At 42.3% G+C, this 72,089-nt stretch overlaps 2 protein-coding genes across 2 annotated transcripts; one reads left to right on the top strand and one right to left on the bottom strand.

The window, feature by feature from the left end:
• Positions 1-14,439: 14,439 nt before the first annotated feature.
• KATNBL1 (katanin regulatory subunit B1 like 1) lies at positions 14,440-58,251 on the bottom strand. Its single transcript, XM_054026678.1, has 10 exons — positions 58,144-58,251; positions 35,956-36,080; positions 29,183-29,223; positions 28,306-28,585; positions 27,164-27,282; positions 26,893-26,943; positions 26,707-26,796; positions 25,873-25,962; positions 19,675-19,768; positions 14,440-17,572 (listed from the first exon to the last, which is right to left on the bottom strand). Exons 2-10 carry the CDS (start codon positions 36,064-36,066, stop codon positions 17,540-17,542), a joined length of 909 nt encoding a protein of 302 aa, XP_053882653.1. The 5' UTR covers positions 36,067-36,080; positions 58,144-58,251; the 3' UTR covers positions 14,440-17,539.
• Positions 58,252-58,253: 2 nt separating this feature from the next.
• Positions 58,254-61,883, top strand: LOC128836413 (ras and Rab interactor 3-like). The gene is made up of 2 exons (XM_054026677.1): positions 58,254-59,136; positions 60,940-61,883. Exons 1-2 carry the CDS (start codon positions 58,254-58,256, stop codon positions 61,029-61,031), a joined length of 975 nt encoding a protein of 324 aa, XP_053882652.1. The 3' UTR covers positions 61,032-61,883.
• The last annotated feature ends 10,206 nt before the right edge of the window (positions 61,884-72,089 follow it).

The raw sequence follows: 72,089 nt of genomic DNA, 5'->3' as shown, positions 1-72,089 counted from the left end.
AGATAGTAGAAAAGAAATAATAAAAGTTGCCTACTAATAATATTTCTCTAAATTTATTATTAAGAGAAATCATTGTGCCATCTGCTGGCAGCTATATGAGTGTTCATTTAACACGAACATTCTTTTAAATTAAGAACATGAGCAGAACAGCAAGTTAATATCAGAGTCTAGACACAGTTATAGTCTTTTTGCTCTTCTGAACACCAGATTCCTCCAGCTAGTTTTATTTCTGCTAGGGTGCACAGGGGTGCTGAGAGAGCCATTGAACCAAATCATAAACCCTGTATATAATGGAAAGCACTTCAAGTGTGGCAGCACCTCCAGAATTCGTAGTTCCAGCACCTATGGGGGTGCAGAGCGAGTGCATGCTTCATCTTTGCAAAGGCTGCATAGTGGCTGTGCTCCTGTTTGCTCCTGTAGGCGTACCAGTTTCAGATACTGTACAAAGCCTGTTGGAGCTCTTCACTGAGGATGTGAAAATACACCCACTTCCAGTCCTAGACACTTTGTAAATTCTGTATCAGTCAGACAAATCTTCGCATTTCTAATGCATCAATCACCATAGTACACAGGCACCACATAAAAAAGTTTCAGAGCGGAGTAATTTCTCTCTGAAAGGACTATTCTTTATCCCTCCCTTGTCTGATGCCCACTTTCCAAAGTGGGATCATTCTTCGTTCTTGTCTTCTACATTTACTCTTCCCTCACCAGCCCCCATTTTTCCCTCTCACTTCATCTCTGTTTTTGAGGATGGAAAGTGTTTCCCCTCTTCTGACTGGACATGCTTGGAAAACAAACAACTATATTTAACCGGAAAAGAGAATATTTTAATATTTTCTTCATAACAAATAGCAATTGCTATAGTTAAGATTGCAAAATGCTTTCTATTATAAGACTGTTCTGAGGTGGTCACAATTTTCTGAAATATTCAACTTCAAAATACCCTTAGCAGTTTTTGAGTTATGGGTGAGGGAAAGGAAAAATATTTTCCTTCTGTTTGAAAAACCAACCCCATATTACATACTAACCATACTACACCCAAAATGGATAGATTTTGAAACATGTCATGGAAATAGTCCTTACTAAGTATTGTGTGTCTTGCTATGTTTGAAAAAATGATTTAGACATTTTTTTTACTTTAGTGAGAAGCCCATGAGCCTGTACCTACTGTAGAATTATCTCTATTAGAGACAGTGTTTGTACATGCAGCAATTTAATAAATACATCATGCATCATGCATCAGTTATGAAGCAAGAAATCATAGTGTGTGGAAGTACATGTGCACTGCACATGTAAACACATTGCTCTGTTGTTGCTCATACAGACACAGCATATAATGATTCACATAATGCTAGAATGATATATTCACTATTAAAATTTGGATTTCCTAAAATATAAAAAATCTGACACTTTCATCTGATCATATGTATGTTAAATACTATGTTAATTTTCTGTTCCATTCAAGTTCAAAGTACATAACACACACCTCTTCAGAGTAGCAGCTGTGTTAGTCAGTATCCACTAAAAGAACAGGAGTACTTGTGGCACCTTAGAGACTAACAAATTTATTAGAGCATAAGCTTTTGTGGGCTACAGCCCACTTCTTCGGATGCCACAAGGTGGCCTCACCATAATACTATATATTACATCCTAACAAGATGATTAAAATGCAATCCTTTCTGCTTTATTATGGTGTGTTGCATGTGCTACCTCGTAGTAAAAGATTTGTCTGTGTTTCAATTATAAACCCTGGGTGAGAGTCTCAAACCACTTACAGCTCTTGTATGCTACATAATAGGACGGAACAGCTTACAGAGGCTCAAAAAGCCTCAGTTTTGGCCAGGGGAGAATTTTCCCACAAAGGAACTGAGGAAAACAGGCCCAGTCATTCTTCTGAAAATCCTTTTGCAAGCCCTGGAGTAGGAGGCATGTCCGGGCTGCGACTGGCAGGGGTATCTTGAATATGGGACTGTAGTACTATACATTGCATAGATTCAGGTCAGCATCAAGTAGGCACCCAGTCACAGGCTGCTGTAATTTAGAGAGACCCTTTAGGGTTGTCTAAATCAGCAGTTCTTAATCCTAGGGGGCCATGAGCAGGTTTCAGGGGGGCCATCAAGCAGGGCCAGTGTTAGACTTGCTGGGACCCAGGGCAGAAAGCTGAAGCCCACAATGTGGTGCTGAAGCCCAGGACTCCCAGCCCTGCCACTTGGGGCTGAAGCCTGAGCAACTTGACTTTGTAGGGACCCCTGTAGTGTGGGGTCCTGGGCAATTGCGCTGCTTGCTACACCCTAATGCTGGTCCTGGCTTTTATATGCAGAAAAACAGTTGTGGCACTGGCAGGCCATGGAGTTTTTATAGCATGGGGGGGGAGGGGGCAGGGAAGGACTCAGAAAGAAAAAGGTTGAGAACCCCTACGCTAAATTATGCCAAGGGCTGCTTCTGTCATAGGAGGCTCAATCCAAAAGGTATTAAAATCAATGGGCATCAATGGAATTGTGCCATCTACAAGTTAGACTGTGACCCCCACCGTTTAATTCTTTACTCAGTCAGTACTTTGGTTTAGTGAGAAATATAATATTAGAATTATGGATCAGTCACTTTCCTGAGAAGCAGCAAAGGCTATTTATTGGACTAAATTACATTGTTACAGTAACCATCAGAGTCAGAAACTTATTCCTGCCATGTGAAAGACGTGTCACCTTATGTAATTCTGGCTCATGTCATATGACTGGGGAGAAGAAATAAAGTTCTTACCAGGATGCCAGTGTGTTACTTTTATCACATGATGTCAGATGAAAACTTAATCTCTGGCAAAAACAGAGCAAATGAAGCCATTTCAATGCTCTCTGATCACATGGCCCTTTCTTGTTTGCAAAACAGTACTTTTTTCAGTATTCTGTTTGTCCACTGAATAATCTACCACCTAGAGCCTGTGTTAGCTGCTCCTAGAGCTTTTCAGTATCAATGACTGGGTGGGCATGAGTTACTTCTGTCCCTGCACAAGTATTGTCAGTAACATTCTGGATGTCCTCAAGAACTATAGACCCATTGTTCTCCTAGGCTTTGTTTAGATGTCTTCTGTTCCTCCTGTAGGACAGGTTCTTAGACATGTGAGACATACAACCTAGCTGCTAGTGATGGGAATTTATGAGCCACTTTCTGCTTGGAATCTAACTCTTACAATAGGACTAATTGTTTGACAGTCTCCGTGTTATATTCTGTGTCCCAGTTTCCTGATGTATAGTTCTTTTGCAACTACTGTGAAGTGAATTATCTTTGGCTAAAGAAGCTTGTTAGATTTTGGCCCTAAGGTTTTGTTAATCATTCTGGCCATAAAGTCTTTGAACTGTTGCTCTCAATGTGGCATTGTGAAGTGTGTTGTGACAATCTAACAGCGCTAAGTATGGATCACCAGGGTTTTGTAAAAATCAATTTATAGTGTGGACTTTTCTGCTAACCAATTTGTCTGCGAATAGTAAGGGCTTGATTTGGTGTGCCTGAACTAGTAAGTTGAAGACAATTGCTGAAATGAGCTACTGTTGTGTATTATGGGCCATTATCTATTATTAATACATCTGGAATCCAATGGCAAATGAACTAATTTACTGTGTGTTATTATTACATTGCTACTCAATGTGTTGGGCAACAGCTTAATTTAAAATGTGACTAGTAATCTATTAATAAGAAGTAATCTGTCTTGTTTAATTCAGATAGACATCTGTGACAAACTTGGACCAAGGATTCCCTCTGCATTCTGTTCCTTCTAATTTATTGCAGATTGGATACTTTATCTGTGGTTGACGTGTATATACCTGGCCAGAATTGTTCATCTTGTGATGTGTTCTTGTATTTCTCAATATCCAGATGGGCACTGTGGATTAATCTTAGCATTTCTGATTTTATGTTGGGTGGTATTAAGATGCAGGATCCCATCATATGCACCAGTTTCATTTCCAGAGCCCCAATAACATTTTATGCTTGGAGATAGCTGGACTTTTTCAATTGGCCATCCATCTAGAATTTTTCTTTCAAGCTGTTGTAAAGTTGGGTCACTCTATATTTTTAATAGGAGCTTGTCAAATTTTGTTTTAGAAATGAGTAGTGCTTGAGTCGTATTCAGACTCCTCTTTTTTCAGCTTCTTGTTTCCACTATATAGAAATGTACTTGAAAGCTGGGTTCACCATAAGAAGTTCTTTCTGGTCCTCTGGTAAAATCCTGGTTCCAAGTCAGTGAGAGTTTTACCATTGACTTCAATGGGGACAGGATTTCATTCCTGTATTTCACATTTAACTTTTACAATTTCATAATAATTTTCCAGATGGTAGGTAGTCCTGAGAGCTGTAACATCTGTTTGATCATCTGCATTTGGAGACTTCAGCCCTTCCTGTTCACTATTTCAAACTTTATTAAGCGGTATCTGCCTTTATACAGACATACCAACGTAGCTTTCCCCTGAGGGCTCATTTTGTGCCGACTGTACAAAACGAGCAGTTTTCAATTTTAACTCTGGGTAGTTACTACTAACTTTGTATATGCACTCAGCTTCAGTGTCTCTTTTGGAATTTAATTTTTGTTGATTTTGTAAATTTTTATCACGAACCAGTCTGTTGTAAAGTCTTGCTTTGTAAATTTATGGTGCAGCCTAATTACATATAGGCCAGGAATTCGTGAGTTTTAATTCTGGTTCTGCCACAGACTTCCTATGAGACCTTCATTTGAATTCTCTTTGTTTCGGTTTCCCCAGCTGTTAAATTAGTCTAATAATAATTAGTCTAATAATACTTATCTATTGTTCAAGGGTGTTGTGAGAATTAATTTTTAGTTTGTACAGTAGTTAAAAAAAATCTAAAGTGCTAAGAGTTATTATTCAAACAGGATAAGGACATTGCAGAGAAGCTAAAAGATAACTTTGTATCAGTCTTCACCACAGAAGGATGGGGGAGATAACTACTTCAGAGATATTCTTTGCAAGTAATAAAGATGAGGCACTGTCAGAGACTGTGATGTCAAAAGAAGAGATGTTGGAACAAACTGATAATTCGAGTTACAGTAGTAAGGTCTAGATGGTGTTCATGCAAGAGTTCTGAAAAAAAAATAGATTAAAGTGGCTGTACTGCTAATTAAAATATGTAATCTATCATTAAAACCAGCTACTATACTGGAGGGCTAGAGAGTAACCAATACTGTGCCTCTTTTTTAAAGAAAGGTTTCCATACGTTGTACTGGGAAATACAGACCAGACTTTACTTCAGTATCAGATAAAGCAGTTGAAAAAAAATTAAAGATAGATTTGTAATTGATTTAGGTGAATATAATATGACAAGGAAAAATTAGCACAGCTTCTGTGAAGGAAAATCATGTGTGCAACCTATTATAGTTGTTTGAAGGTATCAGCAAAATTGTAGATAAAGAAGAATGGGTAAAAACAGTTTACATGGACTTTTGAAAAAAGTCTTTTATAAAAACCCTCAAAAGAAGTTACAAGGACATTGAGTATTCCCAGAGTGAAAGGGGAAGTTCTATCTTTGTTTAGAAACAGAAAGAGTGGAAAGCAAAGACTAGGAATAAATGGTCAGTTTCCATAATAGAAGGTGGTTATTAGTGGATTGCCTCAAGGCTCTTTATTGGACCGGTGTTATTACCTGGAAGATGGTGGTGGTGTGTGTTTGTAAATGAATTGGCAAATTTTGTGAATGATACAAAATTATTTTATTTAGTCAAATCAAGATAATCTTTTGATAATCTTCAGATGCATCTAACAAAGGTAGACAGGCAATACAACAGCTGACATTCATCGCAGACAAATGCTTAGTAATAATCTGAAGTACTCAGACAACTTGTTGTCTTCACTGCTATAGTTAAGAGCCATATGTTACCAAAGTACCAGGCCTAGCTATGGTGACTGCATCAGTGGAAATTCATTATTGCTGGAGTCTCAGGCATGGTCTCCTGATGGACACTGGCACTAGGTTGCTTGACCAGAAGGTTGAGAGAAGACAAGAATACGTGAACGGAATGATTGGAGACACGGGGAATAAAAAGATAGGAATGAGGTGAGGGAAGTCTGGGCTGAAAACATCCTCCATATTATATTAGTGGGTAAGTCAAAAAACACCCACTGAACCCCAAAATGTGGAATTATCAGCACAGCGAGCTAAGTAACTAGGGGAAAATAGAACAGGAGTACTTGTGGCACCTTAGAGACTAACAAATTTATTAGAGCATAAGCTTTCGTGGACTACAGCCCACTTTTTTGGATGCATATGGGAAAATAGATAGTTGAAAGTAGTATTCAAAATTCTGGGCATTATTTTTAGTTAATAAGTAAAAATATTGTGCAAGAATGATATTGTTGAAGAATTTTACACACACACACACACACACACACACCTTTTTCTTTAGATAAGCCAATTTATAAAAAACAAAACAACCCTAAGTAAACATACAGGAATAGTGTTCATCCTGTCAGTATGCTGTATTTATGCCTCTAGACTAGTGTTGGTGCATGAGGAATACGTCAGGCGAACCTAAAATGACTAATGAACACACACCACTGCCCTGTGTTCTTTACATAAACTACAGGTCTTTACATTTTTAGAACAAGATATCAACATGATAGAGTTTTGATTTGTAGCCATGTGGTGGGAATTCTGAGATATTAAGGCATCATTCTGGACACCAGGAATGCCACTTCTGAAAGCATTTTTTTTTCCATTTGGGTGAATGACAAGGTTTGGTTGGAAGTTTGGAACTGAGCTGAGCAGGTGTGCTCCAGCTCAGAGTGGTGGAAGAATATGGAGTGGGAGGAATTTGGGCTGCCTTGTAAGCCTGGAGGAAAGGAAGACTGGAGTCTTATGTTGCACAATTCATACCAAATATCACATGAACTACATCCACCCTTCTGATTTACATCAGATCCCAGTCCTGTCTTGTGAGGGTAACTGGATTACTTGCATGAGTTAGTATATAAGGATTGTAAGGCAGTATGTAGAATTTTTGCTGTGATAATGGAGAATCTGAGGCATATAGCTAAAGATCCTAAAGTGAGATGGGGTGGGGACAGCAGCAAAGGGTAAGAGTGAATGAAAGTTGGTGATGGAATCATAACTGATATAGTTTTTGGGTTCCAGGTTTTTGAGTTAACCTCCATATTTCCTGATTTCCATGTGTGTGTGTGTTTTAAAGTAACTACAAAATTCTAATACTAATAATGTTTTTGGAAAATAGTAGATATCAATTTACAACCTTAACTTTATCTTACTGAAGGTAGCGTGTGTGTGTGTGATAGACAATATATAGTGTATATAAAATAGACAAACATGTAAGTGATGGAAGAAGTATAGGCCAGATTGTCAAAAGGGCTGAACACCCCCAATTCTTATTTAAGTAGGGTGACCAGATGTCCCATTTTTAATGGGACAGTCCTATTTTTGGGGACTTTTTCTTACATAGGCGCCTATTACCACTCACCCCCGTCCTGTTTTTTCACAGTTGCTATCTGGTAACTCTACATTTAAGTGAATGAAAGCTGTGGGTGCTTAGCACTTCTTTAAAAAAAAAAAAATCAGCTCATCCATATGACTTACTGTCATAGCTGGGTAGAGGTTAAGATACTGTAAGAACAAAACACCATTTTCAAAAGTATAATATTCTAAATACTGGCCTGGTTAATTGTATGGAATCCTGAAAAGTCACTTTGGAGAATAAAGGAGTGCGCTGTATTACTTTTTATGAACATGATGTGCACCTCAGTTTAGCTGCTTGATATTATCTTGTTTGACTGCAAGGAGTTAAATCAAAGGATGTGGCTGGGGGAGATAAAATAGGAAACAAAACAATGGCAAAGATATGGTACCGAAAAGAATACCAAGGTTCCTTCATGAACAGTAGGGTATTAAGTGGAGAATGTGCACCTACCTGGCCCAAATCTAGGCTCAAAGGGGATACTCCCCAGCCTAGGGAGAAAGTGGGTCTCTGACAGTTCACAGAGGCTGCTGTGGGAGTTGTCTCACTCCCAGCCTAGAAGTAGGGATGTTTGGGGTGAGCACAATTTACCTAACAAGTGCAATGAAAGGATAAAGTGTAGGTAAGAAACAACCTTTTAAAAATCCCCTTTCCCAGCTTGCTAGGTACTGTTGAGTAAACAAACAATACATTTGTTTTGATAAAACTGTTTTGAGTCTCTTTAATCTGGCTGCTGGGTATAGATTCCCAAAGAGAAGTTTTCTGGCAGGTGCCAAATAGTGTTGGGCCTGTTGTGTTTACATGATGGTGGAGAAATATGGGGGCTGCAGCCCACAGATCCAATCCCAGAGAGATTGAACTACAGGGTGCCACTATGGAGAGGTGAAGGAAGCCAGGCTGATTACCTGAAGAATGCATTCAAGAGAGACTAAAAGGGGTCTAAAGTGTCGCCCACCTGGTAACTCCCTGAGTTACATTTTGTTTACTCTACAGAATTCAATGAGTGTTTTAACAGCCATAATGGATGTTTGCCATTCCTAACAGTGTTGATATGAAGTCTCCTCTCCATTTCTTGGTGAATCTAACATATGTACAGTACTTATTAATTCACAATGGCTCAAGCTATAGATTAAATGTGAAACCTGAATTGCTTCTCTGTTTAGGGTAAGTTAGAGCCTTATATTTTAACAAATGTGTGTAAGAATAGCTCAGACCTGAGTTAACAGTAACTAAGCTTGTTAATGCCTTGACATGAATTTGATTACCAGCAGATATGCAAAGAACTGATTAAGGTTTTTCTTGGTTTTCCATACCCTCTTCACATTTAGATATTTACAGAGTGCAGTGAATATGTGACAAAGTAACTTTCATTTTTTTTCATTCATTGGAGCAGTCCAACAGGCCACTGCAGTTGGGTCTACTCTGACCCAGCCAAGCTCACAAGGTTTCATTACCCCTCCCCCACCTCATTCGTGATGGAGTCCCTTATCATTCCCCTTTTTAACCCACACAATCTACCTTCTAGGAAGTTATGACTGTAGCTAACATTCTCTTATGAGCAGAGGCAGTGACATCTGCTGAAGTAGGCATCAGTGTTGCTCGTTTAGTAGGCTGATAGGTAGTACTGGGCAATCTTTATTGCTCTAGTAGTCCCCTTGCATTCAAGTATATCACCTCCAGCACAGAGTCAGATTGACACCTTTTGCACCCCCCTAGGCACAGCATCTTCAGTGCCCCCTCTGCCTACAGCTGACCTTTGTATTTTCCATAAACAATGAAACTAAAAGAAATATAAATGGTAATTTAAATTCAGTAGAACCTCAAAGATGCAAACACCAGAGTTATGGACTTACTGGTCAATTGGGCACCCTGTGGAACCGTAAGTCCTCAATCAGGAGTAGGACAGACCAAAAAAAAAAAAAAAAGCAACTACTGCACTGGGCTTCAGCCATGGGGGGCTGAGGCTGCAGATGCAGAGTGGGGGTAGGGCTTAGGCTTTCAGACCCTCAGGAGCACTGGGGCTCAGGGCTTTAGACAGTGGGGGAGCGCTGGGGCTTGGTGCTTCAGCCCCATGAGGGGGACCAGGGTTCAGGGCTTTAGCTATGAGGGGAGTGCCAGTTTCAGCCCCAGTGCTCGCTCTGTAGTTAAAACCCCAAGCCTTGCCTCCCTTAGCCCCCGCTGAAGCAGGGAGCGGAGCTGTGGGGCTCAAGCCCTGACCCTAGTGCTCCCCCTGATATAAACTGCTGAGCCTTAGGGCTCCCACAGGGCAGAAGACCTAAGCCCTCCACCTGGAGCCCTAGCACCCAGAGAGTCAGAAGCCCCAACCTCCCATGTGGCTGAAGTCCGTAACCTCTTCTGCAGACTTACGGAACATTTTAGAGTTATGGACAACCTCCATTCCCAAGGTGTCCATAACTCTGAGGTTCTACTGTATTAACTTTTAGGAACCCCTAGAACACCGGCGCCCCTAGGCACGTGCCCACTGTGCCTAATTAGAAATCGAGCCCTGCTATAGCATGCATATAAATCCCATAGACTTCAGAAAGGCTGCTGCTCCTTGAAGCGATTACAGCAACCCTTTCTAAAACTATTTGTTTCACTTTTGCTGGTTATGTTTTTGTAATAAACTTTATACATACACATTTAAAGGGGTATTGTCAACTTAAAAATCACATCTGCCAGTTGTTAAAGCCTATTACAATTCCTACAATTCTCTGTTCGATTTTTTTTGAAAGTGGATTACTTTGCACATTTGACAACTCTTTGTTGGATTCCTCAGTTGGTTACATGGGTCTTTCAGACAGCAATACAAAAGAACAACACATTTTAAAACCCACAAAAATTGCCCAGGGTATTCAGGAGCAGATATAATACTAGCAAACAATTTAAACTTTTTAAAAGGAATAAATTTCAAGATTTTTAAGTTACATGATACTTTAAAATGACTTGTAAGCAATTAAAAAAAATGACAGTAGGGTGTGCGCTTAGTCTAATAGTCACACACCTACACTGGAAGACTTAGAACATGGCATTAGCTTGAGTTTTGGACTCATTTTAATTATTGCACAATACCCATGCAGCTTATATCTCATTGCTTAAATTATACTACTCAGCTTTAAAGAACAGGGTGTTTGGATTGCATTGAAATTACTCTTTTTTTGCTAATGCATCACACTTACATGTAGAAATGAACAACTCGCCCTCCCACTTCCCAGAATAGACAATTAAAAGACCACGTTAAAGAAACAAAGTACTAGGAAAATGTAAAGCAGGCCTATTTGCAAAAAAACAACCAACCAACCAAAAAACCCACTTAAGACAGAATTGCTGGAAAATTGCTGTACATACAAGCCATGCTTACTATGCAGGAAAAAAAAAAGTTTTAAAATGGTAATAACAGCCAGTGGTCCATCTGCCCTACAGCTGCCTAAAGTGTTAGCAGTTGAGCTGAGACAGTGAACTGTAAGAAATCTTTAAAACATTTCTTCCAAGTAGACAGAACCCAAAATTGCACAGATTAGAACAATTGTGTGATCTGCATAGTATCTGCATAGAGGTGTTACTAAAAACACAAAAGCTACAAAAACACTGCTGCTAGTGCAACAAAAAAATTCTGTCACAACATTAAAAAATACAATTTAAAACTAGAATTACTGTGAATAAAATGCTAATCCCCTTTTCATCTGAATAAGTAGAAATTTTCATCTTTAGAATGCTTTGCAAATATTACCTACTTAAATCTTTGCAAACACCCCGTGCTATTAGCAAGCTAGGGTTACCATACGTCTGGTTTTTTCCGGACATGTCCGGCTTTTCGGCAATCAAACCCCCGTCCGGGGGGAATTGCCAAAAAGCCGAACATGTCTGGGAAAATGCCGGCTGGGCACTTCCCCTCCCGCGGCTGGTCTGCTCCTCCCCTGACTCTTCGGCTCTGTTTAAGAGCTGAGCTGCCTGAGCGCTATGGGCTTCAGGCAGCCCCCTTGCCTCCGGACCCCAGCCGCCGGCCGGGCACTTCCCCTCCCAGGCTCCAGCGGCGCAGGGTCCGGAGGCACGGGGGCTGCCCGAATCCGGTAGCACTCGGGCAGCTCGGCTCTTAAACAGAGCCGAAGAGTCAGGGGAGGAGCAGAGCCTCCGGCTGTGGCGGCTCTGCTCCTCCCCTGACTCTTCGGCTCTGTTTAAGAGCTGAGGGCTACGGGCTTTGGGCAGCCCCCATACCTCCGGACCCTGCGCCGCCGGAGCCCGGGAGGGGAAGTGCCCGGCTGGGAGCGCAGGGTCCGGAGGCATAGGGGCTGCCCGAAGCCCAAGCGCTACCGGCTTCACGGTTTGCCGGGCAGCCTCTAGACCCTGCGCCCCCGGCTGGGCGCTTCCCCTCCCGGGCTCCAGCTGTGCTGGGGAAGTGCCGGCCGGGGGCGCAGGGTCTGGGAGCTGCCCGTCAAACCGTGAAGCTGGTAGCGCTCGGGCAGCCCTTTTCGCGTGGCTGGGAGTGGGGGGCAGAGTTAGGGCGGGGCCAGGGCCCCGTGGAGGGTCCTCTTTTTTTATTTGTTAAATATGGTAACCCTAAGCAAGCAGTACTGTTTTACACAGAAGGAAAATGAGGCAGAGGTTAAAAGTGACCTTGCCCAAAGCTACAAAGCAAGACAGTGTCAGAACCTGGTTTAGAACTCCCGAATTTCTGTTGTGCAGAGATTCTCAAAACACAGGAACACACCTCCATTTCAAACGTTCAAGTCTGTGCGCAGAAGCAGACCTGAATGCCCACTGCAAGGTTAATTAACATTTGAATATTTTACATAAATATATTTGTGGGTTTATTGGACTTCTAAATTACAATCTCTAGCTACTGTTTCTAGTATTTTTTATTCTCCATAGGATTTTCATTTCCTCACTTTTTAGCCACTCAAATCACACAAATGCAATATCCTTACAGACTGCACAAACTAACTTCATTAAATGGGTGCTGAATGTTGCATGTATGGATCATGTGGTGTCACAGAACTTGCATCCTATGGTTAAGGCTTTTGATGGAGGAGACGAGACACTCAAATTAACAGCAGTTATTCTTGTATAATTAATTGTAAACATCTTGTAGAATATCAGATGTAGATTTTTTGGGAGGGATTTAATAGTGGTAAGTACTATGGCAAATAATTTTCTCAAATGTATGTTTAAAAGATCCATGTTAATTTAAAATGAGACATTCTGGTGGAGCAGGGACCATCTTTTTTCTGTGTCTGTATAGTGCCTAGCACAATAGAGTTGTAGGCCACGACTAGGTCTCCTAGGCATTATGGTAATATAGAGAATGGTATAGAACAAGGCTCTTTCTAATCCAAAAAGCAGGGACCATATGAGCTTTGGCAGTCTAAGTGTTCCCATGGTACTCTGCTAATGTACCCACAGCTGTTATCTAGAACAACTTCTAAGTTTGAGAGAGAATTTAGTTTCCATGTCCATTCAGTCCCTGTTCTTTGCCAAGGCTGCCAAAAAAGGTGCAATTTGTGAAGTAGTTTTTATGATGTGGATACCTGTTCACTAGGAAGCTGACCAAGAAAGACATCTCACATCTGTTAAAGCTCCCCCCCGCCCATGGTAAAGAACCTCAACTAGATTTGAAGAAATCTTATACAGAAGTTGGAGCAGTTTTACAACGGTGGTGTAATTTGCATGTTTCTGTATTCTCTTTTACCTATTGAGTCAATTTTTGACAAGGATATCTAGTCATCTAGTTTGTGTATTCATTAATAACAGGATATAAAAAAATACAGAAACAAATATACCATAGCTACTATACTCCCAACTTTCTACCTTTTATATTAGAGTTGAGAGTTTGGACACCCTCTCACACTGTCAGAATAAAATGCAGGCCTCTTTTAGATACATGTGGTGTGAAGCAAAGCTGGAATCCTGGGCTGTTAATCACTAACACAACAGAGCAAGTGAATCTTTTCTGGTCATTACTCCTTTGTTCTTTCTGAATAGTGCAATACCAAATCAACAGGAATGCAGCTTATAGAATGGAAAAGAACTATCAGAAGGGGGCAACAGTCTAGTTAAAACACTCAACTTCATAAACACACTCCTGGAGAAATCAGTCTTATGTTTTGGGATACCAAAACCACAGAAAAAATATTTATCTATGATATTTGGAAGATGTAAAAGCTACAGAATCTACCCTTTGAGGAATGCCCTTCTAGAGGTTTATTATTTTAATTGCTATTTAGGAAAAGGTATGTTCCCTTAGCGCCTTCAAAATGAGTTATACAGCAAAGCTCTCTTTTGTGCCCACTTTGTTAACATTTTGGCTTTTCCCAAGCTCAGTCTTCAGCAAAGTATTAGTAGAACTTAGGCATGAATTCATATACCAAGTTTAAATTGGTTCTTTGAGAGGTTGCTTTTGCATAGTTCAAAGTTTGCCTGAGGGCTTCTCCATCTTCAGTTTAGGGAATGAACAAGCTGTTTTGCAATTCATGTCAAAAAACTCTTACTAGGATAGCCTCAAGCCCTTTCTGTGAACATTGGAGTGAAAGAACATTCTCCAATGTGAGGTCTTGTTTTTCAGATCTCATTAATTTCATATCAAGGGATGTAATATAAAGAACACATGTGTGAGAGCCTCAAGTAGATACATGCTTTTGTCACATGACGAACTCTAAAGCTTTAATCCAGCACTTGGAAGTTTTCTCCTCAGTGAATCTGGTATGTAAAGCAAGCGTATGAAGGCCTACAACATTAAAGAAGTGAAAGCGAAAAAGCTCACTATTTCTTTTTACCAGCTGCAGCTCACCATGAGTAACTATTATGAGTAAAGATGTTGGGGGAAAAGAAATGGCACAATAATGATAGTCTTGCAGTTGACCAATAAGTATCAACTGAGGGCAACAGAGTGGAAAGGGAAGTTTATTTTCTCACTGAATTATTCATTGGTCCAGTAATGACTCTTGAATAGATAAATTAAGACAGTCACTAGACAATGATTTTATAAGTTTATACAAATGCTGACATTTTTACCCATTGTATCACTTTTTTGATTTGACATTACACACAATACATTCCATTATAGCACATTCCATTCCCAGCCAGTTGTGAAAAGCAAATAGCAGGCAGCAGACCAATCCTGACAACCTGCAAATAAGATGTCCTCCCCCCCCCCTTTTTTTTTTTTGAACATTTAACTAGTTCTAAAGCAGTCAAGATATATATTGCTGGATTGATAAATGAAGCTTTGGTTAGAATTCTGTTGATACCAATGACCAAGAATTTTGCTCATTTCACAGTCTAGTGGCTCCCTAACAGTCACAAATTAAGAGATGCACTCATTCAGATAAGGCACGGATGTGAAAGACACTGCGTTTTTAATACTGTACTCCCTTATAAATGCTGCGGAAGCAGAACTTTTGGTGGAAAGACATACATTGTTTACAAATCATTTGCCTAAGTAGGTTCTCTAGACAATTCTTATCTTTACTGCTGGCACAAGGGATACAAGAGACAACCCCTCTCCTCTTAATTAATCTGGTGAGAGATCAATGACCACCTGCAACATTCATTTGGAACCAATGCCTTTGTTACTATAGTATCCAGCTTGACTGACTAAAAGATGTGCATTTTATGTATAGTAATTATTCCAGTCAGCCTCTGAAAGGCTTCCATTCATTGAGGTTATGGATAATTTTCTTTCTTGCCACCAAATCTAGGAGAAAACCTAACAGTTTTCATCTCTTTTAGGAGCTCACTACCCTTACAGAATGATTCAAAAACTCTAGCAATTGCACATCAAAACAAAAATCAAAAGAAAGGAATTTAAAGATCATCTTTATGCATAATAGAGGAGCAGTAAAGCGCACAAGAACATCTTTACTTTACAGTTTCTCTAAGTATTCGTTCTATAATCCCAGTTAACACCCTGGAAAGTGACTAGTTTTAGCAGGAAATTCGGTTTCAAAATTACATAAGCATGAATTACAGTTCTTGATAAACCTCTAAAGATAGATGGCATTCAATTCTTCTAGTGAAAGGAGAACTTTGGTTCAAATTAACTTTTTAATTCTATTAGTTACAGTAATCTGAATAAATTACAAAAGCTCATTAGTGAAGAAAATCCAACTAAGGTCTACTTCAGAAATAACATCTCATAAGAACAAGATCATTGGATGATGTCAACAGGTAAATTTAACTTTCCACAATTATATCTGAAGTTGTCCTAGAGCAATGTCAAGTTTGGGAGCTGTTCTAAGTCTCTTGTTCCTTAGGAGGATAGTGTTGTTGAGATGTTCAGAGCCTTTGGTGGGTTAAAGGGTATTTACCTATACAAAGATAAACATCAGATTGAGAAGACACTTTTCTACTCTCAGAAGTTAGCGACCATGATCATGCAAATTAAACTCAAAATGAAGTAATACTCTAGAGCCTTATGCTTCCCACAGTGAAAATTTATACGCTAGTGGTTTCATTTGCAAAGCAGAGGAGCCTCTACCCATGTAGGGGAAGAAAAAAAAGTTTGGCAGTAGACCCTTCTGTGCTAAGTTGCAAAAACACACCTATGAAGCTACAATAATTATAATTGCTGATTTAAGCACGAAGACAACTTCCATAATATTTTTAATTAAAAAACAAAGGTAGTCATTGGCTGGGTACATGCTACAGATCTACATTTCAGCTTCTGTTTTAAGTGCACAGTTGGCACTTCACAGAATTTCATTTGGACAAGCATTGTCACTAGTCACAAAATAGAAGCGAAAGTTGCCAGTCTAAAAACCCTAAGATCATCCATAGCTGTTAAGTTAGAGCAGTTAAACTAAAATATCAATCAGCAAGACAAAATATAGCTGTAAACTGTGCTACTGAATTTGTTCCATTGTGGATTCATTTAGATTTAAGGTAGCTTGAATTTATCAGGAAAAACCAGACTTTTAACAACTAATTTTGTAAAAGCCATGTGTTAACTTTTGTTAGAGGAGGTAGCCTACAAGTTGTTAGATCTGAAAAAAATACAGGTCTATTCTGGCTGTAAACACTGCTAGAGCAGTAGATATAAATATCTGTAATAAAAAGTAGTGTGGAAGAAGTTGTAGGGGAAAAAAAAAAAACAGGTAAAATTATCTGAGCTTCAAAAGGAAAAACAGTAGAAACATTTAGTACATTTACTCATCTGTGTAGTTTAAATGATATAGAACTGAAGATTAATACATTACAAATCCACATACAATAAAAAAGTGTTAGCTGTATAAATTCACCAGTCTGTTGACATTTGCAATAAGCATTTATCCAAACAAATTCAGGTATTTTTATATGCTAGTTATGTCATATACATCTGATGATTCTCCAAAGAACAGATATAGTGGAAATATTGACTTGATTAAAAAAAAAAAAAATGTGCAAATGCTTCACAAATGAGTTTTACACAATGTGAACCCCTGATTTTTATAGCAGTTTTTCATGTCTTGATTTGTTGATTCTAATAGATATATTTTGTATCTTAATAAATTGGCTTTTTCAAACATTAGTAATTAAGGCATCTTGCTATATACAGTTTCTCAATAGTGCAAACAAAACCATCTTTAATAATTTGATTAAAACAAGATACTAAAACATTTCCAAGTTTTTTCAACATAACTGGAAAATAGCTGCACATTTTAACTTTTCTTGTGAAACAGTTTAAAACCCTCTTATGGCGGCGATTGGTCTTGTTGGTTCCTTATAACTGGTTCTGCAGTTTTGTGTTCACGATGGCAGAATTTATATTCCTTTATGCAATATCGCAGTGAAACACAGCAGCACTTAAAATGACTTTACCAAGTAACTGAACAAATCCCAAATACAGCAAAGGCATATAGTTTTCATAGTACACTTTCACCTCACTGAAGTAAAAGCTGCTCCTATCAGGCATTTTTCCACTTCAATGTGAAGTAGATTGTTAGGATTTTGTTAGTGGTTTCATTAAACAGTTTTTGAAAGTCCATTCCTCTTCTGCCAACAGTTTTTAGAAGAGATATTTTGGAAATAGTGTATAAATCCACAGATATTTAAAAGGATTATTTAGCCAAATATGCACTCCTCAGTTCTCCAAGCATCTCAGTGTAGCTGTAATAAATAAGCACCTACATCCTGAAAAGGAGAAAGAAGAAAAAAGTTTGTCACATTAATTCAGTGCTGAAATAAAGAATGCATAAGGTAGGATGCATATTGTAATCATTTCAAAGTATACTACAAAGATATTGTAATTTGCACTGCAGTACTGCCTAAGAGCTCTAGTCATGGACCAGGAGCCCTTTGTGTAAGGTGCTATACAAACACAGAACAAGTAAAAGTAAGGCCCCAGTTTATGACTATTTCAAAGTAAAGTACAGGCAGGATCCTGTTTGCTGAAAAGTACATTGGACCAAATTCCACAGAACATCAATGTGGTCTATTTCCCTTCTCCCCCATGCACACTCACATCTATGGCACATAGCTGAAAATACTCATGATGTAAAATTACTAGACTATTTTCAACAATATTTTTCTTCTGCTATGTTCTCCAGGCATCCTGGCTCCACTCCCTAGGTGTCTGCTCCCCAGTGTTGTACAGGTGGGCTAAGAACTTCCTTCTCCCCGCACATGGCACAGAAAGGGGACGTGTTTGTAGCCAGCGTCAATGGCTCATCTCTGGACTTCAGTTACTGAGCTGCTCTTCAGTTAGCTTAGCTGACCAGCTTAACTTTTTTTTGCCTCCCACCGCTTCAGGGCTGCAATCTGGACTCCAGTTCTGCCTCTTTGACCCCCTACTGCCTGGCTACATGGAACACTGCAGGGAGCATGCACTCCTTGTGGGGAAAGCTGGAGTGCAGCTACAGGCAGGTCCCAGCAGAGCAGGAAGACATAAGATATCAGGAGTCTGGATGAAGCAAAACGGCAAATTCCCTAATCATGGAATTGTAGAGTTCACAAGGCTCCAACTGAGATAAAGGAGATAGGTCATACCCTAACATAATAGCTTTAGGGGTATCTGCAGACTCATGAAGACAACACTGAACTGATTTACGCTCTGGTCCTTTATGGTTGCCAAGATAATTTTGGAAACATTAAGTTAAAAAAAAAAAAAAAAAAAAGTGTAGCTTCTGGAACACAATTTTATGACAGAGATGAATTCTACAAAGGGTCCTGACTACAAGCAAACACCAACACTGCTTCCTCACAATAAAATGCATATTCTTTTGTAAAAAGTAGTCACTGCATCTCCATTTTTTCCACTCCAATGAACAGGCAGCTAGTGAAAAGTTGTTTGGTGGGTGAGGTAAGTACTATATGAAAAGCTCACAGCTATGCATTTCTAAATATCCGTCAGTGCAAACTTCCTCCCCTCCCAGGTTTGTCCTCTTACCCTCTTTCTTGGGTTCAGAAACCTCTTCTTCACTCCATTGCTCAAATCATGCAGCTGAGCCAATGCCTACCCTCCCTCCTTTCCCATACTGGATCCATGGCAGAGCTCTCCTGGGAAGAGGGCTTTGCCTAAGTGCAGCCCTGTGGGTCCCAAATTGGTTTGTGTGAGGAGTACATGGTCCTACAGCTCTGACTGCAAAGAGCAGCACCCGCAGAATTGGGTGCGCAGGCACTTGTCCCTTCAGTGGGCCTGTCACTGTACTAGGGTGAAGAGTTGCAATGAACAAGCAGCAGGGGAAGGCAGATATTTAGCTTGCTTTAAAAAGCTGTGGGCTGCTTTCCCCAGCCCTGAAACATTTTAACTATCAAGCTTGCTGCCCTCTCTTTGTCCAAACCCAAAGATGCAGCAGGTATTTAAGATTCTCTACCCTGCAATACACATATATTGGTATGTCAATATTTAGAAGCATCTCTCTCCTTTCCTGTTCTACCTACTTATCTAGGTTTTTCTACTGCACTCATAATATCCACGTGCCTTACTAGTATCGGATAAAAAACCCCAACATATCTTTCTCTCCCCAATTGGGAGGGATTATTTTTTCCTCTGTAAATAAAATGTTTATGGGAAAGCCAAACTAGATCCCCATGTCACTGCTAATAGATGAAACTGTAAAGCAGACATTTGAGATTTCTCCAAACGAACTTTTCTAATTTATATGAACATTAAATGAAAAATATTTCAAGAATCTACATCCTGTAACACTTGTGGGATGCATACAAATTTGATGTCAAGTTAGATGGATATTCAGTGTTACATGGATTACTGAACATTATTGGAAACAAATTACCTTAGCTATATTACCAGTATATCCTGGAACCAGAGTTAGATGATTTTCTTGTTCCCACAATCCACTTAATTGTTGTTTTAAAATCTGAATATTTCTGGAAGAGAAATGTAGACACTCAGTCACAAGTGCACTTTGTATTTATCTGAATGTCACTCTGGTAACAAGTGTTTTACGGTAAATATGCCCTTAGAAGCCTCGGTAATAGAGAATGTTATTCTACATCACATTACTGGCAATATCAAGACAGAATGTAGACTTCTGAACTTATTGTTTAAAGTGAAGTTCACCAGTTTTTGTATTATTTTCATTTTTTGTAGGAGTTTTGCATTTATTAAGACTGCAATATAAAATCACTGAGAACCTTTACAAAAGGAAAGTTTTGAAGAACACTGCTTGCTTCACAAAAATAAAGTAACTTATTTTTAAAAGTCAGACAAAGTAATTAGAACATGCAATATTGTGCAGAAGTAAGATTTACAAAACACATAAGAGGAGGTTACTTACTGTAACTGGACATTCAAGATGTATGGCCCCTATCTGCATTCTACATGTGGGTGTGCACGAGCGCCATGCGCCTGAGTCCAGAAGTTTTCTCCAAGCAGTGTCCGTTGACCCACACATAAGCGGTATGTCTCCTTGTGTTCCTGACCAAGGGCACAAGGGGCACCGCAGGCCGACGCCACTCCAGTTCCTCCCTTCATCGCAGTGTAGTCAAGTCCGAAGCAGAGGGGAAGGAGGAGGGCAGGTAGCAGAATACAGATAGGGACCACACATCACAAACAACTTCCACTTACAAGAAGTAACCTCCTCTTCTTTGAGTGATGGTCCCTATGTGTACTCCACATGTGGGTGATTTGTGAGCAATGATCAGGATGGCATTGGGTGTGAGGAGGCTGATAGTAGAGCCATTTGCAATATAGCTCATCCCATGGCTATGTCCGTGGCTACCATGTGATCCAGGGTACAGTGTGTTGTAAACGTGTGTACAGAACACCACATTGTGGCTTTGCCATGGAATGACAGCTAACGAAGCCAATGAAGTGGCCTGTGCCCATACAGTATGAGCTGTAACACCTCCAGAGGGTGGGAGAGGGTTGATATTTTGTAGCATACCAGGATGCAGCCTGAGACCCACTTAGAGATCCTCTGTGAGGATATGGCTTGCCCCTTGATCTTGCCGCCATGGCCACAAAGTTTTGGTGACTTTCGAAAGGGTTTAGTACTTTGTAGGTAGAACATCAAGGCCTGTCTGACTTTGAGGGAGTGTAATCTCTTGTTTGTGGGGAGCCATGTGGTTTTGGGCAGAATACAGGTAAATGGATAAACTGGTTGAGATGCAATTCTGACACAATTGTGGGGAGAAGTTTGGGGTGTAGTCTCAATAAAAGGTTGTCTTTGTGGAAGATCATTTAGGGAGAATCTGCCATCATGGATGCTAGTTCACTGACCCTTCTGACTCAAGTGATGGCAACCAGCCAGGAATGCCACTTTCATTGAAAGGTGGGTCATGGTACAGGTTGCCCAAGGTTTGAAAGGTGGTCTTGTGAAAGCCAAGAGGACGAGGTTAAGGTTGCCAAATCCACACCTCAGTGGGACCAGTGAAATTTTGATCAGGTCTTTCATGAATCATACCATCATAGGGTGTGTAAAGATGGAGTATCTGTCCACTGGGGGAAGGGGAGAAAGGAAGGTGCTAGGTGCCTCCAAGTGCACATGGATCAAGCTGAGAGCTAAGCCCAATGTTTTCAGGGCAAGGAGGTAATCTAGAATGACCAGGATGGTCACCTTGTCTGGGGAATGGTGGTGTCAGTGGGCTCACTCCAGAAAGTGACACCACTTCGCCTGATATGTTCTGGTGGATAATTTTCTGCTCTGGTTAAGGATCTGCTGGATCCGGGCAGAATATGCACAGTCTATGTCAGATGCTCATCCAAACACCAGACTGTGAGGTGATGTTTGAGCCTGCCCTGGTCTTGCGTGAAGATCCGGGAACAAAACCGGAGCCCGAATGATGGTTGGGTAGAGAGCTTCAGGAAGTCTGTGAACCAGAACTGTCAGGGACAGTAGAGTGGCATGAGGATGATGGTGGCTCTGTCCCGACACACCTTCCTGAAAACTTGAGGCAACAGGGGAAAAGGAGGGAAGGCGTATCGGAGGTTGCCCATCTCAAGGCGATGCTCTCCTGATCCCGTAGAGTCTCTTCCCATGGTGCCCCTGAAGCAATACTTAGGGAGCTTCTGATTCACATATGACAGAAAGAGGTCCTAGGTGGGGGTACCCCACCATGTGAAGAGGGTGGTCAGTGTAGTTCCCATTGTGGAGAGTCCTGCTCAGTGCTTCTGCCAGGGAATTCGGGGTGCCTGGAAGATAGCCTGTATGGTCACCTGGTTTCTGATGCACTAATTCCACAGTCTGACTGACTCTGAGCAGAGGGAATGAGACTTGGCCTCCTCCTGCCCCCTGCTTGTTGATTCAGACCATTGTGGCAATGTTGCCTGAAAGAATTTGTATGTGGAGATCATGTATGAGGGAAAGGAAGGCTTTGCAGGAAAGACGGACTGTCCTGAGTAGCCTGGCTTCCCTCAGTGTCCACGTGACCTGCACCATGCAGTGGTCCAGGTGGGCACCCCATCCTGGAAGGGAGGCATCCATCATGATGGTGGCCTTCGGAGTGGGAGGGTTGAAGGGGAACCTGATCATGACCTTGATGGATTGGATCACCAAACAAGAGAGGTCAGAACATCCAACGGAACAGTGACTCTGGAGTCTATGTGGTCCCTGGTCAGCTTGTAAGTCAGGTGGAGCTAGGTCTGTAGAAACCACAGGCGGAGTCTTGCGACGGGCATCATGTGGGTGCAGGTTGCCATGTGCCCCAAGAGAGGCATTAGCAGACTATTGTGTGGGGTTTGTTGCAAATGTAGGCAATCAGGGTGCTCATCCTTGCAAAGCAATTTGCCAGGACGAAGGCCCATGCAGCAACTAAGTCCAGTCTCCAATAAAATGTATTGTCTGCACGAGTGACAAAATGGACTTGTCTTCATTCACACAGATCCCTAGGGAGGCCAAGAGTCTTTGAAGAGATTGGATCGCGGAGAAAAATTGTTGTCACAAATGTCTCACTAGGAGCTAATCATCCAGGTAAGGCAGTGGTTCCCAAACTTTAACAGCCCGCGAACCCCTTTCACTAAATTGTGACATCTCGTGAACCCCCTCCTAAAAATGAATATTTTCAGGGATTTAAGTTTAAATTTCCTCAGTGTGATGGATGCCCCAAATGCCTGGCCCCGCAAGGAGCGCTGGGGTTCGGGCTGCCGGCTCCCCCGCTGACAGGGGAAGGGCTCTGGCTGCCAGCCCGAACTGCCCGGCCCCACTCTTCCTGGGGCTCGGGCTGCCAGCCCTGTATGGGGAGTGCTGGGGTCCAGGCTGCCGGCTCCCCCGCTGACAGGGGCGGTGCTCGGGCTGCCAGCCCCAACTGCCTGGCCCCGCTCTCCCTGGGGCTCGGGGTGTCTGCCCTGCAACCGGGTCCCACCTGCTGTCTCCAATACCCGGGGTCCTCTGTCCGCCATTAGTGAAATTTTTCTGGCGAACCCCCTGTAACGTTCTGCGAACCCCAGTTTGGGAACCACTGAGGTAAGGGAATACCATGTGACACTAGCATCTCATCTGAGCCGCTATAACCGCAAATACCTTCGTAAAGACCCATGGTGCTGTCACTATTCTGAAGGGAAGGATGCAAAACTGATGGTGTTGACGTCCCACCATGAAACGAAGGAATTTCCTGTGAGGCAGACTGATGTCTATATGAAAGTGTGCATCTCACGTAGAGAGCAGTGAACCAAGCTCCCTCCTGGAGGGAGGAGATTATCGATGACAATATAATCACGCGGAATTTCAGTTGTCTGATTAATGTATTTAGCTGATGAAGGTCCAGGATTGGTTTCTGCCCTCTGCTTTTTTTTCAGGATGAAGAAATATGGTGCGTAGAATCACCTTTCTTTGCATTAAGTGGGACACCCTCTATCACACCCTGTTTCCTGCTGAAGAATCAATTAGCCACGAATTTCTGCGCAGCACTAGTCCGGTTGCCAAGGAATGGGAAGCAGTGTTGGCTGGCATCCACTGCTGTCTGGAGAGTCACCTTTGCCACCTGTCTCCCCATATTCACTTGGGCCTGGAACTGGGCCTGGTCCCACACAGGGAACTTGTCCCTAAACTCTGCCAGCCTGCCATACATGTTGAAGTTGTACTTAGCTAGCACAGCCTGGTAGTTCACTATGCAGACCTGCTGATGAAAAGGCCTTTCTGCCCAGGAGGAGTAATCTGGAGTTCCTGGTGCTGGAGGATGTCCAGGAGATGATGTTGAGGGTCCTGGACTTCCTCCAGCAGAATCTGCAAGTTGGTAGCCACCCGTGCAGGTGTTCATAATACTGCTGATCATCTGGTAGAGAGAGTGACAGAGGGATGACTGCCTCAACTAGTGATGAGGCGGCTCTGGTTGGAACCAGTGATACCGGTTCCACGTCTTCCTCCTCAAACTGACAGAGCTAGCGGATGTGTGTGAGAGGAACGATAAGAACCTTGAAATGTGCTGGGAATACGTAGTACAGGTCCCAGGGGTTCCCGTATGGGCAGAACAAGCAGTCCATTGGTCTGGGTGGGCCCACGGGGAAGCAATACTAGGCTTCCCTCGGGGGGCCTAGCCGGGTGGGTAGGGGTACCTCAGATGCCTGTTCAAGCTCCTGTGAGGCGAAGGCGAAACTAGCTGGGCTACATCCTGGAATTCCTCAGAGTCGGACGACGGTTCCATTGGAAATGGCAGGATTGTTGGTACCAGAAGGTCCCAGTCTGATGAACATGGAAGGGGCCTTTCCTGCAGCAGGAGCAGCAGTTTGTCCTCTGGTGTGGGGATGTCCTGGAGAATGGATGGGCCTGAGAGGAGTGGGGACTGCAGGTATGGCAGGAACACCGCCTCTGGAGATAAGAACATCTCTGAGTCTGTGGAGTGCCCATGGAGACCCCAGAGGGAACCCAGTTCCATAGTCAGGTCTGTTCTGTGCGTGTGGTGACAAAGTGGCACTGATGGAGTATCCAGAGCTGCAATAATAGATGGGCACGCTAAGTGTCCTAGTACTGAGGCCACTGGTGGTACCGAGAGATCCTGCTTCTTCTTAGTCTTACCCTCTGGCCGGGTGAGGGGTGGTCTTTGGCATCGGTTCTGCAGGATCTGCTTGTGACATCTCACCTGACCTGTAACAGCTTAGGGAGGGAATGCGTCTCTTATGGGCTGTCTGCTGTGGGGATCTGCTGCTGTGCCCATGGGAGTGTTTCTTGTTCTTGTGGTGGGACTTGTCCTTACTCATCAGTGTTGGTAGTTCTGCACCATGGCTTGTGCTCAGCAGGGCACCGCTGGGCTGTGGAGGCTGCTGGTCTAGAGGGTCTCCTTGGCCAGGATTTGAGTGTGTCTGTGGCCTCATTGCCTCTTCCAGCAGGAACCTGCTGAGACGGAGATCAAAGGCCTCTTAAGTTCTGGGCAGGAAGGACTTACAGATGTTACACTTTGCCAAGATGTGTGCTTCTCCCAGACAGTATAGGCACTGTTGATGCTTGTCACTGATGGAGAAGGAACAAGGGCAGGAGACGCAGTTCTTGAAGCCTGGGATCCTAGGCATAGTCTCTGGATGAGAAGGGGTTGAGTCTCCCGACTGGGGAAGAATTATATTAAACTATTCACTATATTACAACCATAAATAACTATATTAACTATCCTAAGTATAAAACTATTTACAACAGTGAAAGGCAACTCTCTTATCTGGATAAGAGCGAAGGAGGAATACAGGTTTTGACTAGGGTCATGCGGCAGTAAGTGCAAACTGGAGTGATTTTGACTTGCACTACCCCTTATACCCTCGGTCAGGAGCACGAGGAGATGTACCGCACAGGTGCAGGTCAATGGACACTGCTTGGAGAAAGCTTCCGGACACAGGCGCATGGTGTACATGCATACCCACGTGTGGAATACACATAGGGATGATCACTTGAAGTGAAGTTTTTACTTTCAGGTTATCATATGTTGCCTGAAGCTTTTTCATTTTGGGAGAACACATGAGCCCTTGTAATCATAGGACAAAACAGTCTAAATAAATGTAATGCAGCTTATGAATAACTACAGTAATGAGTGACAATACATGATATACTCACCCATCTTTTACTTTTTCCATGTGTGCAGACAGTTCTGACCACCATCTCTTAATGACAGCTAGGAGCCAGTTTAGACCAACTATCACATATCTGTAACAACATATTTAGATATTATGTACCTACCCCCCCCTTTGGTGCAGATAGATGCCATATCCACCAACTGAAAGGAGAGGTAAACAGACTCCCTTTTACTTGAGGGTTAACTAAAAGATTATATAGGATAAAGCTCAGAAGGTGGCACAACACAACTGGAAAATCATGAAGGAAAATAATTTCACATTTTAATTCCTTTATGTATTTTCTATTTTGAAATGCTGAGGCAAGCTCACATAATAAAGGATGTTAAGATGTTCTGCATCAGAATGTTCTGTCAGTGAGTTTCATACCTTGGAATCAAGACTTTGGTGCTGGGTCTACAAGATTTTAGTATTTGTGAATACATTTTGAAACAAGGGCAAAGACAGCTTCTTCCTCTACAGCTGTGGAGAACCCTTGGCTAAAACAAACAAAAAACTGCACTTTTTGCACCACTTGGTGACTGGGCCTGGAGGAAATGGGGATAGGGATTTACACCAGAAGAGTAATCCCTGCAGAGAGCTTCCTGCATGGAAGCAGTGGGGAAGTGAACAGCGGGAGGATCCACTACTATGCAGGGATACTTCTGTGGGGGAGTTGATGGGAAGAAAAACGTATCAGTGCCCATGAAGACTACTTTACTCACTTTGGATTGGAGTAGGAGTTCATGACCAAGAGTCTTGTGGGGAATGATTCTTTTGAACCATTCTGAAGGTTCTGATATAAAGAATTAAGATGGTGATTCATTTTGATACTTACTCTTCATATTTGCTTTTAAGCAGTGATTTTACTAAAGGAAATAGATCTACACAGCAGCCAACTGAAATATATGGTTTTTCTTCCTGTAAACTAAAATAAAGTAGTGTTAAAGTACATGAACTTGGATCAATTCTTTTGAACCCTGTTCAAACTCCCTCCTCCTGAAAGTTTTTTTTTTTTTTTTACCTGCTGGTAAGTACAGGAAGGCAATCTACTACTACGCCAAGATCCTGTATCCTAGAGACATTAAGGAAAAGTAGGTTAGATTACTAGTTGATTATGTTCCACTGTGTAATTCCACTAGGATTAATTTTTAAAAACCATCAGGAATTGTAGCTAAATTACAAGTTGTTTCAAGTTAAGAAAGTTCACAGTGATGCAGCAGCCTTGGGATAGCTACTGCATTAGAGAGCAATTTAAAAAATAAACTTAAAAAAACACAGCACACACAGTTTACCTCACTAAATAGGCTATGAGTTCACTTATACTTCTTCTTCTCCAGAAGGTTAAAGCTACATTCAGTCTCAGATTTCTACTAAAAAGAACTTGTGCCATAGTATCATGGTCCTGAGAAACCTGTATTTAAGAAACAAAAAGGTTTTCAAACTTAAATATTGGTTAGTTATTGCACAATGAATTCCTGCAATACAATAAAGGCTATTACACTGACATAGCTTTTCTAAACAGATGGTGACAAATCTTATTTGTGTAGAAGGAATTTTAAATTTTTGTAATACAGGTAAATTAAGTAATCTTCAGATGCAGGGGTCCAAGACACTAAGCATTTTTTTTAAACCAATAACAGCTCATAAGCATCCCTTTAATAAAAAAATATGCAACACAAATAAGATGTATTACTCTGGTCCATAATTTTCAAAAATGGATGCCTAAAGTTAGGTATCCAAGTAAGTGGCCTGACATTCAGAGATGTCAAGCACCTGCAAATCTCTCCGACTTCCATGGGAGCTGCTTGATGTCCAGCAATTTTGAAAAAAGTCATTGTACTTATTTAGGTGTTTAAACAAGGATTTAGGAGCCTATTTAAGAACTCATCACAGAAAATCTTGTCCCTGTACTGTATTTTAAACCTATACATTCTGTTATATACCTAAATACAATACATCTTTGACTGTAACAAGAGAGAAACACTTTGGAAGATATTTACTGCATTACATCATCCACATCTCTGAATACATGTTCACTTAGGAAGTAATGCAGAGAATCTACACAAATATAAAGGGCAGCATTTAAGTGATTTTAATTATGGCTTTCTTTCAGGTCACTCATGAAAATTTATTATGGCATACATGTTATCTGGCCTTCTGAGCCAATTACAAGAAGTAACACTGCACGCCTTCACAGGGCTTGGTCAAATACTCCTGTGAAGTATCTGCTTCCCACCCACTCATTCCCTGGCAGAAATTTACTTCCAAAACACTGCCTTTAACATTCACTTCTTTTATTGGTCCATGAGTTAAGAATAATTACAGTCTCTTTAAAAACATTTGCAGCTAACTTAAAACCAAAATGAAAATAATGGACTGAGGTGATCGGCATCAACTGTATTCAAAAGAAAAACTTTTGCAAAACTTGACTTACCTCTGAAAAAAATCCACTGTATTTTGATGAGGGACCTTGTGTTTGAGAGGAGCCAGAATCACTGGTATTTAATAAAAGCGTATGACTGTCGTGTAGTTTTGCCGGCAGATTACCTGCACAAGCCAGTTCATTTTCCTTATTTGCCATGTCACGGCCCCTGACTTTAGGGAACTGTTTTTTTCTGTAACAATGTTTTGGAGTATAACAGTGAACTTTTTTTTTACAATATACTACTTTGAAAAGAAAAGGGGAGTTGGTCACAGTTTGTCCAACTGTTGTTCTGCAACGAGAGAATATTCATGAGAAATCAAGTAAAATATTATGTATAATTCAGAGTAATTAAACACTAAGATATTTTAATGGATTTAAGCCTTAAACCTAGAGATTATTTTAATCAAATGATTTTATTTTCCAAAAACAGTAATTTGCTCTCTTTCTGAAGCTTTAAGACTTTAATTAGGTCATTGGCATAGTGACAACTTCTGTTAATATCCCTCCCTGTATTTATCTGAAGGCTCATCTCTATTCCAGGAATGAGAATAATTCAGGCAACAAAATTGAAGGGTTGATTTATGCCCTCAAAGCAGAGTTCCTATTTTGGAACTAATCTGATGGCTTTCCCTTTGGTGTGGCAGAAAGCTCCCAGGAAAGAACTTAAAATCCACCCCAACAATGGAGTTGTTGACTACTACTATTCCTATAAGCTTTTGAAGGACCTTATATAGAAGTACAAGGATCCCAAATAATTTCTTGTTTTTATTAGTATTTTTAAAACATCAAAACACAAAGATCCAAGAAACAGTTCTAAAAAGTGATGGCTTTGCCCCCTTTTCCCCTCAGATTCTGTCCCCCAGATTCTAAACAGTAGCTCTCCTACCTGTTTGTGTAAGAAGCCAACTGTTTTGGAGATTTCTTACCCTATGGAAAAACAGTATTATAAGAAGCCTTAAGAAACAATTCCACGGTTTAACAGAATACCCCCACTTTTATTGCTTTACTAATGTTTTTCACCCCCCAACTGAGTATAGCAATGGCCTTTGTTAACTTTTTCCACTGGCTTGTATCTGTGAAAGATGCATAGGTTTGAAAAGGTGTAGCTGCCCCTCCACAGTTATCCTATGAGCATCTTGTTCAGAGATTGGATTGTGATGTCTTTGGTGAGTGGTAGGATTGTGACATCAGAGATAATTTCCCTTTTTACAAGTGTGTTGGAGGAATGTGATCAGTATAAATTCTTTAAATTTGGTAGTGAGATTGTGATAAAGAAAAGTCACCTATATCAAATTAATTTACAAGGCACAAACCTTTTCAATATATTGGTTGTCAGGATTGGGTAAGGATGGAGGCATAAAGACAAAACATACCGATTTATAGCTAGTTGTATACACTAATCTTGATTATTCCAGCTTCACCTATCTGGAACAGGTTCATGTACCAACATTCATACATTGAATAAGTATGGATAATCAAAGGAACTGCAAATATCCTTCAAGACTAAATCAAGATTTTGCTGTATAGATTAGACAAAACTTTTAAAAATTAAGCATATAAATGTTTGAAGATAACTAATCTTCATTACAAAAACCTTTAATATGAAAATCACATTCTTGACAGTAATTTTCTCATTTAAAAATTAACTTGTGAACTCCCACTTTATTTTAGTATTTGTAATTTCTAGCCAGTAGAGATTTTTAAAGAGGATGAAGGTTCCAGAGTGATAAAGATTAATATTTTTATATGAACAGGTATTATGTTCATAAGACTTGCAAAACTATATAAAGATTGTCCAATTGCTTTAATATTCTATTTAAATCTATTGCTCATGATAAAGTCTTCAGGAATTTTGTGGATATATTCAATTTAAATTTAAAATTTATGTTAACATCCACTTAGGGTTTGTCTACATGAATGATTAGTTTGCAGCAAGCTGGGGTGTGAATATACCATACACTAGCCTGGAGTGGACTAACAGTCCCTGTGGATCCTGGTGACATGCATTAACAGTTCAAGAGTGTGCTCTGAACTAGGGCTGTTGATTAATTGCAGTTAACTCACGTGAATAACTCAAAAAAATTAGTTGCAATTAAAAAAATTAATCACTGTTTTAATGACACTGTTAAACAGAATACCAATTGAAATTTATTAAATATTTTTGGATGTTTTTCAACATTTTCAAATATATTGATTTAAATTACAAAGTGTACAGTACTCACTTTATATTATTTTTATTACAAATATATGCACTGTAAAATTATAAACAAAAGTAATACTATTTTTCAATTCACCTCATACAAGTACTATAGTGCAGTATCTTTATCATGAAAGTGTAACTTACAAATGTAGGTTTTTTTGGTTACATAACTGCACTCAAAAACAAAACAACGTAAAACTTCAGCGCCTACAAGTCCACTCAGTCCTACTTCTTATTCAGCCAATTGCTAAGACAAGCAAGTTTGTTTACATTTACAGGAGATACTGCTGTGCTTCTTATTTACAATGTCACCTGAAAGTGAGAACAGGTATTCACACTGCAGTTTTGTAGCTGACATTTTAAGGTATTTACGTGCCAGATATGCTAAACATTCGTATGCCCCTTCATGCTTCCAGAGGACATGCTTCCATGCTGATGACACTTGTTAAAAACAAAACAAAAAACAAAACCAGTTACCTTTTCTGTAACTGGTGTTCTTTGAGATGTGTTGCTCATGTCCATTACATATTAGGTGTGTGTGCTTGCCACATGCACTAGTGCCGGAAGTTTTTCCCATAGCAGTATCCGTAGGTGACTGGCTCTGGCGCCCTCTGCAGTGGTGCCCTCATGGCACGATATAAGGGGCGCTGCTGGCTCACCCCACCCTCAGTTCCTTCTTGACAGAAACTCTGATAGTGGGAAAGGAGGTTCAAGGACGACTAGTTGTAGAACGGACACGAGCAACACATCTTGAAGAACATCAGTTACAGAAAAGGTAACTGTCTTTTCTTCTTCGAGTGCTTGCTTACGTCCATTCCATATTAGGGGACTCCCAACCCGTACCCCTGGAGGCAGGTAGGACTTCACGGACATGTAGATTGCAAAACAGCTCTGCCAAACCCGTCGTTGTCTCTGGCCTGCTGAGTGATGGCATAATGTGCCATAAACATGTGGACAGAGGACCACGTCGCGGCTCTGCAGATGTCCTGGATAGGGATGTGTGCGAGGAAGGCGGCTGAGCTCTAGTCGAGTGGGCTCTGATAATCGGCAGTGGCGGGACCCCCACTAGATCATAACAGGTCCGTATGCAAGAGGTGATCTAGTTGGAAATCTTCTGTGAGGACACCAGAAGGCCCTTCATCCTATCTGCTGTGGCAATGAAGAGCTGAGTCGATTTATGGAAAAGCTTGGTATGCTCTAGGTAAAAAGCCAGGGCCCTTCAGACATTCAGGGCGTGCAGCCGCCTCTCCTCACTGGTCTTGTGTGGCTTAGGACAAAACACCGCGAGGAGATGTCCTGGTTCATATGGAAGGTAGATACCACTTTCCACAGGAAGGCCAGGTTGGGCCTCAACTGGACCCTTGTCCTTGTAGAAGACTCTGTATGGCAGTTCTGAGGTCGAGCTTTAATCTCAGAGACTTGCTTGCTGATGTCACTGCCACCAGGAAAGAGACCTTCCATGACAGGTGGGAAAGGGAGCAGGATCCCAGCGGCTCAAAGGGTGGGCCTGTGAGCCTGGAGAAGACCAAGTTAAGAACCAACTGTGGGACAGGGAACCGTACCTGCGGAGAGAGTCTCTTGAAGCCTCTCAAGAATCTGACCATCACGTCATGAGAAAACACCATTTGGCCCTGGATTGGCGGGTGAAAAGCAGAGATGGCCACGAGATGCACTCTAATGGAAGAGTGTGCCAGGCCCTGGTTCCTCAGATGAAGCAGGTAGTCAAAGATAGATTGTATGGAAGAACATGAGGGAGAAATGCCATGCTTGGACGCCCAGCGGGAAAATCTTGTCCACTTGGCCAGGTAAGTCAGTCTGGTTGAGGGCTTCCTACTCCCCAGGAGGACCTGCTGGACTTCATCTGAGCAGGTCCGCTCCTCCATATTTAGCCACACAGCATCCATGCCAAGAGGTGGAGGGACACGAGGTTGGGGTGCAAGAGCCAACTGTGGTCCTGTGACAGCAGGTCCGGTCGGTTGGGCGGGCAAGGGCTGCTGCCAGGTTCATGAGCATGCCGAACCAGTGCTGGCGAGGCCAGGCCAGGCCAATCGTGATAACCAGCCTCGGCAGGACCAGCCCCACAAATGACCCAAGGGCTATAAGCGCCACCCCAGCCACCTGCCTCTGCCCTCTGCTCCATCGGGCTTGACCTGTAACAAGCAAGGGGCCAAATGGTCATTTTGAGGGTGCACCTGAGGGCGGCCTACCAGGCTTTTCTCCAGATCCATCTTTCCCGTGTTCTCCAACTGCCTTTCCCTCCTCCTCCCTGCCTGGAGGGCTATAACTTCGGACTGCTGGGTCCGCAGTACAGTGGAGCAGGGTTATACACTGCAGTTCCTTTCTACCTCCCCTTTCCACCCACCTTCCCCACCCCTCTTCAGGGACCCCTCTCATGAGAGTCTCCTTGCGCAGAAAGTAAAGGGGTTGCTGCAACTGGGTGCGGTGGAAGAAGTTCCTCTCAAGTACAGGAACAAGGGGTTCTATTCCTGGTATTTCTTAATCCCAAGGGCAGTCTGTGACCCATCCTGGACCTGAGAGACCTCAACAAGTACCTAAAGAAGCTAAAGTTCTGCATGGTCTCCCTATCTTCTATCATCCCCTCCCTGGATCCAGGATGTCCTCACTACTTACCAATATTAAATCTAATATGGCATCACCTCTTGTTGATTCGGTGACTATTTAGTGAACAAAGCTGTTGGCTAGCACCTCCAGCAATATCTGGGCTCTACCATTAGTAGCACTTGTCCTCCAATCTATATCTGGGAAATTAAAGTCTCCAATAATTACACAGTTCCCACTAATATTTTTTTTTCATTAAAATATTAAAGTTCTAACCATATCCAGATTGGATACTGGGGGTCTGTAGCAAACCCCAAGCACTATCCCGGGGGGAGGCTCTTCCTTTTTCTTCCAAAAAGTGATTTTGTCCCAGACTCTCTTTTACTCATTCCATCACTTATAATTTCTCTACAGTCTACCTAGTCATTAGTATACAATGCTACTCCACCACCTTTACTTTTATTTCTATCTTTCCTGAAAGCACATACTCTTCAATACCTATATTCCAGTCATGACTGTCCACTGTTTCTTCATTATCCCTATATCATCTGGTTTCACTTCCTGCAGTCACTTTACTGACAGTATCTTCTACCTGTTATGGTTATTGGTACTGGCACCATCTTTCCTCTGTTGTCCATTCTCCTACCACGTGTTGTTCCTTTTTCCATTGCTGTATCCTTTGTTACTTGATTTTCCTCCTGCTCAATATTAGAATCAGGTGTGGAGACTACATGAACATCTCCCCCAAATTCCTAGGTTAAAGCTCTTTTAAATTGGTTGTGCCTCTCAATGGCAGAACATCCCTAAGCTCTCCTTAAAGCACCAATGCCTGAACTACTGACAGGTTGATAGTCAGTCTTATCTCGCTTACACTCTCTTTGTCCAGGGACAGATAGAATCCCACTGAAATTTAACTGAGCTTCCACTTCTTTAAGTGACTTCCCCAGCCTGGTGTAGTCTTCTTTGATGTATCCCAGGGAGACTGTAGCAGGCTCCTTTGTTTCCATATAAAGGATAAGCAATGGATTCTTTCCTGCTCCCATTAGGATCCTCTTCAGACTCAGGTCCACATCTTAGATCCCAGCAGACAACACACCCTTCTTTTCTCCAGATCAGCTCTGGTGACAAGCCTGCCTCCTCTTCTTAGTGGGCAGACCCCAGTCATGTAGATCTGTCTCTTCCTGGTGTTGGTGCAATTCTCTGGCCTTCCACCATTTGTTCTTTCTGGATGCAGTCTTCTTGTCTTCTGTTCTTACCTACAGTCTTCAAGTCATCCTCTATTCTCCTGGGGTTCCAAACTATGTCTCTCTTCTTGTAGGACTAGCCACTCTTCTCTTCTTTCTTGCTCTCTCATCTTCTGTTACTGACTACTGTGCCCCTTCATTTTCCAGGTCAGCACAACTGTTCGTAGCTCTATTTCTCCTTCACTAACAGGTATTTTCCTCTGCCTTGTTCTCATAGTCACATACTTCCACTGGCCACTTTCCCCATCCAGCAGTCTACCCTCATAGTTCTATGGTCCAGCATGCATCTGCAAGTCTTGTGTTTTCCCTTCAGCCTCTTCTCTCCTTCCCTTCATCATCTGCTCAAATCCTCTTAAAAACTCAACTACGGAGATGCAGCTAGAAACTAACCCTTAGATATTCTTTTCCATTGCATCTATCAGGTGGCACTTCATACAAATGAAGCACCTTTCAGGTACCCTCTCCAGAATAATGTATATCCTGCAACTTCCATGTAGTCATTTTCACAGTCTCTTCATTTCAGTATAATTGATGCACCTCTACCCCGATATAACGCTGTCCTCGGGAGCCAAAAAATCTTACTGCATTATATTGAACTTGCTTTGATCCACCGGAGTGCGCAGCCCCACACCCCACCCCCAAAGCTCTGCTTTACCACGTTATATCTGAATTCGTGTTATATCGGGGTAGAGGTGTATTCCCCTTTTGTGTCCAGCTTGAAGAGCGTGGTGGAACATATCTCAGTGTTTGGGTGAGATGATGTCAGGAAACTGGTTGAGACTCAATCCAGATGACACTACAAAGGATTACGGTGGTTTGGGAAAAAACTGCCAGAGGATGTTTAAGGTGATGCCCACTTTCATAGTTGAAGGCTTCTGTCTGTAATTTGTTATAGAAGTTTTTGACATGGGGTCTGTTTAGATTCCCAGCTGCTTTTAGATGATCAAATTGCAGCAGTAACCAGAGGACTGCTTTCTTCCAGGCAGGTCCAGATGCTGACTTTGCTGTAAATGCTTCTCTCATCTCTAGATCTAACGATTGCAGAACCCTAGATAGTGCTGCATCTTAGAGCTATTCAGAAACTGAAGTTACTGTACAATGTGGTGGCAAACTTGTTTAAGCTCCATGGTTTGCACTGGTACCTTTTGGCTTCTAGGTTTTATTTAAGGTGTTTTGAACCTATAAAGCCCTATCTACGAGACTGGTTCTCTTTCCATGCAATACTACCTTGATCAGTGGATGTGTTTAAGCTGGAGCTTTCTTGATTTTATAAGAGTCTCCAGTGGTAGGAATCTCCACGAGGGCCCTCAGCTTTGGACTCACTCCCCCATCTTGGTGGGAAGAGCACAAATTTGTTGACCTTCATTTAATGTTGCAAACCCCATCTTTTCATACAGACATCTGGGGAGGGCTGAGGTGACTGGGGCTTGGTTTCTTTTGACATTCTCAGCATAGGGAGATTTTGATTTTGTAATGGTGTCTTGTTGGAGAGCTGTTTTGTATTTGCTGCTTTTTTTGTTATGACTATATATTATAATCTTGGGACAAAAATCACTGCATCGATTTAAAGTTACAGCTAAATTAACCAGCATCAAATTTATAGTTTTAGGTAAATAAGTTTACCCAAGGAAATAGTAACAAAGTAAATAAACTTACCTCCTTCATGTTCTTATTAGTGGAATGAGAGATCCTTTTTCTGACATCAATGTGATGACCCTTGGTATGCAACAGGTTCCATTTTCTAACATTGTGGGCTTCAGATGCCATAATCTCCTAAATCCCTAGTTTTCAAGACAATTTACAAATTAGGGAATTGAATTTTTAAATGTCAGTGAATTTTAAAAATTCAGTTTTTTTACTTACAGATCTTGGAGTGTTACAATTAAAAATAACTATACAAATCCACAAAACATAGGGTAATTTACAAAATTTAGGGGTGCCATCATTTAGCAGACATTAAAATGAGGTCTTATCACTGGTGGCAGTCATTGAGAACATATGATGTTCCACCCTTTGTCTACTTTATTTGTAAGCATTTAGTGGGAGGAACCTTATCTAAGGCACTTGGGAGACTGGTGCTGCCATACAAAACAACAAACTTTGGATAAACACCTTGCAACAATAAGTAATTAACAAAACTGCATGGCTAATATTTTATGAAAAAAGTGTTAATTTGATTTCAAACTTGATTTCAAGGTAATCATTTCTGCTACTAGCTCACAGGGCTATCATCTGGAAGAAAATCTAAACAATTCTACCAGGAAAGAAAACACAGACAGTAATTGGATGCAAGAGATTCAGAAGGGAAGAAAGAACATCTAAGCTCTATACAAGAGGGAAGACAAAATGGGGGGGGGAGGGGGGAGTGGAGGGGAAGGAAGAAGTTAGATACATTTTGAGCCTAAGTCTCCCATAACAAAGACCTACCCACATTTGGTAAGTAGGTGCCAGCTTCAAGTTCACTGATCTTTAAAATCTTTTCACTACTAATTTTTAGCATGCAACATTAGGTTATAAATAGACATCGGATAATGCATTTCATTTAAAACCTATAGCTTCCCCCCCATACATTGCCTAGAAGAACATGCCAACTGTAGAGAGATGCAAGTATTTGTTAGTAATAAGTACAATAGCCAAACAGTTCTGTAGAAAGTGCTTACCAGGGATGTTTAAATTTTTACTTGCTGCATACAATATTACAGAAAAATGACAAGTTTATTATGAATAGGACACCACATCAAAGAAATCCATGAACCAGAGAATGTGGTATTTATCTACACACAGAAAATACACTGCAGAAGAATGCATTCATAAGTTAAAATATCTTACAGTATGTTAGATACCAGCCCATAAGAAGAACTTTACTGTTTAAACAAACTGAAGTTCTAATGATTAAACAAACAAGTATTAAAAATACGATGGGAAATGAGTTTGTTATTGGTTCATAAAATATTACAATCAATATCTTTGTTAGCAACTTCAACAGAGAAAGTTCAAGGAGGCTACTCTCCCCCTTCACCCTTAGAAGGCAGTCTGTAGATCAGAGGGTGGCAAACCACGGCCCAGGCCCACCAGCCATTTTAATCTGGCCCTTGAGCTCCCGCTGGGGAGCAAGGTTGGGAGCCGCTCCGCGTGGCTCCTGGAAGCAGCGGCATGTCCCCTGTCTGGCTCGTACGCCTAGGGGCAGCCAGGGGGCTCCGCTCTGCATGCTGCCCCTGCCCCAAGCGCTGCCCCAGGACCTGCAACCAATGGGAGCAGCAGGGGAGGCACCTGCAGACGGGTCAGTGCGCAGCAGAAATGTCTGGCCTCGCCTCCGTGTAGGAGCCAGAGGGGGATGTGGCATGCTGCTGCTTCCAGGAGCCGCTTGAGATAAGCGCTGCCTAGAGCCTGCACCTCTGAGCCACTCCACCGCGCCCCAACCCCCCTGTTGCCCTCCGAAACCCTTGATCCCAGCCCGGAGCACCCTCCTATACCCCAAACTCCTCATCCCTAGCCCCAACCCAGAGCCCGCAGCCCCCGCTGCAACCTGAACTTCTCATTTCTGGCCCCACCCCAGAACTTACACCCCCAGCCAGAGCCCTCACCTCCTCCCACACCCCAACCCCAATTTCGTGAGCATTCATGGCCTGCCATATAATTTCTATACCCAGATGTGGCCCTCAGGCCAAAAAGTTTGCCCACCTCTGCTGTAGATGAAGGTTGAAATGCTGTGGCAAGGTAGGCTGGTGATGTTTGGACTTCTACTGTTTGCACTGTACCCATTCTAGAGATAAATTGAGATCTGTGTCTGGCACCTTTCACTAGCATTAAATTAAGACTAGCCTCTGCTGTGATGCCTACAAACCCATGACAGCTGACAATATGTGGGCAGGAGGTGAGCTGTGACTACTGCTTACTGTGGAAAAAACTTGCTTGTTTCACTGTTAGATGTGAACATAAGCATCTTTGTTCCTTATGTAATCTATTCCTGACAGTATTCTTTCACCCAAATGGTGTAATAAAATGAGCAATAATTAGATACTACTATTAAACAGAATATTTAAATGCAGTGCCTTTTACATTACCTGTAACATAAATGTATATGTAATATGCAAAAATTAAAGATATAAGAAAGCCACCAGTGGCACAGTTAGAAATTAATGCCCTACAGCATAAACCTAATTAAGTAGTCTTAAATCAATCATAAGTATATTATATGCTGATCAATAAAATAATAATAAAAACAACAAACACACAAAGCTCTGTGAAAGCTGTTGATACAATAGCACAGGCGTCGGCAACGTTCGGCACACGGCTCGCCAGGGTAAGCACCCTAGCGGGCCGGGCCAGTTTATTTACCTGCTTACATAGCAGGTTTGGTCAATCGCAGCCCCCAATCGCCGTGGTTCGTCGCCCCGGGCCAATGTGGGCGGTGGGAAGCGGCACGGGCCGAGGGATGTGCTGGCCGCGGCTTCCCGCTGCCCCCATTGGCCCGGGACGGCGAACCGCGGCGAGTGGGGGCCGCGATCAGCCAAACCTGCTGCGTCAGCAGGTAAATAAACTGGCCCAGCCTGCTAGGGTGCTTACCCTGGCGAGCCGCGTGCCGAACGTTGCCGACCCCTGCAATAGCATATCAGTTTGGTCTATGACATCACAGTGCCATTGTAGTAGGAAGATAATCTGGGGATATCCAAGAAAATTAATCTGAAATAACTAAGGGTGTAAATCTGAAGTGGATTAGTTAGACCACATTAAATCACTGTGTGAACACTCTCACTCAGAATTAAAGTGGCCTTAATGCGACTTAGCTTCATTTCTCAGTTGCCAGACTTTAGCCATTGTTTTTGAATTGCATTAATTCAGAATTTTATTTAATTATAATACTGTATCTTCCTTTTGAGATGATCATATATTTATAAGTGATCTCTTGCTATCATAAATCTACTTTCTGGACCTTTCAACAGTTATAAAACTGCTCCAGTGAGAAGTTTGGAATACAATGTCTGTGCAGAAAATCATGTTTTTTGAAGCTAGATGTTTAAAAAAATGCAACTTAGAAACAAAAGTTAGGTCAGGGTTTTTAAGGGACTTTGGTGCTCGTAACAAACTATTATTAAAGCTAATCAATTTTCAGGACACTCATCTGATAAGAATTAAAGATTTTACAATAATATCTGTACAAAGACAAATATGTTGATGCTCCAAACATCTAACTTTTCACCATACTTACTTGCAGGTCCTACTCAGGTGCTATATTACCCAAGTGGACTACACACATTTCAGTTATTCCAAAACTAAGTATTTATATAACTACAGCCATTCTTTAAGAACTATTAGTACCAAAAGGATAAGAAAAAAAAACCTAAACAAGTTCATATATGCTGAAATACTTTTATAATACATACAAAATGTTAATGACCCTAATTATTAAGAGATATGAATAGACAAATTATGAATACTTACATTTTAGAACAAAAATATTTGAAGAATCCATTCCCCTTTTACTTACACACTAAAATCCAAGTTCAAGGTTCTGTTCTGTAAAATCTGACAGCCTCAAAACAAGCATAAGAAATGCAGGCTCTCTTCTGTTTATGCTGCCATTAATTTTTACAAGAAAGGCCATGGCAAGCTTCTCCATTAAAGTATATTTATTGTAATTTTAAGATTATATTTGTGGTTTGGATTAAGATAGTACGCCATTTTTTGCAACTATGCTTTTAAAAGAAGAAATTCAGTTCACCTTTAATCTAAGAACATGTTTACCCGGGTTGCAGTTCAACAGTGCAATTGTTCCAATAAACCAAATGATGTCTTAATTCTAGGATGAAAATCTAATTCATTAAACAGGAAAAAAACAAAAAATAAAAAAATAAAAACTCAAAACAAACCCACATAACCCCTGCTTTGCCCCCCTCCCTCCCCACCTTCAGTGTGGATCTTTGGAATGTTTAGAATTTAAATCTAAAGTGACCAAATACCATACTTTTACCATTTTTAGTTAATGCTTACAGTTCCATTACCCTTCAGGAGGTAGCCAGTTCGATGCTCAAGTCACTGCTACTATAATTATCTTGTACAGAATTATTAGTTTTATGTTTTGATACATCATTTAGAAGGGTCACAGACAACAGTTTGGAATCTAGACACTTGGACTATTTTAAAATATTCTCTTTTTGACAAGAGAGCATCCCAGTCTTATTAGTTCAAAACAGTAACTTGCACATAATAAATTAAGATTGATGAACGTTACATGCAAGTGTCAGGGAGAGAGCACACTTAAATCTGAAAGCATTATCTTATTTGATCTATGCAAACCTTTCATAATAAAAGCTGAAACCCACCTAAAGTTGTTGAGTTTTATTAACAATGTAGAACTAAACCCAGGTGCACAAGCCTATTGAGTGTTGTATAATGTGTCAACCTCTCTTTCCTCATGTGGGACCTAAGTTTTTTTGCTATCTTGAACAGAGAGAAGGGGTTATGGGCAGCAGCCTGAAGCCATACTTTAACATTTGATGTCTTTGGGGGATAGTTGCTCAGGGATCTGCCACATCTTCCCTCTCCCCAACTGCCATTTAACCACCTGCTGGTTTCATTGCTGTAAGAGGAGGGGCAAGGGGCCGGCCCGTGGCAAAAAGTAGGAGGGCCATGGCCCTTGGCATCCCCTGTTCTAGCACTCCTGTGCTCTTTACTACTCTTCAGGACACCTTGAAAATCCATGATGGGACTTGGTCACTTCAAATATTAGCATACTAGTAATTTATTATAGAACATAAACCTCTAAGAGCACATTACATGGCTTTTTTGTATTTTACATTGTTTAGTGTCATTCCACTTAATATATTAAACCTTCATCCCTAGTTTATTTTAAAATCAGCCATTTCTTCTATTTCTCAGCTTCCATTCCACTATAACATTCATAGTATCGGTTCGCAAACACAGAGGTTCTTGTTGATTCCTCCATGTTAAATCAAGTGCCAAACTCCACTGACGACCACATTAATCTTTATAAGAGTCAGATGAAAAAGTGTCATTGACTGTCACTCCCTAAGGAGAGCACAGTTCATGGTTTAAAAGCAACTGAAAATTGTCACAGATCAGAATTCCAGTCGAGGGCATCTGGTTTTATCATTCACTTTCAGATTTAACAAAAAAACAAACAAACAAACAAACAAGAGCACAAGGAGGCTTTAAATAATGACCATTTTTAATTTATTGCCAAAAGGGTAACTTGTCCAGCAACCGAATTTAGCACTGCTGAATCATTTCTGCATGTTGCACTAATGCTCAACATGAACTCCTTTAATAATAAATAACAACTTATCTTTCACTGACAACATTCAGAATGTTAGAGCCTAACTGCATTTCGATTTTACAGGTATTGATTATTGGAGATTTCTTGGTCCTTTGGATGCACATTTACAGCTTTTAGGCCTTTTGCAAAGACTCGGGCCATGAAAATTTGTCAGCTGTGCTCAATTACTTCACACTTATGAGTCAGCTTCCTTTACTGTCTTAAGAGTATTTGGGACACCATTGGCCTATTAAATGCTAACAATATTTTTTAAAGTGTTGCAGAAAATGCCTTTCGAATTAATGTTCATTTCTAACAGGAAATATAATAAATGTGTATATGTGTGTCTAGATTTGAAAAAAAAAGTCATCACTCTGTCCACACAGCAGGCAGTAGTAGTAGCAGCAGCACTTGAGCTTCAATCTATACCCCCGACAGGCCAGTTAGCTTGTTTAAAGCACCACACTTGAGCTTCAGATTTTTGCGTGGATGGAGTCAGACTCAGAGCTACACGAGTTATAACCTGAGTTAACTTCGCAGTGAAGACAACCCTCTGTCAGACTGCTCACAACAGGAATAGTGCTCTGGTTTGGGTGTTGGCGTGTGTGCTAGTCAGCTGAGTTTTATACTTACTACTTATTTAACATTTGTCCAAGTCACTTGATACAGAGCATGACATTCCTAGAGGAAAGAGTCTCATACTTAAGGTACAGGACTTTGGCTTGGTCACCCTGACAAAAATGGGATTTACAATTATCTACTGGTAGAAGATGCAGTTTACCAGAGATGCCTGAATCCTGGCTAAAAAAAGTATGTATCCATTGTGAATTATGGGTTCCCATTTTTTGCCAGTATAGACCACTTCAGAGTCCAAAAACTGAATTCTATTACAAGTTTCTATCCAAGACATTTTGTGCAAAATTGGGCAAATCAAGAAACAGATGCCCTGCTTACAAGTTCTAGAAGCACTTTGCAGGAGTACATACCTGAAGTGTTTCACTTCGCTGTTATCAGAAACTTGGTATATAAAAAACTTTTTGTATTTTCTACTAAAACTAGCTAATACTGCTCTTCAAAAGTTATTGTGGCTATTCCATTTGTGATTTCTGATCATCATTTTAGCTGGAGTCAGCTACAATAGATTTTCCCATTAATTGCTCAAATCTAAAAAGAAGAGTTTCAGATACCAATTGAAATGAACTGGAAGTCTGCAATGTGAAGATTTATCATTTAAAATTAAAACCTATGCAGATCTGACTGGGAAAAGACTAGCATACACTACTGCTACATTTGGAAGAGACTCATTTAGGTAACAGATAGGTTGGTGGATTTCAGGAGAAATAGTAGTAGAAAATAAAATTAATGATGTATGTTCATCTGGATATTGAGAAAAGCATGCTGGTCCCCGAAATTTCAGACAAAAAGCCCATACAAAATCTCCACCTGTCATTTGTTTTACTATATATTTCTCAAGGTAGGCGACTACATACTTAATTAGCTATTGGAGTGATCACATTTATAAAACGTTAACTATGCTTTGCAACATATCTGAAACATTCACTTATCACATTTATAATAGACCATTTTAGTTTTGCTTAATAAAAACGTTGAGTATGGTCAACATCAAACTAAGATTCTGATGCTTGTGTATCTTACCATCTGCACACACAACCTGTGCTCCTCAACTGTACTTGATTATAAATAACTAATTTTAGACCTAGATTTATATCCATTCAACACAAACTTAGTATCTATATTATTAATGTAAATTTACATCACAAGTATTCATAATATACCAAAAGTATAAGAATCATGAAGAGTTAAGAAATGTGAGAAATCAAGATGAAACTTTGAACATGCAATTACTTCTCATGGGTAAGGCTATGTGTTTGTCACAGAAGTCACAGATTCCATGATTTTCTGTGACTTCTGCAACAGCCCTGTGCAGCTGGCTTAGGAGTCGTCTGAGCAGCTCAGGCAGCCTCCGGGTCAGTCGCACTGGCTGCTGCTGTGGCAGACTCGGGGCCGCCCCGCTCCCCAGCAGCAGGAGTTTGGGGGGGAGGTGTATGTGTGTGTGTGGGGGGTTAAGGGCTTGGAGCCGCTGCTTACAGGGGGCGCTCCTCTCCCTCGGCTCACCTAGCTCCACATGCTGCCTCTGCCAGCAGCCAAGCACTGCCCCATCATCATCTCTCATTGGCTGCGGTCCCCAACCAATGGGAGCTGCAGAACTGGGGCTTGGGGTGGAGCAGAGGCAGCATGTGGAGCTGGAGCTGCCACTTACCAGGAACTGGGTAGGCAGCCTGCCCTAGCCCCACCAACCCCCTGTCCAGCACCCGCGCTCCCCCCTAGGCCGCAACGCACCTCGCCCTCCTGGGCTGTGCCCCCCCCCTCCCCAGCACCAGCATCGTTTCCCTGGGCTGCGCCAACCTCCCCAGCACCTGCAGTGTCCCCCAGAGTCTCTCCCCCCGCCCCCCAGTTTTAGTCAGGGGTATTTTTAGTAAAAGTCCTGAACAGGTCATGGGACTGTGAATTTTTGTATACTGCCCGGGACCTGTTCAGGACTTTTACTAAAAATACCTGTGATAAAACTTAGCCTTACTTACATGGGGTACACCTCTACCCCGATAAAACACTGTCCTCAAGAGCCAAAAAAATCTTACTGCATTGTAGGTGAAACCGCGTTCTATCGAACTTGCTTTGATCCGCCGGAGTGAACAGCCTCCCCCCTCCCCCCCCCCCCGCAGTGCTGCTTTACCGCGTAATATCCAAATTTGTGTTATATCGGGACGCGTTATATCGGGGTAGAGGTGTATGTGTGAGGGGACAGACAGATACACACTTTAAAGATCAGGATTACATTTGGAAGATCTATAACAATCTGTACTCTGAGATCCAGTGTTTTATGCTCGTGCTTCTCAAAGCCGGTTCGCTGCTTGTGCAGGGAAAGTCCCTGGCGGTCCGGGCCAGTTTGTTTACCTGCCACGTCTGCAGGTTCGGCCGATCGCGGCTCCCACTGGCCGCGGTTTACCACTCCAGGCCAATGGGGGCTGCAGGAAGGGCGGCCAGCACATCCCTCTGCCCACTCCGCTTCCCGCAGCCCCCATTGGCCTGGAGCGGCGAACCGCAGCCAGTGGGAGCCACGATCGGCCGAACCTGCCGACGTGGCAGGTAAACAAACCGGCCCGGACCGCCAGGGGCTTTCCCTGCACATGCGGTGGCCCAACTTTGAGAAGCACTGTTCTATGCAATACAGTAACTCCTCACTTAATGTCGTCCAGGTTAAGGTTGTTTCATTGCTGATCCATTAGAGAACATGCTTGTTTAAAGTTGTGCAATGCTCCCTTATAACACCATTAACTGCCTACTTTGTCCACTGCTTGCAGGAAGAGCAGCCCATTGGAGCTAGCTGGTGGGGGCTTGGAACCAGGGTGGACCGGCAGCCCCCTATCAGCTCCCCTAAGTTCCCTGTGCAGCAGTCACCCAGCAGGCTATTAATTGTCAGCAGTTCAGCTGTCCCTCCCCGCACTGCCGTGTGCTGCTCCTGCTCTCTGCCTTGGAGCTGCTCCCGGGAGCCTCCTGTTTGCTGTGCAGAGGGGGAGGGGTGAAAGGGGTGCTAATGTCAGGATATCCCCCTCCCCTCGCTCCTTTTCCCCATCTCCACAGAGTGTGTGTGTGGGGGTGGGGGGTTAGAACCTGACAGGGCTCAGGACAGAGGGAGCTTGTTGGCAGCTGTTGCTGTTTCAACTCGCTGATCTACTTAAAAAGGCAGTGTACTTAGAGTAGGGTCAGTGTACTTAAAGGGGCAATGAGCATCTCTCTCTCTCACAGGCACACATGATGTGTGTGTGTGTGCCACGCTGTGTCTCTCCCTCCATTTGTGCTGTCTTGTAGAGTGTGAGGCTACATTAACAACAATGCGTTTATCCTTGAGGGCTCAGCCAAGTGCTAGTTCATCATTTAGCAGTAAGGCATTCCCTGGGAAATATCCCACCCTCTGACTCCACCACCTCAACCAAGCTTCACAATCATCATTGCTGTGTACAGTATTAAACTGTTTGTTTAACTTATACTGCGTGTGTGTGTGTATAGTCTTTTGTCTGGCAAAAAAAAAAAAATTCCCTGGGACCTAACCCCCACCATTTACATTAATTCTTTTGGGGAAATTGGATTTGCTTAACATTGTTTTGCTTAAAGTAGCATTTTTCAGGAACATAACTACAACGTTAAGCGAGGAGTTACTGTATATCGGTCCTATTACGGGAAATAGCTGGTTGTCACTTATTTCAATAGCGAGAGTCCCCTTTTATTCAACAGAGATTAAGTTAATCCATGCATACAAGTCACTGAAAAAATTAAATTTATCAGCTCACATGCTGTACTGATAAGGAGGGGGGGAAAAAAAAAAAAAAAAAAAAACCACATCATAGCTGAGGATACTATTGATAAACCAAGGCCAGGCACCTTGTCAGATAATTAACAGTATAAATCTGGTGGACTGGATGTACCGTAATGGGGGTATTCCACCTTATTTCTAAGCAATTATCTGAAACCAGACCACATCAGTAAAGACTGAAACTGTTACATCTAAGGCCATCAACAAGCTGTCAAAATATAATGCATATATTGATATCTCAGTCCAGTTTTGGGGGAAAGTGACCACATTACAAAAAATACCCAACCACAACTTTCATTTTTTTACTTCGTGACAGTGTTCTTCTGAAAGCTCCATAAAATCACCTGCTTTAAATGCACAGAAAAAGGTACTTTTAATTTTCTTTAGCAGACCCCGTAATACATTTAAGTCTTCTTGACATAAGCTGAGCTTTGGATAAAAAGGCAATTCAGTCATTTGTCTGTATTTTCAGAACAATAAACTGATGAAATGACTAAAAATTCAGTGGGGTTCATCTTCAACATTTGCATTATTAACTTGCAGTTCTTTTGTGACAAGGTTGTAAAGATTTGGATACATGTAGAGTACTCTATAAAGAAACTACCACAGCTTTATCTGGTGGTGTTTTTAGAACTACCAATTCAACGACAGTACTAATGTTCGTAAGCAGGGTGGATAAAAGTGATTTTATTTTGTTACTTGAATTATAGATTTTCTTTTTTAAATAAACCTGTTTAAAACAAAATCTGAACTTAATACAAAATACTTTAAGGCCTAAATTTACAATCTCTTAAAACATTTAAATAAAAAAATAAATATACTCAATCCACGAGACTATCAAAAAACGTAGAGTTAAAGGGAATTTTTTTATAAAAAGAAAGAATGAGCGGGAAAACATTAACTTTTGAGGCCAAGCTTTATAAATATGGCACAATAGGTCATCTACTGTATTAAGGGCTTGTTTTTAAAAAAAAAATAAAAAATTTAGATGCTATTTTGTATGTTTAGTTAAATTCCAGTTACCATCCTAATGCAGCTTGACACAAATCATGAGCAGAAAGTACTCCCTGCCAGAGAACAGATGAGCAGTGCCAGGACAGCAGGACTGCAGAGAGTTCCCTGTGCAGCTGTGGGGCTGGTGACATTGGATTCCTGCAAATGCAAGGTGCAGAGAAGGCTGTGGTTGCCAACTGTTACTGATGGATTATTTTTTTCGCTAATTTCAATGTGTCAAGTAAAATCGACATTTACCAACTACTTAAATCAAATCCTGCCAAGCCTATTTATAAGCCAGCAATTATTTTTGTGATCCATCAAATTATTATTTTGTGTGTAAAACTAAACAGCATTCTTCCAAGACTTCTACCAACCTTTTGTGGCTATGCCACTTATGAGTCAGAGAATTACTCAGTGTTCTGGATCGGTTTACAATCTGGGACTAGCTCAATATATTAAGTCATGAATCTCACCACATGCTCATATACGGAAGGTGACCCAGGTGGATGACTGAACTAAGTACGTGCAAAGAGCTTTGCTGAGATTATAAAGGGGAGGCAGAGACTCAAAAGCTGACAAATGACAATCCACACTCTAGCCAATTGCCTTTAAAGGGAAATGGGTTTATGTTAATACTTGCCAGCACTCTGACTGATAGATCCAGGCTCTCTCATAGATCAGACTGCCGTTATTTTGATATTACTTATCTGTGACCAAGATGAAAAGGAGCACTTTTTTGTAATATTACTTTCACCTGTAATTATGTCACAGAAGTAGGTAAGATTGTGTCCTTTTCCCACCCCTCACAAAAATGAGTTTGGGTTATGGGCTGTCAATTGCCTACTTCATTCAGCATGTGCTAAGTGCTTTTAAAAAGGGATGCTCAACTTGAAGTTATATTTGCCTGAAAGTGTTGCTCCTATTACTGTTACAACTAAGATTATTAAAACAGAAGTTAGTGGGAAAAAAAAACTATTTTTCAATTTGTTTACTTTGTGCAATTGACAGCACTTTGTATAGTCAGTTAACAAGGCAGAAAGACTGAGGAGATCCCACTATAAACAGAGGAGCAAAAAGGTGTTTTGTTTTGTTTTTTAAATTCTAAAAATAAAGTTAAATTGATAGTACACCTTTAAGCTTCCTGATTTGGAAGGCAAACTTCCTCCTAGGATCAATGTCTGCTACAGACTACGCCTGCAAGTAACACTAGTGCAATATTTTTACATGCTTTCTTGCTCTTCTTCCCCCCGCCCCCTCCCCCCTTTTTAAAGTTACTTGCTGCCTGCGAGCAGAATTCCCTGCCAGTCCATGTCTTTTATTTTCTAGTTATTTGAAGCACATAAGTGCCTATAAAAAGACAACTGTACACTCCATGCCATTATTTAATTACAATAACAAAGGACAAATATTCACATTGATATTAATTATCTATGTTTAACATTCCAATTTAGAAACTGCTTCATAATAGAAAAAACATGTTATGGACTGTGAAATCTGGTCTCTCTTCTGTGTGCTTTTATCCTATACTATACAGATTTTATGGGGGATCCAGCAATTCTCAAATTGGGGGGCCTGACCCAAAAGTGCAGGGAGGACTGCAAGGTTATTTGGGGGGAGGGGAGGAGGAGGTATCACTTCTGCGCTGCTTTCAGAGCTGGGTGGCCGGAGAGCGGCGGCTGTTGGCTGGGTGCTCAGCTCTGAAGGCAGCACCGTACCAGCAGCAGTGCAGAAGTAAGGGTGGCAATACCATACATACCATGCCACCCTTGCTCCTGCCTTCAGAGCTGGGTTGCTGGAGAGTGATGGCTGCTTACTGAGGGCCCAGCTCTGCAGGCAGCAGCGCAGGAGTAAGGGTGGCATGGTATGGTAATACTATACCATGCCATCCTTACTTCTGCGCTGCTGCTGGCAGGGGTCTGCCTGCAGAGCTGGGCTCCCGTTCTCCAGCTGCCCAGTTCTGAAGGCAGGTCCCCCAACTCCTTTTTGGGTCACAACCCCTACAATTACAGCACCTTTAAATTTCAGATTTAAATAGCTGAAATCATAAAATTTATGATTTTTAAATTCCTATGACTGTGAAATTAACCAAAATGGACCATGAATTTGGTAGGACCCTAATAATAGAAGTTTATTTACACAGGGAAGTGAAGACTCCCCACTGGTTTTAATTTACAGTTCCCACTTCACTCTTTTACTAGGGGCTAAGATTTACGCACATCCCATCATGGAAGAAGCTGGGAGTTCAGTCCCTTAAACCAACAGATTGCTTGTAATTTACTAGTGGCAAAGGCCACAAAAAGAGGTTCAGTGCTTGCATGCTGCTGCCCATTTGCCTGCAAAACCTTAATATCATGATTTCTCTATGAGCCATGCTGTCTGGGGCTCCTCCAATTACTAAACCACAGCTATCTCCCCAAGAGTGAGTACCAAAGTTTAGACAGGAAATCTATACAAGTTTCTGCAGATATTTCCACTGTTCTGCCTTATGGGCCAGAGGGTGGAGGGCAGGGATATGGACAGCCAACAGCCATTCCTGGATCTATTTCCCCACAGAACACTATCAGAGGGATGAGCCTTGTTACAGAGGTAGTATTCCTTCCCTTTGATGCCTCTACTGACATAGATTTTGGCTTCTTCAACTTGAGAAAGATACCTCCTTCTAGGCCAATAGAGCTAGCAATGCAGAAACACAATCCACATTTCATAATTGCAGTGGCAAAATGCATTGATGTGATGAACACATGCAAAATTTTATCTTTATCTGAGATTACACAAAAATCTGTCTAAAAGTAAACATTGTGAAAGAAGGAGAAATTGAACATACCCAGAGCGATATCTGCATGGGCCTCTGCCATTCTAGCTATTGTAGTTTCCTCCTGTGGCATTATTACTTTTTTCCTTTCTTGGCCCAAAGACCCATGTAAACTTTTATTCATCTGTGGATCTGATGGTCAGTATAACATAGAATTCAAAAATTCCAGATTTGTTATGAGAGCTCAGGCTCTGTCTTGATGGCAAACCAGGGATGTTTTGCAACAGAGTTTACTTAGTATGACTAAAAAGCCCTCTTAATGCTTTTTAAGATGCAGGCTAACATAGCTGACCATACAGTATGGTTTCAGACAACATATGCTTTGTCTATACACAAAAGTTGTACGACTTGGGTGTAGTTAAAGTGGTACTACCCGACTGGTGATATAGTAATAATACTCCTACAGGCTATGCAGGAAGGAGAATAAGCTCTTCTGATATAAAGCATCTTTATACCAGCACAATTATTCCCACACTGCATGTACAAATATAAATATATTGGTTAAAAAGTCACATTCCGAACTGACAGTAATACTGATACAGTAACTGTACAGACCAAGACAACTTCAAATACATTAGCTTGAGTCTTAAGGAGCATTTATGGTCTGTTATACAGTAATAAAACCCCACAGCACTGAGACCTGGTCTTATCTGCGGGGCTAAAAATAGCAGTATAGAAGATGTTCAGGCCTGGGCCTAAATATCTACACCAGGGGTAGGCAACGTTCGGCACGCGGCTCGCCAGGGTAAGCACCCTAGCGGGCCGGGCCAGTTTGTTTACCTGCTGACGCAGCAGGTTCGGCCGATCGCGGCCCCCACTCGCTGCGGTTCGCCTTCCTGGGCCAATGGGGGCGTCAGGAAGCGGCGCGGGCTGAGGGATGTGCTGGCCGCAGCTTCCCACCATCCCCATTGGCCTGGGACAGCGAACCGCGGCGAGTGGGGGCCGCGATCGGACGAACCTGCCGCATCAGCAGGTAAACAAACTGGCCCGGCCCGCTAGGGTGCTTACCCTGGCGAGCCACGTGCTGAACGTTGCCGACCCCGATCTACACTGATATTTTTAGTCCCGCCGTCCGAGTTCCATAAGCCTGAGTCAGTTGACCAGGGCCAGCTGCAGGTCTTCTACTGCACTGAAGACATATCCTAAAAGAGCTTTTTAGTCACATTAAGCCAACTCAATTGAAATATACCAAGCCAATATTTTTTGCATGTCAGTGATTTTAACTGCTACATATTTCTACATCTTTCAGTTTGACCCCAATTAAACACATTACAGCTCTAAGTATGTATCACTAATTAAGCAAGATCCTATTTAGTGTCAATGCATTGCCATTTAACCATTTAAGTTTCTGTGCACTTTTTATAAGTTAGCTTAGGTTTAGCTGGAGGCTGGGGTGGTAGATGCCGCCTGCAGTAAGTATACATACTGATAAAAGCCCTGCCTTGTCAGGCAAAGTGTGTATTTGTCAATTGTGTTAGCTTAATACAATTGAAAAGCTCTGTTAAATAGAAGCCAACACGTTTGAAGCAGCATTAGCTGGCTATGATGTAGCCCCGATTCCCTCATTGTGATCCTGGCCCACCTTGGCAGTGAGCCATCCCCCCAGTGCAATTTAAGGAGTCCAATGGCCCCTCTGAATACATCTGGCTTCCCACAGCCACAAGGGACATTCTGGAAGCCAGGAAGTTCTGTACTTTATGTCCCCTTCCCTTGATATGCCTCCAACAGGCACCAGCACGCAGCCAATAAACCACGGGTTCTCAAACCGGGGGTCGGGACCCCTGAGGGGATTGTGAGGTTATTACATGGGGGGGGGGTCTGCAAGCTGTCAGCCTCCACTCCAAATCCTGCTTTGCCTCCAGCATTTATAATAGTGTTAAATATATAAAAAAGTGTTTTTAAATTTATAAGGGGGGGGGTGTTACACTCAGTGGCTTGCTATGTGAAAGGGGTCACTAGTACAAAACTTTGAAAACCACTGCAATAAACCATCTTTATACCACCCAAGTGTTCTCTTTTTTGCAAATCCTCAAGGATGAGGTTAAGAACAGAACATAAGAACGGCCATACTGGGGGTCAGACCAAAAAGGTCCATCTAGCCCAGTATCCTGTGTACCAACAGTGGCCAATGCCAGGTGCCCCAGAGGGAGTGAACCTAACAGGTAATGATCAAGTAATCTCTCTTGCCATCCATCTCCACCCTCTGACAAACAGAGGCTAGGGACACCATTCCTTACCCATCCTGGCTAATAGCCATTCACGGACTTAACCTCCATGAATTTACCCAGTTCTCTTTTAAATGCTGTTATAGTCCTAGCCTTCACAACCTCCTCAGGCAAGGAGTTCCACAAGTTGACTGCGTGCTGTGTGAAAAAGAACTTCCTTTTATTTGTTTTAAACCTGCTGCCCATTACTTTCATTTGGTGGCCCCAAGTTCTTGTATTATGGGAACAAGTAAATAACTTTTCCTTATTTACTTTCTCCACATCACTCATGATTTTATATACCTCTATCATATCCCCCCTTAGTCTCCTCTTTTCCAAGCCAGAAAGTCCTAGCCTCTTTAAATCTCTCCTCATATGGGACCCATTCCAAACCCCTAGCAGCAGTAGTGTAGTGGTTCTCAGCCAGGGGTATGCAGAGGTCTTCCAGGCAGTACATCAACTCATCTAACTAGTTTTACAACAGGCTACATAAAAAGCACTGGCAAAGTCAGTACAAACTAAAATTTCATAGACAATGATTTGTTTATACTGCTCTGTATACTATACACTGAAATGTGTGTACAATATTTATATTCCAATTGATTTATTTTATAATTATATGGTAAAAATGAGAAAGTAAGCAATTTTTCAGTAATAACGTGCTGTGACACTTTTGTATTTTTCTGTCTGATTTTGTAAGTGAGGTGAAACTTGAGGGTACACAATACAAATCAGACTCTTGAAAGGGATACAGCAGTCTGGAAAGGTTGCGAGCCATTGGCGTAGTGGAGAACCAGAGCCACAGAGTTAATAAATTAACCACATTAATGAACTTAGTAAGTAGCCTATACCACAGTTTTTTGCTACAACTTGGAAAAGACAATTTTCAGTGTGAAACATTACATTCCTGGCAGAGAAAGCTTGTTTTTAGACTTTCTCCAGCCAGCACTCAAAGCTTTTTAGGCTTCCATGTTCACCCAACTTCACATAAAAAGCTTTGTGTGCCACCAAAGAAAGCTGGCACATAGGCTGAATCTTTCTCTGCCTGGTGCACAGTTTTAAATGGAGGAGATCTGATTACTTTCCTAGCTCCACAGACAGCCCCTCTGTCCCCACATATACATGTAACATTAAGTATAAATGGTCACAGAAAGCTTTGTTAACTTTGAGTTAAGGTTATTTGAGATTATTTCCTCACAACACAAACACTAAAAATCAAGAATATCATAAGTTAAGGGAACAGTCCCATCCAACCCAACAATCTCCAAGCATTACCTTGCTACCACAATGACACTAAATTCTTTTTGGCAATACCATCACCCTCAGCGCACACATCAAGAAAGTGAAAAAGGAAAAAAAATAAAATTCCACCACAGTGCATCACTTATGATATTATGAATGTACATAGAAGACATTTATGCATAAATTTGTTTAGTAGTCTGTGATTTTACTAAGGTAATAAATTGAATATGTAATCCACTTTGCCTTCTTCCTCTACCTAGTGCAATATTGTATTTTATCATTATAATTGGTCTTACTTTCAATGGTGTGTTCCAAGGCTGTGCACTTATTTTATTTTCAAATTGTTTGACGTGCATACACTGACTGCAGTAGTATTCCTGAATTAAAATTCAGCATTTTAAAAAGGGCATTCAGTACAATGGAGTACTGTACACCGATATTGTGTTAGATATCACTGCAGCTGTAATTCCTTGCTTTTTAGTGTTTGCATTGCAAGGAAAGATATTTGAGTGACCGGCTGAGTCCACAATAGGGGAAGATGGGGAAAGTGTCTTTTTACCACATGGTAACTAACAAGGGGTAAAATTCTAGAAGACTAGGAATATGTAGTTTTCATGTGTTTTAGAAAGCGTCTTTTTTCCTAGCAAAGACAAGGCCTAAATTAAAGTTTGTTTGGAAATTCATGCTGTTGTAGGTACCTTCCCAACACACAGAAAGACAGTCACTGCTTCAAGTACCTACAGATCTTTTCAAACATGTATTAAAAAATGAGACACTCTTAAGCCCACTCAATAGATTTTTGAGTACATATTTCCAGATTAAAAATCCTTAGGCATTTTAGATAGCAAGTAACTGGTCACCTAACAAAAGCAAGAGAAAATATTAGTTATTACTTCATATTGTTGATTGTCTCCAGTATTCTAACTGAAAGAAACCTATGGCTTGTTTTACAATATATCTAATTGGTTTATTAAAGAGAGGACAGTGGCCTTTAACATGGAATTTTAAGAGATTTTTCTCCCTCAGTCTTAGGAAATTGTAGTTAAAGGCTTCTAGTTTAGAAGATTAGAAGCTTGAGATATTGAAATTACAGTGATGAGAGAACGTTCAATCAGCCTATCTGCAAGACTGCATATTTTGATATGATAATTTATGGGTTCAATGAACATTAATTAAAAATTATTAGTGTGAATACTTGCATTAAGGCAGGAATTTAGGTTTAATTTTAAACATGAAGCAGAAAGAATGTCACATTTCTCTTTGGCCCTCGATGTTTACAAGAAAGCAATATTAAAACTAAGGTTGATTCAGTCTGCTTAAAAGAATACTTATAAGCAATTTTGTAAGCTGCCAGTTTCACTTTGTGGCTGCTTACACTATGCCAAGGCAGATGCACTTTTGTGCAGGAAAAACAAGATCATTCTCTGTTTGATCCTTCTTCAGCGGAGCCCAATCTAAATCCGACAGTGTTTGTGAGCACCCCCTCATAACAAGTCAGTGTGTGCAGAAAGATGGGAATAAAAGTTTAAAAGGAAGCTGTTTCAGTTTCAAGTTTTCAAAGGGCTGGTGTCAAATGGGGGGTAGGTAGTACTCTACAAGTTCCATCCCTATGACTAAACAAAATGAAAAATTACTCTCAGTAGACTGTGACTGTACATGTTATGAGCATTAGCAGGCTCCTTTATCTTAGCTCCTCCATGGTGGGGACTGAGTATATCTGTGGCTTCTTGGGGTCTTTCTTGATTAGGAAAAAATAAGTGGTACTATTCTCCAATATACAACCCACACATGGCACCAAAATAAGATCAACTCACAGTAAACTGCACAGATCTGTGATCCTCTCTCTCCCCTTTGTTATATAATGAAATAATTAATACCAACTTTTAAAATCACCAGTAGTCATCGGAGTTAATACCTCACTGAGATGAATGGGAGACTCCATCTCTCAAAGCTATTGTTCTGGGCTCTCAAATTCTTTCTGGCTGACCTTAGTATACTTTACACTTTACCTGCCATAGTGTGGCTACGTCTACACTGCGCAGCTTTTAGCGACAGGGCTGTGTCACTACAGCCCTGTCGCTAAAAGGTGCTCAGTGTAGCCGCTGTTTGTCAGCTCTCCTGCCACCACAAAACTTCCACCCCCAATGAGCGGCTTTAGCATTGTCGGCAGAAGCGCGCTCCTGCTGACAAAGAGCTGTTCACACTGGTGTTTGTTGTCGCAAAAACTGTGTCCTTTGGGGGGGTATTTTTTTATTTTTTTTTAATAAAAACACCTCTGAAAGACAAAAAAGTTTCGTTGTTCAGTTGCTAGTGTAGTCTAGACATAGCATTTTTTTAAATTTGGAAGTCAAATTCTACTAGGAATAATAGGAAGGAAAACAAAGGCTTTTTTGCTTCTAATGTCCTCTGTTACTCTGCTGTTTAGCCACAGTGGCCTTCTTTTGGTCCTCTTGTCTTTACTGGCATACATTTAGAGTGAACCTCAATTATGGTGTTTTTGCACACATTTAACCCTTATGACAGCTCCTTTTAATTTCCATCTAACAAGCATCTTCATTTTTGTGTAATGCCCCTTTTTGATGTTAAATGTTACCATAGTGTGTTTTTTTGGTATTATCCCTCTTACAAGGATGTTAAATTTAATTACATTATTGTTATTACCACCAAGCAGTTCAGCTATAGTTACTTCCTGGACCAGATCCTATGCTTCACTTAGGACTAAATCAAGAACTGCCCCTTCCTTTAATGGCTTCCAGGAGTAGCTGCTCCAAGAACCAGTCATTTATGGGGTCTAGAAGTTCTCTCTGCATCATGCCCTGAGGTGACAGTTATTATTGCCCTGTCTACATTTGTACCCTCACCTCCCTGACCATTTCACAATCACTGTCATCCTGGTCAGGGGGTCAGTAGTACATTCCTATTTCTATACTCTTTAACATAGAATTTCTATCCAATCTGTTTCATTTACCTTATTTGACTCTATTCTTTCTTTTAAACATAATGCCATTCCCCTACAAGGACTGCTTACTCTGTTATTCCTATATATTTTATATCCTGTTATTACTGTGTCCCATTGATTAGCCTCAGTCCACCACATTTCTGTGATGCCTATTATATCAATATCCTTGTCTAATGGGAGGCATTCTAGTTCACTCATCTCTTCTACATAGACTCTGCAGTCTCTCTGACCAAGTTTGGAAGTTAGGGTTTAGATCCGGATAGATCTTTATATTTTAAGCTAAAATTTTAGAATGCTTAGCCTATAAAATGCTAAGCCCCTACAAACACGATTTTAAACTAAGACAAGGTCTTGGTGGCTGCAAGGTACCATTCAGTGCATTACTAGCAAAATGGTAGACAGAGACTTTTAACACATTATTTTTAAACTAACTGAATGCCATGTTGATAGCTTGTCTCTGTTACAACAGGGTTTGTGCTGGTCTGATTTCAGCTGTAACACAGACAAGACAACTGAGTAAAAAAAAATACACATAGATACACCATGTCTGGCCCTCCTGCAAGCATGATTATTATAACTACAATTCTCAAATATAAGTTTAAGAATACAAACTAATGCTCATTTTACTAATTCAATAAAATTCTTTGTACAACAGACCTATCCATAACATTTAAGATTATATATCAATGTTTTTTAGACCTAGGATAGAACTATCTTGAATAGAATAGTTTTGATACTAGCTTTTATTTATTCCTTCTAACAAAGACGACTAACAAATTACAAATTCCCTTTGAAATCACGTTTAATTTTCTATGGAACACCCAGCATACCTATCATTTTCTTTGTTTAAGACAGGAAGTTTAGGAGGAATGGAAAGAGGGAAGGGGTGGGGAAAAGGGAAATTCATCTATAACCAAGAATATAACTATTTTTAAATGCATATAGATTTAAGCCAGTCCTAAAAAGAGTAGCATAAGTTACAGTGGAAAAAAAGTTATTTTTGGAAAATATTCTTTTTTTCATAAGTCCTAAAAATGTTAATAGATATTACCAATTGAATCATTTCTTTGTATTTTATCTAAGCTTGTTCGGACAGCAGTAATTAAACCTAAATATACTGAATAACTCCAGCATGTATTTTTCTCAGAAACCCAAAACTCCCTTTAGCAAAGCAATGCACGGTTCCGCCACAAACAGTCTGTAGATATCTAAAGAGTTTCCTTCTTTTTCCCAGGAATAAAACATCAATTCCACCCACTGAACAAAGTAAATACCAGCAAACCCCAGGATATGCTTTTCAGCAGTCCTGGTATCTCTCGTGTCTCTTTTTAAACTGGAGCGTGTATCATCATCCTGTTAGGAAACGCAGATCTGCCCGATCTTGCTTAATTGGGAGTGTGCAACTATTTGAAGACATTCTCCCAGGTAAAATGAAGGGGCTGATCATGTACTTAATGGCACAGGTAAGGTCTCCGTCCAAGGGCAGCCAATGCGCATGAAAGGCACAGCACGGGCGAGGACAGGAAGGTGGCCAGGTCGCCCACCGGGCGGGGAGGAGACGAGAGGCGCAGGGCTGCTGCCAGGGGGCAGCCCACGCCCTGGGAAAGGCCGAGCTGCGAGAAGTGTCACAAGAGAGGAGCGCACCCCTCCCCCCGCCAGCAGCAACACCTGTCCCGGAAGAGATACGGCTGGAGAGACAGTCCCTGTCAGCCCCTCCCTCCACGGAGCTCACCTGGCACCAGCCGGGGCCTAACACAGGACGGAAATCTCCGCCGTAAAGGCGCCAGCGCCCCCGCCCCAAGCCGATCCCTGCCAGGGACCCCGACTGAGCTGCGGGCCGGGACTCCCCGCTGCGGAGCAGAGCGGCCGCGCTGTCCGGCAGAGGGAGCGGTCCCGGGCTCAGCCTCAAGGCAGGAAAGGCCGGGCCCGGAGCGGTCCCGCGAACCCGGCTGCCCCACTCACCTGCTCATGGTCCCGCGCTGCCCGGACCACACCGAGCCGAGGATCCGGGGCAGTCCTAGCGCCGGGGCCCACTCCGCCGAGCCTGCGCCATTCAAACTGCGGCGCGCTGCATGCCGGGCCGGAGAGAGCCGGGGCGGGCCACCGCGACCTGCCCCCTCCCACCCGGCGCCCTTCGCACCGCGCCACGAAACCGCCTCCCCTGGCGGCGACCGAGAGAACTGCACGCGCACGTCACCCGGGAGCCTGAGCCTCAGCCTCTTCCCTGCGCACCGGCGCTCTCGTGTAAACCCGCATCACCGCCCGGGGCAGCCCGCAGGAAAAGCAGCATCCCTCCCTCGCCCTGCCTGGCTCCAGCCCCCGATGGTCTCACCCGCCCCCCGATTTCACTTCCCCATTGTCACCAGTCTCGAACTAACCCGTCCCACCACCCTCCACAGCTCCCCCTCAGTCTGTCTCCCTGCTTCCCCAGCCCTGTAAGGTTTACCAGCTTCTCCCTTCAGTGTCCCCACCCCAACTCTCCCCTCTCTCACTGCTACCTCAATCACTTCTGCCCCGCAGAGTCACGGCCCCATCATCTCATCACCTCCCCATCTCTATTCCCAGCACATCTCACCATCCCCACAACATACCTTACACGGTCTCACCACCCTCAGAACTGTCCCTCACAGAGTTTCAGTGCTGACCCAACCCACTTCCGCGTCACTAGCCTCACAAGCCCCTCAGTCTCACTGCCCCCCCAAACCCACCTCCGGGGAGTTTTCCTGACCCCACAACCCAGCCTCAGCCCTGGCACTTCCACCTTCTCTCAGGCCAGCTCTCTGTCCCAACAACTCATCCCCAGTCTCCTCCGCGACAGCGCCCCCGGCCCGCGTCCTCCTGGGCGGCCGCAGCAGCAGCGGCCGAGGAGCCTGAGAGGATGTGGCCCCCGGGCAAGTGGGGGAGACTCCGAGGTGAAGAGGCTGCTGGCGCGGCCCGAGTGCTGGAGACTGACAGGTACCTGCCCCTAAGCAATAGTGTAAAAAAAATTGTTGAGCACCGCTTTTTGGTGCCCCCAAATCTTGGCGCCCCAGGTGGCCGCCTAGTTTGCCTAGTGATTACACCGGCCCTGCTCTCAGGCAATCACTTCTCCCCACAAACTCCCTTAGGCTCATTTGTGTGAAATCCTGACCACATTGAAGACAATGTCAGTTTTGCCATTAACTTCAATTGGGCCAGGATTTCATCCTTTGTCCCCACAACCTCCCTTAACTCAGTACCTCCACATCCTCCATTGGGTTCATTGCCCTCACAAACTCCCACAGTCTCAACTTCAAACCCATCTCTCTTTCTCCACGTAGCCTCCCTCAGACAGCTTCATCACATCCACAATACCCCCCAGACTCACCATCCCCACAAGACCATAAGGGCCTTTGCCCACACAATTCCTCTCAGGTCTTGGTCTACACTTAAAAGTTTTGCTCGCCAAGTTATGTCAGAGTGTGGGGGGGGGGGGAAATCACACTGCTAATTGACATAGCTATGCTGGCAAAAGCCCTAATATAAACACAGTTATTTCCGGAAAAACATCCTTTGCTGGTATAACTATTTCATTCAATTACTGGTGTAAGTGATACTGGCAAAATAACTTTTTTGCCTGTTTAAGCTACATCATGGTTAGGAGATTTTGCCAGTATAGCTATACCCATAACTACAAGGGCAGTTCCTTTCTAGTGTTGACCCTTTTCAGTCTCTCCTGCTTAAAACATTCTGATTTCTGAAGAAGAAGAAGAAAAATTAAAATGAAACAAAACAACCAACCCAAAATTCTATCCATTTGATTGAAATTTCTCATGCTTCTTGTGAGCCTCAAAGTACATTTTTGGAAAGAGAAGGTTTGATGATGTTCCTTTCTTTCTGCACAGAGTTATCTGAGTGAGAAAATTAAAAATGTATCTTCATGCTTTAAGAACTTTGAGAACCTTTGGTGCTTGAATAATTCAAAGACTATTTGCATTTAAACACAAAGTAGGCTTCTCATTTTCCTGAGTGTGTTCACTGTAGGTAATAACCTTGTGACACTGTGTTGGCACGTTGCAAAGCAAGATGACGTGTAAAATATCTTTCATGTTGCAATCCAATGTCACAAGCTGATGACATTTTACAAGCCTCAGAAGTGACTTGGGGAACTGTAAACTTCCTGCAAACTGTCTTGATGCATGCATAATTTTTCTTACCGAATTAAGAGCACATCAGTTGTGGATATCTGGATATGTAAAACTATTACAGATCCTTTTTTAATGCCTTACTTTGTACTATGTTGAGAAATTTGGTGCCATATTGGCAAAACCAGTACCAAAAGAAGGGAAAGTATCATATTACCACAAGTCCTTCTAAAATATCTGGCTATTATTTGACTACACAACACACATCTGGAGATGTTGATCTTCCCAAGCAGGGATCCATGTCCCTAACTGTGTCCATAACACATCATGGATGCGAAATACATTTTTAAAAGAAGCCAACTAAATAAGTTTTGATGTTTGGTAGTGATGATGGTGGTAGGGATGCTTCCTTATTTTTTTAATAGCTGTAGAGAAAATCTCAGAAAACAGTGTGATGTCTAGAGGGATTCTTGTTGTAACACAGTAATTGATTCCCATCAACATCTAGTGGCTAATTAAATCAAATCAAAACAAAATATAAAAGGATTGTCAGTATCTGGAGAAATTGAAGAGACTTCCAGGAAAATTATCAGGGCCTGTGGTATTGTATTAATTATTATTTTATTTTATTTTATTTTATTAATTTGTATTACAGCAGCACCTAGAGGCTCCAACCAAGATCCGATTCCCTTTTATGCCTTGCACATTGTAAGAGACGGTCCCTACCCTGAAGATCTTACAATCTAAATGGACAAGACAATGAGTTTGAGAGGAAACAGAATTGAATTTGCAGGTTACAGGCCAGCCCAATCTCCTCCTCCAGCAACATTATGGGGTGTGTGTGTGTGTGTGTGTAACTCACTACCAGATATCTCTCCTTGTGCAATGAGACTGGAATGGGAAGGCAATTCATCATCTAATGCTTCCTTCTAGCTGGGACATCACAAATCATAATAAGGTGGATCTGATATTCAATATAATTTTGGGAAAGGCTGTGTCTCTTCTATTTAATAATTCTACTGTGTAATTTATTGTGCTTTTCATCAGCCTCTTTTGCGCCTTTTAAAAAAACCTCACTTTGTTCCTGTTCCACCTGTTTTTCAAATCATGTCTGTTAAAGGAAAGTATGGATCTCTCCAGTAAAGATTATTTAATATTGTGGATTTAGCAGGTATGTAGTGCATTACATCTTCAAAGCACTGTACAGATATTAATTTATTAGTTCTCACAACACCACTGTGAGGCAGGTAAGTGGGTCAGTGGCAGAACTAATGGCAGATAGGACTCAAGAGCTCATGGCTCAGAGGGCTGTGCTCTGACTACTAAAGAACACTGCCTTACACATTTTATACTTCTTTTAAAAAGCATGTATCAAAAATGTTATATTTGTCATGTTTTGAAAACAGTACAGCATGTTTTTATGGACATATACTGTACTTGACATTTATCTTTCAGATTAAAATCTGAGGGAACAACTCCACAACTTCCATATCCATATGCCAGAACAGAGAAAACTGTAGAAAAGCAACATGATGGAATATATGTTGAAATGAAATAATTGTACAGTAATTCTACCCTAATAAAAATTGTCAGTGTGGATGAATACTGAAGACACCTTGTACTTCATCCCACTACCAACATATTCTCTTGTATTATTACTAGAATATATCTCAAAACAATGCCATCATCAACTGGAAATAAAAAAAGACTAGTGACATGAAGAAGAATTAAGTACATTACTGCAAAATACAAAGTGTAATTTTATTTGAAACAATTCTAACTGCCTGAAAATAAGTTGTGATAAGTAAATAACTTGTCATTATAATGTATGTATGTTGCAGAAATGAAAAAAAAGATAACTATACACAGGGCCGGCTCTAGGATTTTTGCTGCCCCAAGCAGAAACAATTTTGGCCGCTCCCGCCCCCTGTTTTTTTCTTACCCCACCCCCGGCCCCGCCTCAGCTCCGCCCCTTCCCCAAATCCCCAGCCCTGCCTCCCCCCCCCCCCAGGCTCTCAAGCCTAGGAGAGAAGGGGAGAAGTGGCGCGTGCGCCGTGGCCACTCAGAATCTCCCCCTCCCTCCCAGGCTCTCAAACCTGGGAGGGAGGGCGAGCAGCGGCGCGCGAATCAGCTGTTTCGCGCGCCGTGGCGCGCAAGCAGCAGCAGCGGAGGTGAGCTAGGGCGGCTGGGGCACATTTTCAGGGGCGGCATTCTGGCGCCGGCCATGCCGCCCCTAAAAATGTGCCGCCCCAAGCACCAGCTTGTTTTGCTGGTGCCTGGAGCCGGCCCTTACTATACAAAAGGTTAGCAGCACTCAGGATATTGGATGCACAGATAAATCAAGATTTTGCAATAGCAATTTATTTTATTTAATAAAAAAAGCCACATGACCATGTATGTAGCTTCTAGGATAGTAGTGTAACTGGTTTGTTTAGTCAGGGCTGCCAAATTTAATAATGTTTTTGCTACTGAACCCTGGTAAAGTATCAAATGCCTCTCGTGAAGATAAGCTGTTTTTCAGCACCACCTAAGGGTCAAAAGAGGTAATAGCACTATAACTTCTGCTTAGGGTGGGGGTGGCAAACTTTTCAGCCCGAGGGCCACATTGGGGTTGCAAAACTGTATGGAGGGCTGGGTAGGGAAGGCTGTGCCTCCCCAAACAGCTTGGCCCACGCCCCATATCTGCCTCCCTCTTCCCCCGACCCATCCAACCCCCCCTGCTCCTTGTCCCCTGACCGCCCCCTCCCGGGACCCCCGCCACTAACAGCCCCCTGGGATCCCACCCCCTATCCAACCCCCCCTTCTCCCTGTCCTCTGACTGCCCCCAACCCCTATCCACACCCCCACCCCGACAGTCCCCCAGGACTCCCACGCCTATCCAACCCCCCCTGCTCCCTGACCCCTATCCACACCCCTGCCCCCTGACAGGCCCCCAGGACTCCCACCCTTATCCAACCCCCCCCCCCCGAACCTCTGCCCCATCCAACCCCCCTGCTCCCTGTCCCCTGACTGCCCCCCGGGATCCCTCACCCCTTATCCAACCCCCAGGGCCCCTTACCATGCCGCTCAGAGCAGCATGTCTGGCAGCTGCACCACCCGGCCGGACCCAGACACGCTGCTGCACTGCCCTGCAGGAGCACGCAGCCCCGCCGCCCAGAGTGCTGCCCGCGTGGCTGCAGGGGAGGAGGAAAGTGGGGGAGGGGTGGGGGGCTAGCCTCCCCGATTGGGAGATCAAGGGCTGGACAGGACGGTCCCACGGGCTGGATGTGGCCCGTGGGCCATAGTTTGCCTACCTCTGGCTTAGGGCCCATTCTGCTTTCAGACATACACAAACAATCCCCAGTCCACTTGGTATTTCACTTGATGGCTATTTTTATGCTGCTCACTATGCCTGGAAAGACATTCCTCTTCTGGTAACCGAGCATCCTCACTCTCTTTTTCCAAATACCTCCTCAAACCCCATTTCTTTCACCTTACTTTCTACTGCTTACTTCCACTTTTGAGGTATCTCTTGCCCTACTTCATTGTCAATTAAAAACAAAATCAGAATTTATAAGATTAATTTGCAATATGTTATAATTCACCTTAACCCTAATTTCTCCATTCTCTGTTCCTTCCTTTGTCTGTTTTCTTAATTTTCTATGTTTGTCTGATTGAGGCCAGGTCTACACTAGGAGCATTTTGCTGGTATATCTATACCAGTATACTATACTGGTAAAGTGTGATCATAGCTTATGCTGGCAAAGCTGTTTTTTGACAGCTTAGCTTATTCCAAATAAGTGATATAAGCTATGCCAGCAGAAGTGCAGTTTTGCCAGGATAATTCCATTGACACTAGGGGCTTTTGCCAGCACAACTATTTTGGTCAAGGATCACAACTTGTGACATAGCTATGCCAGCAAAAGTTTGTAGTGTAGTGTAGACACTAAGTCCTTTTGGGACAGCATTAAGTCCTGTGGCATCCCCTCCACAAATTGGTATTATTTATCATTATTTGAATTATCATAGTACATAGGAGCCCCAGTCATGGACCAGAACCCCTCTGTGCTAGGTGCTGTGAAAAGAACAAAAAGATAATGTTCAACTGAGTGAGACTAGAATCATGACAGCAATTAGAGAGATCATCTCTGTATTGTGGAGTAGTTGGCTCTCCATGTGTCTAGTTCTTGCTTCCATACACCTGGGGATTTCCTTCTCTTTTAGATTTCCAGGATCTGAACTGTTGAAAAACTTTTCCATATGATGGGACAATTTCCTGAAAACTCCTTAATCCTATTTGTCTCCCATCTCAGGAATCAGGGCCTGCAGCAGAGTTAGTCTCCAAGCAACCTCATCAGTACAGCTGGCCTGCAGCAAGCTGCCTGAGTAGCCTGCCACGTGATTGGCTGCAGAGGCCAGCAGGCTGACTCAAGTCAGCAGCAGAAGTTTACTGCCTTCTCAATGCTCATACCTACTACTGTGCCTGCTCCTGTGTTACCTTGTGTAACGATGCTGGTTCTGGTGGGACCCAACTGAGAGTGCCAATTCAGGACGAATTGCTTAAAACGGCAGTTACAGCCCAAGGCTGGGGTTTTTCCATCTCTAAGGCAAACCAAACCAGCCAGACAAAGAGGACTTCGGTCTCAGGGCCGGCTTTAGGAAGTGCGGGGCCCAATTCGAACATTTTCGGCGGGGCCCCGGCAGGGATGACTAAAAAACAAACTAATGTTTAAAAAAGCCTTTCATTTCTTAGCAACCGGTTCCCTATAAAAAGTTCTGATTTAAGGCATGTGCCACAGAATGTATTTTTTGTACCAATAGGGTTAACATACGTCCGTATTTCCCCGGACGGCGATTTAAGAACCAAAAAGCCTGACATGTCTGGGAAAATACGGATGTATGTTAACCCTCTCTAAAGTTCTTTTTTTAAAAAGATGGGCCTGAACTAGAAATGAGCTCCATTTCACCTGTGTGGGTCCCCACCACTCCCTGGGGGTGTGCTAGGGTGACCAGATGTCCTGATTTTATAGGGACAGTCCCGATTTTGGGGTCTTTTTCTTATATAGGATCCTATTACCCCCCATCCTCTGTCCCGATTTTTCACACTTGCTGTCTGGTCACTCTAGTGTGCACATGTGTGGGTCCCAGCTGCTCCCTGCCCCCCTCATTGAAGCAGGTGTGCAGGGTTACTGCCCTGGGAACTGCAGGGCACCACTGGACATGGGGCTGGCTGGAGGCAGGGCAGGGACTGACTGGAGGTAGGGTCTGACTGCAGGCAGGGCAAGGGGTGCGGGGCTGATTGGAGACAAGGGTGTGAGGGGTGGGCTGGCTGGCTTCAGGCAGGGCCGCAGGGGGGTGCGGCATGGGTTGGCAGGACTGGAGACAGGAGTGCGGGACTGGCTGGCTTCAGGCAGGGGGGTGCAGCAGGGGTTGGCTGGAGACAGGGCAGGGGGTGAGGGGCTGGCTACAGGCAGGGCAGGGGGTGCAGGGCTGGAGTGGGCAGGGCAGGGGGTGCAGGGCTGGTGCGGGCAGGGCAGGGGTGTGTGTGGAGCTGGCTGGCTTCGGGCGGGGCAGCAGGGGGGTGCGGCAGGGGTTGGCTGGAGACAGGGCCGGGAGTGCAGCAGGGCTGGCTGTGGGTAGGGGGTGCGAGGCTGGCTGTGGGCAGGACGGGGGTGGGGCTGGTGCAGGCACGGGGTGTGGCAGGGGCTGGCTGGAGACAGAGGCTGGCTGCGGGCAGGGGGTGTGGGGTTGGCTGCAGGCAGTGCAGGAGGTGCGAGGCTGGCTGGAGACGGGCTGGTGTGGGGCTGGAGATGGCAGGGGGTGTGGGGCTGGCTGGAGACAGGGTCTGGCTGCGGGCAGGGCCAGGGATGCGGGGCTGGTGCGGGCAGAGGGTGCGGGTACAGCCCACCCTATACGATAAGTGCCCCCTCCTCCTCCCTCCCCCACCGGGGTAGCAGCAGCAGCCTGGGGTTTGGGGGCTATTTAAAGGACCTGCTCCCCTGCTTCCACCGCCCCGGCCCTTTAAATATCCACGGGAGCCCGAAGCGGGGGGCTCCAGCAGCTATTTGAAGGGCCTGGGTGGTAGAAACAACGGGAGCCCCGGACTTTTTAAATAGCCCCCAGAGCTCCGCAGCCCTACCCCAGGGGTCCAGCAATGGGGCTCTGGTGGCAATTTAAAGGGCCTGGGGCTCCAGCTGTTTCCCAAGCGGCTGTTTCCCAAACGGGCGCTCAGCCACGGACATCTGCTCTCTCCGCCAGCCTCAGCTCCACTGAGCTCTGCAGGCGGGCTTTTATACTTCCGGGTCGGGGCCGTGACCTCGGAAGGGGCGGGCGCCGAACCCGGTGGCTCCGCCCACGTTGGGATTAGGGGAGGTTCGGCCCCCAGCGGGGCTGTGGGGTGTCCCACCGCCTTGCTACATATATGTACTGTAATTAGCATTGTCCACTGCTAACCAAGGCTTAACAGGGCCTCTTGAATGAGCCCAGCAATAGGAACAAGTACTGCTAGATCACAGCAAGCTTGCAGTTACCTGCTACAGTGTTCAGGTCGGATATTGTAAATATCATTAATAAGCAAATCACACTTTTAACATGGCCCTATTGCACTGTGTAGAGACAGGCAGTGGGGTGAAGGGTGCTGTTGCTTTCTCCTTCCAGGTGCTCATGTGCTTCTTCAGTCCCCATTGCATTGGTTTTCTCCTTACTGATTTTTAATATGTTTACACTAATCAGGAAGCAGAACCTTCACCCCCACCCAAAAGACACTGCTAACTCTTGCAATCTTGTCTCGAGTCTTGGGATATTGGGTATTTTTCAAGACCCATCTCCTAGAGGCAACTGAATACAGGAGGCTCTAAGCTTTTGTTTAACGCCCCCCCCCCCCATTTCTGTTCCTTGTTGTGGAGAAAAACTTGAAAATGTGACCAATCTCAATGGGTCAGTTGTATAGCTGATGGTCCTTAATGGACCATCAAGCAGGCTAAGCAGAGCTGACACCAACTTGTCTGGGGTATCACCCAGAAGCATAGGATACGTTTGAAATACAAACAGTACAGAGCCAATATTCATAACTTCAACTACAAAAATGATCCACATATACAGATAGCATAACCATAACAAGCAAACCATAACCTTGTCTTAGACACCTATTTGACCCCCTTTATACAAGATTTGGTGCCACTACAGGACTTTGGTTGCAACAATGATCTATACGGTACCAGTTCATGTCAATAACATCACACCTTGTTCCTGCTTTGCCCCCAGCCTTGCCACAGTCCTGCCCCTGCCTTGAACCTCTCCTTGCCTGATACCCTGCTTGCTCAGTTCCTGTCCTCCGGTTTAACCCATAGCTGAGTACTGAATCTGGCTCAACTCTTAGCTCTGGTACCCAGTTCCTGCCCTCCAGTATGACCTTTGGCTTTGGCTCCTGACTACTGATACCTTCTCTGACCACTAGGTGAGACTGCCCCCTGATTTAAATTGGCCTCGTTAGCACTGACCCCCCACTTGGTAAGGCAACTTCCATCTTTTCATGTGCTGTATATTTATACCTACCTACTGTATTTTTCACTCCACGCATCTGATGAAGTGGGTTATAGCCCATGAAAGCTTATGCCCAAATAAATTTGTTAGTCTCTAAGGTGCCACAAGGACTCCTCGTTGTTTTTGCTGATACAGACTAACAGACTACCCCTCTGAAACCTCCCACAGGTGGTGCATCTGGGATATGGCCTGGGGAGAGGAATTTGGCTAGATGGCTGTATGCTCCAGTTTATTCTAGACTGCCTAAAGGCGGCTCTAGCTTACGCTGAGGGCTGAACTGGTTCCTGACCAGTCCTGGAATCAACTAGCCACAAATGTGGTATATGTCCATGATGTCACTCCCTCCCAACCAAACTGCACTGAGCTCAGCATGACCACAGCTCGAAATTGGAACCAAAGTACCCGAACGCGTGCTAGGTGTTTTGCAGACAACTAGGGAGACAGAGCTTACAATCTAAATAGAAAACATACAAAATATAATATACAAAGTACAGGAGGCAGGACAAAAACAACACAAGACAATTAAAAATTCTTTAAAAAAATCCACCTTTGTTAATTAGTTTTGGTTCTTTGAACTTCATGAATTTGCAATTTTATATGGTTATATAGAGAACTGATTGAAGAAAGAGAATTGCAGATCATTTCAAATCATTTTAATGTTTTTGTTTTGATTTTTCATGTAATCAATATTTACTGAAATTGTATTGGATTTTTTGGTTTATTATTTTCTTTTTCTTTTTTAATTGTCTAAATAAAATAACATTTAATATTTTTTGTCAATTAGTCACGGGATTTTTTCCCCTTAAAATGTATATCAAAATTAAAATATAATTTTGAATATTTACTATTTTTAAAAAGGAAAACAAATGAAAAAATGAGACATTTTTGATAAAAAAAATAATAAAAATTCACAAATTCTAAAGCCCACCAATTTTAAATTCAATTTTTGATGTAGAAAAAGGGTATTTTTTATATTTTTTTATTCAAAAAGTTTAGGCATACTTTAATTATATATTTCAAAAAATGTTTTATTTTTCAAGTAAAAAAGTATTATAAGTGGAAACTATGGTTTATAATATTTTCTTTAGAGTAATATTTACTATAACTGCACATAGGCGTACACATATAAAAGATGTGATAGTGTGATATAAAAGTTTTATCAACAGGTGGTTTGGATTATTTCATTACTTATGAGTGGCAGAGCCATGAATGAGTTATGCAGGTAATCTTGAATAAGTGCTGGTCAAACCTTCAGACCATACCATCAAATATTTTGCATATATCATGATGTAGTCATGATTTATGATTTAGATACCATAAATTCAACGGCACAAAACACAGAAGGAATAAAAAAAATAAAACTAATAAATGTAAAACACCTCCCAAAATAGTAGTTTTCTCCTTGCCACATAGGTCAATGAGACCTTGTATTTAACTGACTGGTATACACACACACAATAAATATATGTATAGTTAAGGGACTTATAAACATACCTATCAGCAAAGGGAAAAATAAAAAGCCAATTTTTTTCCTTGTCTTATTTAATCCCTCTCCCTACCATCTTGCATTTGCTCGAGGTTTCTCTGTGCTGCTTGAAAAAATTGACATCAAACATATTTCTATTTTGAAAATAATGAATTTAATTAAAGTATGTGAATCTGGAAATGGAGGCGCTCAAGAACTCAAGGGCTGTCTCCTTCACAGCAAGCTTGAACTATATATTTAGCATCATTTTCACAGCTGCAGCAAATAACTTGTGGTACTTATGGCTACAGCTTAAGATTTTGGTGGTGATTTTGGAGACAGTTTTGGGGTCCCGGGAAACACTCTCCCAAAGGCCTGATTCTCTGGCAAGAAGCCTGTAGTTAGGCAAATGTGACATATATGAGGAAAAGTAAAAGGGAGGAAGTGGCAGTTCAGTTTAATGAGAAAGCAACTTTTTCTACGGTTGAGTTTCTACCCAGAGGTAGAGCATGTACAATGTTATCATATATTATTGTTTTGAGTCTTAAATCTAGGATGGTGTGTGTGTCTTACTATTTCCTGCCTTATAGTTATATTCATATTAAGATGCATTTTCCTTGTCCTAGTGTGTCCCTGTTTTTCCACATTGATTTTTTTCACAACAGTCTACTTGTATTTTCCATTGTCACTGGTATTTTTCTATCCTTTGCAAAATTTTCTTTGTTAATTATTTGTATAAGGCTGCAGTATGTTAACCTGCGTTCTTATTTTTCCAGCCTGACTGCCTTTCCTATTTCTCCTGATGTAGGGTTCAGATGCAATAGCATGTTTTGACAATAATGTAATATACCTTATATCTACACTGTAGATCTCTGAAATGTGTAGTAAATTAGGTATTTGCAGGGCTGGAACTTAAATACTTAATCTTTAGCTCCCTGGTTGGAGACAGGATGACTCAGGGGATTGGTAATAGGATAAAGCTTTTCACTTCTAAATTGCCAAGTCAAATCTAGCCCAGATTAATAGGGACAGAATGTTGTTACCATCTGGTGTCTGTTCAGTGACCTAAGTAGAATAAAGTAGTAGGCTCAGTCCTGTTCCTAGTGGTCAGGTATCCAAATCACAAAAACGCTATCAGAATTAGCATGTAGGTGAAAACCAAAGATTCAGTGGGAAAGAGGACTACACTCTCCTCTGAACCTTAGAGGTTGGATTGTAAACACATTGCTAGGAAAGTGGAGAAAGCTTGCCTTGCAACTGCTAGGGCTGTCAGTCAAGCACCTTTCAACAGCAGCATTAAATGTATACAAATCAAACAAAATATTTGATATGTTATGCTCATACAAAGCACAAGGGATCTTTTCAGGAGAAGGCAAATATGCAGCATTTATTGAAAATACAACAGTTAGCATATGCTTTTCAGTCAGTCACACACACACACACACACACACACACACACACACACACACACACACACACACACACACACACACACACACACACACACAGTCCTGCCAGTTGATGTCTATAGTTACTAATCTGTTGTAGCTCGAGTCAATCTAATGACCAGTTAGATTGAGCATGAGTGCGGAGCTGGGCTCTTGTCAGTTGCGATCTGATGCTCCAAGGCTTTGCAGGACTGAACCCAGAGTTCCATGGCAAAACACCCCAGCTTTATAGTTGTAAATTCCCATTTGAGTCCATAGTTTTAGTTGGTGCTGCTCACAGAGATGCCAGGAAGTTGCTAATTATGACCTATGATCTCTCAGGAAGATGCCAAAAACCATTGTTGGAACTGCTTGTCAATGTGACCGTTTGGGAAATGAATATGCCAACTTCTTTTAAAGAAGTCACTGTTGGATTCTTGATAAAAAATATTGATGTTGACAGTCTCCCATTATCATCCTGTCTTGAATCTTTCTTTTCTGGTAAGATTATTGAGAAGGATTATGGTAGAATAGGTTCTGCAGCATTTGGTGTTTTCAGGCCTCCTCAACCCCATATAGTTTGTTTTTGTACCTGGGCTTAGAGAATATATTGGTTGTGTTAATTGCTCTTCTCAGGATGGATGATAGTCCACAGATGTATTAGCACCATGTCATGGACCACAGTAAGAAAGACAACAGACAGATTTAAAAGAATCAGTCAACCCTCATCAGGAACTGGCTGGAACATTTTTGCTGAAACAGTGCTCTGTCAGAAAAGGCATTTTTTGACAGAAATGTAATTTTTTGCAAAATCATATAGATTTTTATGAAATTTCCTGTACATTTTTATGAATGAAAACTTTTTAATTTCAGAAATTTCATTTCAGAAATTTTTCAAAATGTACCTTTCAAAATGAAAATTTCATTTCAGAATTTATTTTACGTTCTTTTCACTTTTCTTATTTTAATTATTTTTACTTTCTTTCATGACGCATCAATAGTCATGCATAATATAACATGTTATGTCATTACGACAAGACTTGACATGATATGACATCATATTATGCATGGCTATTACTGAGATGTCATATTATGACATAGTGGAAATATTATTTTTAAAATAATAAGGGCAGCTGCTCTTTAGTACCGATTGAAACATCTAATCTTATTTTCTAGATCAAAGATTTTCTTTTCTGTATTGTAATGAACCAGTTTGACATTGTGACACTTTAAACAAGAAAATTAGATAAGAGTTCAGTGTATTAATTAGAGGAACTGCTGTTTTCAATATCTTTGTGTTGGTCTGGAATTGTTTTTCTATGAGATGCCCAGATATGAAAAAACCAGAAGGCAGAAAGTGGTAAAAATTTCACTGCTCTCTCATAACAGAGA

The sequence above is a fragment of the Malaclemys terrapin genome, chromosome 4 (assembly GCF_027887155.1).
Source record: "Malaclemys terrapin pileata isolate rMalTer1 chromosome 4, rMalTer1.hap1, whole genome shotgun sequence".
Lineage (NCBI taxonomy): Eukaryota > Metazoa > Chordata > Testudines > Emydidae > Malaclemys > Malaclemys terrapin.
The sequence above is the reverse complement of the archived record's forward strand: the minus strand, read 5'-3'. Positions and strand labels throughout refer to the sequence as shown.

Coding starts and splice junctions, on each gene's coding strand:
- KATNBL1 (XM_054026678.1), bottom strand. CDS start 36,066: ATGGCATCTGAAGCCCACAATGTTAGAAAATGGAACCTGTTGCATACC. Junction 29,224..35,955: donor CTAATAAGAACATGAAGGAG/GTAAGTTTATTT, acceptor GTTTTTCCATAG/GGTAAGAAATCTCCAAAACA. Junction 28,586..29,182: donor TTGGCTTCTTACACAAACAG/GTAGGAGAGCTA, acceptor CTCTCGTTGCAG/AACAACAGTTGGACAAACTG.
- LOC128836413 (XM_054026677.1), top strand. CDS start 58,254: ATGCCGGGCCGGAGAGAGCCGGGGCGGGCCACCGCGACCTGCCCCCTC. Junction 59,137..60,939: donor CGAGTGCTGGAGACTGACAG/GTACCTGCCCCT, acceptor TTTGTATTACAG/CAGCACCTAGAGGCTCCAAC.